The 72089-nt window shown below is 37.2% G+C and overlaps 1 protein-coding gene and 1 pseudogene across 1 annotated transcript; one reads left to right on the top strand and one right to left on the bottom strand.

Annotated features, from left to right (window-relative positions):
- The first annotated feature begins 18678 nt into the window (after positions 1 to 18678).
- Positions 18679 to 61413, top strand: CAND1 (cullin associated and neddylation dissociated 1). The gene is made up of 15 exons (XM_035002197.1): positions 18679 to 19078; positions 29796 to 29939; positions 39969 to 40123; positions 41841 to 41964; positions 43534 to 43790; positions 43874 to 43979; positions 45127 to 45272; positions 49736 to 50028; positions 51493 to 51634; positions 51973 to 53466; positions 54235 to 54330; positions 56745 to 56914; positions 56995 to 57159; positions 58492 to 58599; positions 59387 to 61413. Exons 1-15 carry the CDS (start codon positions 19011 to 19013, stop codon positions 59609 to 59611), a joined length of 3693 nt encoding a protein of 1230 aa, XP_034858088.1. The 5' UTR covers positions 18679 to 19010; the 3' UTR covers positions 59612 to 61413.
- LOC118009044 lies at positions 51207 to 51319 on the bottom strand (annotated as a pseudogene).
- Positions 61414 to 72089: the final 10676 nt, after the last annotated feature.

Raw genomic sequence — 72089 nt, 5'->3', positions numbered from 1 at the left:
ACTTCTGAGAATAGTTTGCTCCATTTCTGAATGATAGGCTGGATACTGCTGATGAAGACAGTAAACCTTTGAAGGGAGATGAACTGCCGTGTTCCAAGACACAAACACTATTGCTAATTTCTCACAATCTTTCTCGCACTCTCTGGGAGGAATGTACAGTTGTTTTAAGACCTCCTACAAATTAGCACAGCATCACAATTAATAGCCCTATTAATAGGAGAGGACTTGCCCATGTGATGTGCCAGAAACTGGGTGAAGCCTTAAACCTGCATGTTTCCATTTGGTCTTCACAACACACCCTGGACTAGAGCTTGTTATTCTCGTATAAAATAAGGCTGATTGGGGCGCCTGGGTGGCTCAGTCGTTAAGTGTCTGCCTTCGGCTCGGGTCATGATCCCAGGGTCCTGGGATCGAGCCCTGCATTGGGCTCCCTGCTTGGCAGGAGGTCTGCTTCTCCCCCTCCCACTCCCCCTGTTTGTGTTCCCTCTCTCGCTGTGTCTCTCTCTGTCAAATAAATAAAATCTTTATATAAATAAATAAATAAATAAATAAAATAAGGCTGATTAAGCTCCAGATTCTGTTTTCTAACTCATGAATTTCTGTCCAGCTCCAGAGCCTTACCACTGCCATCGGCTACAATTTGACAGCATTTTTCTTCTATGCCTTCAGATGTTCTTGCTACAAAATAAACAAATAAGTGAGGAAATGACTAAATAAATACATATTGAGGAACTTCAAGTAACTTAAAGGTAAGATGATATTTATAGCTAAAAAACCATACAATGCTCATATATAATTATGTAGTTGTTTGAAGGCCACGTGTACACAATAGCTATTATTTATAAACTGGAACGAATAAGTGCGATATTTTATTTTTATTTTATTTTTTTATTTTTTAAAGATTTTATTTATTTATTTGAGAGAGAGAATGAGAGAGAAAGAGCACATGAGAGGGGGGAGGGTCAGAGGGAGAAGCAGACTCCCCGCTGAGCAGGGAGCCCGATGTGGGACTCGATCCCAGGACTCCAGGATCATGACCTGAGCCGAAGGCAGTTGCCCAACCAACTGAGCCACCCAGGCACCCAAGTGCAATATTTTATATTGTCACTCAAAAATTTTATTAAGCACCTTGTATTCTAACAATCTGTGGAACTAGTGCCCACCCTTGGGAAAAAAGTACTATTAGGTGATGTTTCTCATGCTGATGTTTGGCTTACTCTTCCAGAAATGATTTTAGGAGAGACTAGTGTCAGACAACCTCAAAGAATACCATAACCAGGATGGAAATTACATTCTTTGAGTTCACCTTTTAAGGCACAAATGCCTCTTTCTGAAAAGATGGAAGCACGTGTCATGCTCACCACTACTGAGGGCCCAACATAAATAAATACGGTGTGTCTTCTCTCTTACAGAGTGGATGATAAACCCTCTCATCTCAGATTATGTGTACTCAGGCAGTGGGGCGCATTATGTAAAACAAACTTGATAGCGTGTGTTGGTAGAAAATGAAAACCAAGGAGAAAATTAGCTTCCTCTATACCTAGGATTTCCAAATGTTTGTGGTTATAAGAACTTTCTCTATTTTTTTTATCCCAGAGAATTCCTACCCTTTCTGGTGAAAAGAATATGTAAAATAGTCTCAAAGTCCTCAGTGCTAAATTTTCACAGAAAAAGTCAGAACACAGGACCATAGGGGCACCTGGCTGACTCAGTCCGTGGAGACTGTGAGTCTTGATCTAGGGGTTGTGAGTTTGAGCCCCACATTGGGTGTAGAAATTACTTAAAAATAAAATCTTAAAAAAAAAAGAAAACAGAATCAAAAAGAGTGTCAAATGTTTCATTCAGCTAAATGATTGATTCTCTCGAGATTTATTTTTTAAAGCACTGGTCACTCAAAGGATTACGCAAAGTAAGACTAGACTTCACAGGACCGCCCCTCTCTGCCACCTCCCCCCCCGCCCCGCCCCACCCCGCAATGGACCCGAGTCCTCAATTTAACCAAAAAATAGTCTGACAGTGACATTTTCAGAGAAAAGGGTAGATGGTAAGAACAGGATGTCAACATAAGTATTTTGGGAAAACAGTCCCTAAATGTCTAATGGTTTTTGACATCCATATACACATTTATTATCCTAATGCTATAACTCTAGAGGTTGAAAGTTGGTATAAGGAATGGCAATCCTTGGTCCTTACAAAATGCTTTATCAGAAAAAAAAGACAGATTTAGTCAGTTTTGCTGTAATGAAGTACACTATAACATTCTGAAGTCATTTTTAATATGAGTGTTGGTTAAAAATCACTTTTTATATTAATCAAAAATTTATTCAGGGAACGAAAGATTGATTAGAGCATCCTTCATTCCCCTAACTGAGAGTATCTCTCATTGACAGCCTTTTTTTTTTTTTTTTTTTTGGGTAGGGAAGTAAGGGGGGGGGGGGGTGGGCTTCGCATAAGAAAAGTTAACAAATAATTTCTGTGTTTGAGATTAAAGTCCTCCTCTTCTGGAGCCAAGGCAGGTAAAAGAAGCCAGGCACCATTATCCATTATGTTTTCTGTGACGTCTAAAATTATTCAATAAATGATAGAACTGCAGTAATTATGGAGTTACTATTAATTATTTGCTATTGCCAATCTCAAGCTGATCAATCAAAACAGTACAATGATATTTACTAAAACTAGGGCCAAGGGATATGGAGCACTTTTGCTTTTTTTGTTGTTGTTGCTTAAGGAAAAAACCCACTAACAACGGTGAAACAAGTATGAAAGTCCACATCTAGCTCATCTAGTCTCTAACAGAAGATACACTAAATGACACTGTAGGCTTGGGTTATTTCTGCTGTGTGACGAACCCTGGTATAGTCCCCAGAGCACAAGATTCAAAGGGCACTAATTCTTGTGCAGTGCTTCAGTTTTTCCCTTGCATATCCCTAATACTTAAAAATAACTGAGCACATCCCCCCAACATAGGTAAATGTTTTTATTTACAAATTGTATACATATATATTCTTATGTTAACAAAGTATGCACATGATAAAACTTATACAAGTAGAATTTTTAAAATATGTATGTAAACACAAGTTCTCATATTTTCCAGCTGTAGCTCAGTGGGTGGTTTTGAGCAATCCCTGGAGTGTACATGCCCTCCCTCCTCCTCCCACTTAGCACACGGCTGGTCTGGACTAGACAAGTACAGTCTGGCCTATCCTTCCTTTTGAATCTACAAGTCCCCTGATTAGCAATTATCTTAATGTATTTAATTTTTAGGAACAAGATTAAGGAACATTTGAAAAAAAAAAGACCACACTTAATTAGGAACAACATTTCTAGAGAGATTGTGTGCAACAGTGAAAAGGAATTTCCCTAGTATCTCAGCTATTTGTCATATTGTGAAGCATTCTTCTTAAAATAGAGTTAAGCCCAGTTTGAGAGAAGCCAGGAAAATAGATTTGGAGTGGTACAAGATTATTTATTTATTTATTTATTTATTTATTTATTTATTTATTTATTTATTTATTTATAATATTTTATTTACTTATTTGAGAGAGAGAGGACACGAGCATCAGGGAGGGGCAGAGAGAGAGAGGGAAAAGCAGGCTCCCCACTGAGCCAGGAGCCCGATCATACGGGGCTCCAGTCCAGGACCCTGGGATCATGACCTGAGCTGAAGGCAGAGGCTTAACCGACTGAGCCACCCAGGTGTTCCTGGATTTTAATACAAGGTTAGTAGAAAGAACCTACTGGATAAAAGTAGGACTAATGTATAGAATTCCTTAATTATTTACTTTAAAAATCACTTTTGACTAATTATATATAATAGTCAAAAAAATGTACAGACTTCGGGTTTTATCAGATCGTAGCATTTTCACAGCATATTCACTTGGATATCTCATAAAATACAAACAATGAAATGGCACATTTACATATAGTCATAAAACAACATTTATATTAATTTAATGTTTGGATCAAATAATAAGACATAACTATTTTTAAACTCGGGGTGTTTTATTTATAAACCAAGGAATATTCTTTTTCTTCTGGCCCTGCCCCCGTTGTACCCTCTGCAATCCTACCCATGTTTCAAAGTTCTCCTCTAATTCCATTTCTTTATCAAGTATTTTGAAATCCATCCTTACTATACTCAGAACTAGTCACTTCCCTTCAGTTCACACATTAAACATTATGGTACTTTTCATCAGCAGCCTGAATAATAATAACAGCTATTTTGCCCAAGATCAGTTTGTAAATAAATGGCAGTTCTAAGAGGAGCTCAAGTCTATCTGACTTCCAAATCCTTGCCCCTCTGCCATACCATATCTTACGAATTATAATAACCAGATTGGGATTCTCAAAGGGCTGGTATGGTCCTGCAGCATGTAACACAGAACCTTATACAAAATGGGGAATCACGAATGTTTGGTAATTTGAATCAATGAATGCAAAACAGCTACCCTGAATATATGCATTCAAATCATATACATATAATTTAATAAGTCCTTTCATTGGCACTTAAAATTCATATTGTTCTTTAAGCATATTTTTGTTATCTTCTGAAGGAAAAGAATATGGAAAGGAATATGGGAAGAAAATCAGTGGACTACCATAATGTCCAGTTCTAAAGAAAAATACTAGAAAACAAGAGATTACAATTTAAGGGGGAAAATACTGAAAAGAAATTCATTGCTTGAACGAATGGGCTCGTTTTGTGATGTACATCAAAAATTTTTGTTCTTCTGGGGCGCCTGGGTGGCTCAGTTGGTTAAGTGTCTGCCTTCGACTCAGGTCATGATCAGGGGGTCCTGGGATCAAGACCCGCGTCAGGCTCCCTGCTCAGCAGGGAGTCTGCTTCTCCCTCTCCCCCTGTTCCTCCCCCTGCTTGTGCTCTCTCTGTCTCCCTCTCTGTCAAATAAATAAATAAAATCTTTTAAAAAAAATTTGTTCTTCTTTGACTTTTCCCAATTCACAGTAGACGGTTAATATGCACATGAAAATATGGAAGAATTCTACAGGGAAATTCACCACCACACAGTAGTGTTTGCATACCCGGCTCAAGAATTCTGGGGTGTCAGAATAAGCCATCCGAAATCCTCTTTGACTGAAGTTTCCCAGGAGAAACAATGAAGATTCCTTTGTTGCAACCTTTGGGAATGCCGGTGGAGGGGATTGCAGGATGCGAGCAGATGCCCAGGAAGACAGAAATTCCCTTCAGAGATAGGAGAAAGTATGTCACGGAAGATGAGTCTGGCCTTGGGATTTCAGCTTGGATAGAAAAGGGCTTTTTTGAGAATGCCTCTGAAGGGTTTCTGAATGCCCCCAGGGTAGCTCTTGAGAACTTGTTCTAGAAGTCTTATAGAGAAACTTCTAAAGCTGAAAGAGTAAAGCTAACTCATCAGAGCCCCAAATAGCTGTATTCATCAGGTAAAGTCAATTCAAGGTTGTCTAAGAGAAGCAAAACCAAAACAAAACAATTCTTTAGCTTTAAAAGACACAAAGCTCAACAGGTTAGGGAAGCTCTAAAAAAATGCAGTTCTGACAAAAAAGTCATAAATGACTCTGATGTAGAACTGTTTTGAAATATCACCTGGGATATTTTCCTTTTTCAACAATTTATCTTTACCTTCCATAGTCCTTCTGCCAGGTAGAGTTGGCCTGCCCATGGGCACACTGTCTCTGGGAAAAGGAGACAAGTAGAGTTTTAAAAGAAAAAGTCACTGATCAGCCATGAGTTCCAAATCTGACTTTTAAAATATTTATAGGGAGACAACGGTCTTGAAATATGACTTTCGAGAGAGAAAAAAGGATTTTCTCACCATTGTCAAAGCTTAGATTTTATTCCAGAACCAAAGCTTAAAGGATTGACCGAAACTTGAATATACAGAAGAAACAATGAGAATGTAATGCGGAAAAGTTCCTGCCACCCTGTGAAGGAAATTGTCTGCCTTCTGCTGAGGGGTGGAGCCAGAGAGGGATGGCTTTCTCCATCCCCAGCCTAGAGGTGAATTTCAGAGGAAAAGACATCTATAGAAACACCCAGATATGTTTAGGAAAATTCCAGGTCTGAAGTCTGTAACTGACTTCCTCAGGTGCAGGCTGAAAACACTTCTAATGCCTCCAAGGGAAAAACATGGTTAATGTAGCAACACACACATCAGGCTAGAGGTCAAGTAGAAGGCTGAGGGAGGCGCCTAGCTCGGTGGGCCTGAAGGCACCCTCCCAGGGGCTAGCACAGTCCAGCTTAGTACAGAGAAAGTAACTGAGAGGTCCTGAGCCTACAAGGGGATAGTGTAAATAGAGAAGAGACCATGATAACAAAACAGGCCTCAGTGGGGGGCAGGCCATAGGGAATAGGCACTTAGGAATAAGAGTTAGGGGAAAGGTCATGTTCATCAACAATCGGTGCAGGTATATGCTCCAAACACCAGGTAGAACCAACTATATCTCAGTCAATGCGAGAAAAGACACCCAGAAACGAGAAGACCAAGCTGCACCATACTGAATGCAGTGATATTGGGACACCAGGATCCAGAGACCCTTAAGAAACCTTAGTTGGGTTGAGAAATCTCAATTGACATCAACCATAGGTCATAGAAGACCAGCCCCTCATTCCCCAATGCAGCCATGACATATAAATGTTTCTTGTATGGCCAGTATGGCAATTCCCCATTGCCATCTTGGGAAGCAGGAGAGGATAGAAGAGAGAGAATTCCTCAGGAGATAAACAGATATCCAGAAGAGACCTTTATAAACCTTGAGGCTGAGAGACCATCATTTGCAACGTGAATTTTTATCTGCCTCTGTTTTAGTTTTCTAGGGCTGCTGTAACAAAGTAAAACTAACTGGGTGGCTCAAAACAACAATAATTTATTCTCCCATAGTTCTGGCTAGAAGTTCAAAATCAAGCTGTCAGTTGTACCATGTTCTCTCTGAGGCTCTGGGTAAGGATCTGTTCTATGCCATTCTCTTAGCTTCTAGTGCTGCCAGTAATCCTTGGTCTTTCTTGAGAAGGGAATGGAAATACCACTATGTGGCAGTGAATTTCCTCTGTAGGACTCTTCTATATTTTTCATGTGCATCATTAACTGTCTACTGTGAATTAGGAAAAGTCAAAGAAGAACAAAAGTTTTCAACGTACATCACAGAACGAGCCCATTTTCTCAAGCCATGAATTTCTTTTCTTTTTTTTTAAGATTTATTTATCTAAATGAGGGGAGGGGCAGAGGGAGAGAATCTCAAGCCGACTCCCCACGGAATGTGGAGCCTGGCGCCTGATTCGGGGCTCCATCTCACAACCCATGAGATCATGACCTAAGCCAAAACTAAGAGTCCGACGCTTAACTGACTGAGCCGCCCAGGTGCCCCTCAAGCAATGAATTTATTTTCTTTCAAGTATTTTCCCACTTAAATTGTATTCTCTTGTTTTCTAGTATTTTTCTTTCTTTTTTTTTTTAAGATTTTATTTATTTATTTGACACAGAGAGAGAGAGAAAGAGAGAGATCACAAGCAGGGGGAGGGTCAGAGGGAGAAGCAGACTCCCTGCCGAGCGGGGAGCCCGATGCGGGACTCGATCCTGGGACTCCAGGATCATGACCTGAGCCACCCAGGCGCCCTAGTATTTTTCTTTAGAACAGTACATTATTGTAGTCCATTGATATTCTTCCTATATTTCTTTCCATATTCTTTTCCTTCAAAAGATTACACAAATATATTAAAGAACAATATGAATTTTAAGTGCCAATGAAAGGACTTATTAAATTGTATGAGTATGTATAATTTTCTTAAAGCAGGCTCCATGCCCAGCACAGAGTCCAATGCAGGGCGCAAACCAACGACCCTGGGATCAAGACCTGAGCTGAGATCAAGAGCCGGAGGCTCAACTGACTGAGCCACCCAGGTACCCCATGAATATATATGATTTGGATGCATATATTCAAAGTAGCTGTTTTGCATTTATTGATTCAAATTACCAAATGTTTGTGATTCCCCATTTTGTATAAGGTGCCATAGTGCATGCTACAATACCCTGTCCGCCCAGTCTAGTCGTCATATTTCATAAGTACCAGAGATGAGTACTTGAATGAATCTTCTGAGGGGACACAACTCAACCCACAGCAGTTCCCAACGGGAATGTGGGCTTAAGAGCTAGTTGGGTTTATATATGTGATTACTTTTATCATCATCTTTTCCCTGTTGGTTGTAGTGTATATCGTATGTTTTGACCCCTCTCTGGCGGGAGCTGACAAACTCCAGCCTACATGTGAATTCTACACAACTACCTGTTCTAAGGCTTAGCAGCTAAAAAATAGATTTTACATTTTTAAGTGGTTTTAAATAAATCAAAAGAAGAAGAATATTTTATAACATGTGAAATATATGTAGAACCCACAGGTACATAGATGTCCATAGACAGAGTTTTATCCCTGTCACACTTGTTACTGTGTTTCCACGTCAGAGTTGAGCAGCTACAATACAGATTGCAGGCAAACAAAGCCTCAAATATTTACTCTGCGCTTCTTTATAGAAAAAGTTTTCTGCCTCTGATCTACATTGATGGGGGAAAAAAAGGTAGAAATGTAAAGTGATGGATATGAATGCATGGAGCAATCTCCAGCAAGTTCATATTTAAAGGATTCTTGAAAAAATGAAAAAGAAATATGATGGAAAGGCAGGAAGAAGAAGAACAGCAACAACAACAATAAAAATGAGAGAAGGAGGAGAAGGAAGAAGAGGTGGAGGTAGAGGGAGGAGGGGGGAAGAAGGAGAAATAATTTGGAGAAGTAGTAGGGAATATATGGGAATGATGTCAGTGAGGCTAAAAGTTCACAAGATGCTGAGGCTTGTGAAAATTAGTAATAGCAAAAAAAAAAAAAAAAAAAAAAGATGTTGTCAGGGAAACAAGAATGTTCCCAAGGCCACCACTTGGGGTGAATGGCACAATGCTACTGAATAGAAAAAATTAAATTGAGTTATTTAACTGTCTTCACTAACTCCTTAAGTATGTTTCTATTGTTTTTTTTTTTTCCTGTGAAGATTTATCATCACTTGGAAAGAACAAAATAAATAGTAATAAGAAGAAAGGGAGATCAAGAGAGTAAAATAGCAAAGAAATACCCATCAGGTCTAGTTCATCTCCACGCCTGGGTGAACAATATCTCATGATACTAAAAAGATACTATCATCTCAATCTATCAAAAAGCTGTAGATGATTACTAAGTGGCTATTGATAATCTTCAGGAATTTGGAGAGAACCAAAAGGTGCTTAAAATATAGAGTTAGAAAAATAAAGCCTCAAATTAAAAAGAAAATAGAAGATGCTGCAAGCTGTCAGATTGAGAGCTTGCTATGACTTCCAGTGAGACCCTAGGATGAATTTTTGAGTCATTAAGAACCGAGAAAGGAAATTTGTGATCAGGGAGAGAAGAGGTTTACTAGAAAAATCAGGCTAGATAAACCTCATACCATTTTTAGATAGGATCATAATATATATCTTGATTTTAGAGAGTCCTTTGACAGGCTCTCTTATAATATCCTTAGAAGTAAAAGATTTAGAAGGAATGATGTTTGCAGATCAAGAAGTATTATCAGCGCAGTTATGCAGGTTCATAATTGGAGTACTTGATTAATGATATTCCCCAGAGTGCGGATTAATGAATTGATGCCAAGGTATGGCAAATTCTCCAGGAGAATGTTACTGTCTTATTCTCTAATCTTTACAAATGATTTGGTTAAGGATCTGGCTGACACGATGCCTAAATTTGCAGAAACTCAGAAGCAGCAAGAGGTAGTTAGCATGTCTTATGGTAAAATCAAGACCCCAAAATATCTTCAGAAACAGAAGCAAAATTCTACAGTCAGATCCCAAACAAAACAAAGCAAAACGTGAACAACAAAACCAAACCTTAACCAGGAAAACAAAGTTGTGCTTCTCAATGCCAGTGGCATGTTTGAATTACCTGGGGAGAATTTGATTTAATGGGTCTGAGAGTGGCCTGAGCATCAGTATTTTTTTAGAGGCATTCCAGTTGATTCTAAGCGGAGCCAGCTGAGAATAGGGATACTATGCAAGTAGAGGAGGCTGGTGTGTGGAATAACCAGAGCCCAGTGCAGGTACGGAACTGTTTGGAGGCTTTGTGGCCTGCAAGATCGGTGAAGCAACAGTGAGATATGGCAGTTGAAAAAGCTAAAATGATCTTAAGTTGTAAATTTGAACAGAGATTTAGAAAGTGGTAAAAGTAACCCCCTTTGACAGGCATTTACTCTTGTATCAGGCACAGTAAAAAGGATTTTTAGTGCATTATATAGTTTAATCCTTACATTAACTCTATGAGGTCGATATTGCCACCCCCAGTGTGTAGTGGAGAACACCAAAGCTTACTGAGGCCAAGTAACTTGCCTAAATCACCCAGCTAATATCTAGTGTGGCTAGGGTTTACTGAATGACAAGACAGTGATGAACTGAAGAAGGCCTGGAGAGACCAGTTGTACTGGGAGCTTATTAGAAGGGAAAGATCTAAGTGATATCTTCTTGAAGAATTGGTGTTAAAGTGAATATAGATAATGAAGGAAATGTAAAATTCAAATATTTTCCCAAGATTTTCAGTCTAAAAGAATGGAACATTTGTGGGAGCCATGAAAAGAAATATGGTGGGGCGCCTGGGTGGTGCAGTTGGTTAAGCATCCGACTCTTGGTTTCAGTTCAGGTCCCGATCTCAGGGTCGTGGGATTGAGCCCCATGTTGGGCTCTGAGCTTGGTGCAGAGTCTTCTTGAGATTCTTTCTCCCTCACTCTGTCCCTCCCACTCATGCTCTCTCTCTCTCTCTCTCTCTAATAAATAATTTAAAAAAAGAAATATGGTGATAGGGAAGAGGGTTAAATTTTTGGAGAAAACAAATTTTGTTTTTAAATAATAATAGGTAATATTTATAAAGTACCTGTATCAGGAATTTTCTATTTATCTAATTTAAGCCTCATACAACCCTGGGTACTATTAGTAGTATTCTCATTTTAGAGAAGTTGCCCAAGATCCCAGAATAAGTGGTTATAGCCAGGGTTTGAACCAGGTCTCTGAGTTAGAGGCTGCACTCTGAATCACCCAGCTATATGATATGGCAAATTGGGTTTAAGGTGGCTGTGCAGTATCTGAGCAGAAATGGACCAGAACAGTTGGACATACGGGCCTAGAGCACAGGCAAAATGATTGGATTTCTGTTTAAGTACTTAATAGTTTATAAATACATATGCTAAGTTAGTTCAAATGAAGCATTAGCACATCAACCTTTTTAAGTGTCATAAATATAGTATCACTACTTTCTAAAAATTCCTATCAAGGCTGTAAATATGTATATGGTCAATATATACTCTTTTTTAATACAAATCCTTTGTAGTAAATATCTCTTGCTCTCCAGTGGTGACAATACTGAGTTCTTCTTCTTCTTTTTTATTTTATTTTATTTATTTATTTATTTTGATTTTTTTTATTTGTTTATTTGAGAGAGAGAATGAAATAGAGAGAGCATGAGAAGGGGGAGGGCCAGAGGGAGAAGCAGACTCCCCGCCGAGCAGGGAGCCCGATGCGGGACTCGATCCCAGGACTCCGGGATCATGACCCGAGCCGAAGGCAGTCGTTTAACCAACTGAGCCACCCAGGCGCCCTTCTTTTTTTTTTTTTTTTTTTTTTTAAGATTTTATTTATTTATTTGTCAGAGAGAGCATGCGCGCACAAGCAGGGGGAGTGGCAGGTGGAGGGAAAAGCAGGCTCCCCGCTGAGCAAGGAGCCCAATGTGGAATGATCCCAAGATCCTGAGATCATGACCTGAGCTGAAGGCAGACGCTTAACCAACTGAGCCACCCAGGCGTCCTGATATTTCTTATGTCTTAGATCAAACGCTCTCTTTGGGGGAAAATCCATGAAAGAAACTAAAGTTTTCCTGACTCTTGTATTTTTTGAAAGTGGTCTATTTTTAGGTAACTTTGCTTCTATTTTTATCATTATTTTGGCATCTTTATTGAGGTATAATTGATATCCAATAAACAGCACACATTTAAAATGTACAGGTTAATGAATTTTGACATAGTATACACTTGTGAAGTCGTTATCACAATGAAAATAACAAACATTTCCATCAATTCCAAAACTGTCCTGGAGCCTTAATCTGTCCTCCACCCTCATCCCTGATCTGCTTTGTGTCTTTACAGATTAGTTTGCAATTTCTAAAATTATATATAAATAGACTCAGATTCTGTACTTTTTTTCTCTGACTTCTTTCACTCACAATGATGCTTTTGAGATTCATTCATGCTGGTGTGTTTATTAATAGTTCATTCCACTTTATTGCTAAGAAGTATTTCATTGTATACACATATTACAAATTGTTTATCTGTTGACCTGTTGGCAGACATTTGGGTTGCTTCCAGTGTGGCACTACCACGAATCACTCTAATATGAACATTTATGTTCTTTCTCTTTTGCGTAGATATCTAGGAATGGAGTGGCTGGGATGTATGGAAGATGTATGTTTAGCTTTTTGAGAAACTGCCAAATTGATTTCCAACAGCAGTGTATGAGCATGTCATATCCTTACCAATACTGAGTATGATCAACCTCTTTGATTTTAATATTCTAAAAACTATGTAGCAGTGTCTCTTTGTAGCTTTAATTTGTCCTTCTTTGATATTAATGATATTGAGCACATAGTCATGTGTTTGTCATCCTGTAGCTTCTTTTGTGAAGAGTCTGGTCAAATCTTTGTCCATTTTTAAATAGGAATTTCTGTCTTCTTATTGAGTTGTATGAGTTCTGAATACAAGTCTTTTGTCAAATATATCTTCTGCAAGTATTTTCTCCTGTTTTAAGCCTTTGTTGCACTATTAAGAGCAAAAAGTTTGCCCCAATCAATAAACATTTTCCTTTAAACCAATTCTAGATTGTGACACATCTTAAGTGTTAACAACTACATCCATTATAACAAAACTCTCACACTTGTTAGGAAATGATTCAATTTTTTTACGGCATTTTCCATGAAATGTAAAGAGAGTTTGAATTTTTTTACTTGGATCATACAGAAAAGTTTGTATTTTCCAAAATGATATAAAAAAATAAAAAACAGGTATTTTATAAAATCAGCAGTTGTTTTTTCTAGAATGTGATATTTCTACCACTTTACCTATTAATATAAATAATAATGATGGACTAATTTCACTGTATAAATATCCATTGCAGAAAGAATCCCAGGACTCTTTCATTCAATTTATTTTCATTAAAATTATTATTTTCCAGCTCATTTTACTGTACTTTCTTTTTCAATCTCTGAACCTGTGGGCTCATGATTTCCCTTTAATTACTCTTTCACACCATTTCTCAAAAGTCAAAACTTGCACCTGGTAGTGAGCAGAATACCTTTTTTAAGCAATAGGATAAGACCCCATTGGCACGGCATCTCTATTTAAAGCAAAAGGCAGCATTTGCTTAATTCTAGCATTTTCTTCTGCATTCTTCTGTAAAAACTGATAACCAGCTTTATAGTTATAAAGTTATATTTTTAGTTGTCTGAAAATCCTAGACAGTCCTCCTAAAAATGTATACCAGAAGATGTTATATTAAAATGCCACAGGATGGTTAATATTATTATAAAAGTCAAAAGAAAGAATGAAATGGTAGTTGTTCCAAAGGAAGCACCTTCGTGATATAAATAATCTTTGTAATTTTCTCTAATATGCTGCAAATGTATTTCTAACTCTAAAAGAATAATTCCTTCATGGAATAACAATTAAGTTTGATTTAGAGTGCCACTAAAAATTAACCAAGAGCTTCTCGCAGTTGTTTAGAAGAGAGTAGATCATAGGAAAAACTCTAGCTGTTGGATTGTTTCCAAACAATTGGAAATAAATCTTCTTAAGATCAATCTTATACAGCATTTACTTCCTTTTGCATCTAAGATGAATTCATTATTAACAAATGATCTGTAAGAGGCGCATTTTGTGTTTATTTGTGTGCAAAGCTGTCTATGCTGAAACACAAATCACAGCTGCCCTTTTAAAACCTCCACTATTAACATAGCAGCTTTGACATTCGACAAAGAATTATATTTCAGAAATTAGTAACTGGTTGAATAAATATAGCTCTATTTTCTTTATTTCCTTTAACTCAGTTTATAGCAAAATCTATGAATTAAGCACAATCCACATTTACTTGGCAGAAAGCTGTTTTAAAATGAATGTCAAATGAACTTATTTTCTGCCAAGACTCTCTTCCTCCCCATCACCCATTCAGCATTCAATTCAGGAAAAAAAAAAATCACCCACGGAACAATGATTTCCAGTGTCTCATGGTACTCTCATTCCTTGAGATGGTAATAGGTAGGACTTTAAAAAACTCTACACTCAAATATGTCAAGTACCTGCATCCTTTTATAAGTTAGCTCGGGCTGCCATAAGAAAATGCCATAGACTGGGGTGGCTTAAAAAAACAGAAACTTGTTTTCCCAATGGTGAAGGAAGGAGGTCCCAGATTAGGGTGCCAGCATGATTGGGTGCTGGTGAGAGCTCTCTTCCTGGCTTGCAGATGGCTGCCTTCTTTCTGTGTAAACACATGGCCCAGAGATTTGAAAGAACTCACTGGGGTTTCTTTTTATAAGGGCACTAATTCCATCATGAGGGCCCCATCCTTGTGACCTCGTCTAAACCAAAATCCTTCCCAAAGGCCCTATCTCCAAATACCATACCATTGGAAGTTGGCTCTTCAACATACGAATCTGTTATCCTTGTAAGGGAAAGAGGGAATGAAACACATTGGTCAGTCCATAGGGATTCTATATATTCCTCTTGGGTATTCACAGCATATTAGCATAAGAAAAGCCCTGAGATTTTCTGGAGTTAAGAAAAACTGTTTCTAAACGTTTTTTAAACTAAAACTCTATCCTCCATCACACACACCCCTATAGTATCTGCTTCTATTGACATCTTATGGAAAGTGTTTGTTAGTGTTTGGGACCAGTACACAGTTTGGGAAATGTTATGGAATAGCCTCCTTGTAATAATGGAGAGAAGGATGGAAATTGAGATCAGGCCCTCAAGCATCTTTTGGAAAAATAACTTGAACCGAATAGCATTCCTCTCAAATCACTGGGAAATTGTATGTTACTTATGTAGGCTTCAATAGCTATAAAACAGACAAAGAAAACTTCATTCTTTGTCACTCCAGACCTTTCACTTTCCTGTACAAGAGTCATTGTCATTTTAAACTTGTCTTTGTTGCCCTTCCACATTCTTAGAAGTCGCTTTCCACACATTCCCTCCACATACATATTAAATGAGACATTTCTATTGTCTTAGAAGCTCCCAAGTTGAAAACATTAGGCATAAAATATCCTATTTTTATTTTTAAAAAGATTTTATTTATTTGAGACAGAGAGAGAGAGCACACTAGTGGTGAGGGAGGGGCCGAGGGAGAGGGAGAAGCAGACTCCCCTGCTGAGCAGGCAGCCCGATGCGGGGCTCTATCCCAGGACCCTGGGATCATGACCTGAGCCCAAGGCAGACGGCTAGCCAACTGAGACACCCAGGCGCCCCTAAAATGTCCTATTTTTAAAGAAACCCACTAAGGGGGGCCAGTCACCCCTTTTAGAGGTGATTTTGTTACCATCATCCTGTCAACACCCTCCAAGCCTATATAAGATGACTGCCATGGGAAGAGAGAATTCTAAGAGAAATGTGGGAATTATCAGTTGGCAGAAAATGCTGGGTGCTGGGTCTTTCCTCCCCTTCCCATTCCAACAAACAAACAAAAACCGACACACAAATAAAAAAATCCCCACCACACAGAAAAAAATGGGAATCCCTGCAGGAAGGGAAAGTTCTGGAGAGAGTTGAGGTCTGCCCAAGATGTTATTAAGGGTGAAGGAAAATATCTGATAGACTGTGTTTGAAAGTGGTGATGAAAAAACAAAACAATAGAAAGAAATTTCACATTGGTACCCCCAAAACTTCAGATTTTCATCCCTGGGTTGGCCATCTACTGATTTATGCCCTTTTGAGGAGAGAAAAGAACTGGAGAGAAATGGCAGTACAGACGGAGCAATTCCTATATTAGAATAGTGGGAGAAAGGTCAGAAAAAAAGGGCTAGGGACAGATGAAGGGGGCCATTGATTGCCAAAACATTTGGACTTCATTCAGTGGTAGAGAGCCACTGAACTTTTTAAATTGCTGAGTAGCACTATAAAAACAATGTTTTAAAAATCTCTAAACTGGCTATGCAGAGTGGTTTGGGATAGGGACAAATGAAAGACTGAGAGAATATACTATTACTAATAGCTGACTTTTGTTAGATGCTTTCCATGACCTTTGTAACTGCCAGAAATATTATTTATAAAGATTATTACATTTCAGGTAATATGCTGAACACTTTATATGGGGTATTGTTATAGACTGAACTGTGTCTCCCCCAAAAGTCACATGTTGAAGCCCTAACCTCCAATATGACAATATTTGAAGATAGGGCATCTAAAGAGATATGCAAGGTGAAATGAGGACACAATTAAGGTTGAATGAGGTTAAAAGGATGGCACCCTAATCTAATAGGACTGGTATCCTTAGAAGAAAAAGAGATACTAGGAGTGTGGGTACACACAGGAAAGACTACATGAAGACACAATGAAAAGGCCACCTTGCTGCTATACTGATCTTGGATTTCCAGCCTCTAGGACTATGAGAAATCAAATTCTTGTTGTTTGAGCCACCCAGTCAAGGGAATTTAGTTATAGCAACACTAGCAGACTCAGACAATAGCTCATTTGACTCTTAAAACAGCCAGATGGGGTAATACTGTACTCTAATGATCATAGTGTTATCCATAAAGGCTCAGAGACGTTGAAGTGAATTGCCTAAGACAGCTAATAAGTGCCAGTAAACAGGATTTATATTCAAGCTGCCTGACTACAGATATTATAGTTCAGTTGAAAACTGATAAATGAAAGGATTTAACACAAATGGAAAAAAAACAAAAAACAAAAAAACATGACTTGGCGTCTGACTGGATTCAGGCTTAAAAAAAAGGGGTTATCACCAGATGACTAAGACTTTAAGTCTTGGGGTCCACACAAGATAAGTGACCAGCTTGTTTGTGTGTGACATGCATGTGCATAGTTTATATTAAATATTGTGGAAAGGTTGTTCAGAGCAGAAGGGAGTTAATTATGGATGAAGCTCTCTGGGAACCTAACGATGGCTGACTTGGGTAAAATGAGTGAAGAGGTATGGTATTACTGGGGAGAAACAGTATTAAAGTAAAAGGATACATGGGGGCGAACAAGGGTAATGAGGGGAAATTTAGGTATGAATCATGAGGCCGGATCACATTTCATCTGTTTTAACTGTTATTAATTATAACAGTGCCTGGCTTTTAGAAGACACTCAGTAACATTTGGGAACTATAGGAACGAACAGTAGAGAAACGTCAGATTTAGTATTTGGAAGAAAGGAGCTAAGTGTTCTCTTTGTTTAACAGGAGCAGTAACAGATTGGGACAGAATTTTCCTTCTCTCTTGACTGGGCTTTCTCTTTCTTCTTTTAGGAAGGCCTATTAGCTAGCTCCAATTCCAATCAAACAGATAAAAAAAAAAAGTGGCCATTAAAACAAATGATTTGGTATCTGATTTCCCACTGCTGTGTGTGTATGTCTCCGGGAACAATCAAATACAGCTGCAGGATTAACAGATCCACAAGCGCTAACTGCAGAGGGTAGTCCTTTGGCTACTCTGAATAAAACGAGAAGGTCCGAATACAATCATTAGTCGTGGCCGTCCTTGCTTTAGGGAGCTCTTTAATGCACGGAGGCACTGTGCCCAGCAGAGACTCAGCTGCCTTGAGGATGAGGCTACCATCACTCTCCAGGATTAGCGCTAGAAGTCTCTACTACATCCTCTGCCAAAAACACTAACTGATCCGCATTGCGCCTGCCCAAACCGCAGCAGCCTAGCTCTGCAGACATCCCACAACAGCAAAACCGGCTGTAAGAGGAAATCCGAATACGCGGCATAAACCAAATGCGCGGGGAGCTAAAGGTTTTATCCTCCACAACTGACTCTCTAGACTACAAATCCCAGCATTCACTCCTCTCACGGGAGCCAATGAAAACGCTACAAGTTCCTTCAGCCAATCACATCCTGACCCAGTGAAACACCCCGACTGAATTCTGGGATTTGTGGTTTTCACGTGGCAACATTATTTCACGGTGGTGAAGGCAAAGTAGGCCACGCGTCCTATTCGAATGAAAGCTCCTTCTAATAATTCTTATGTTGGTCCCCACGCTACCCCTTAGCTAGCATTACTCCCTGGCCTTCTACTCCTTAAAAATCGTAAACCTTTCCTTTATTGTCATACGGAAAAAAAGCAAGTTAATCTCAGATTACAGCACGCTTGTCCCCCTCACCCCCCCGTCCTTTAACCGTCGCTTTCAAGTCTCGCGAGAACAGCGCCTTTCGGTCGTTGTCATGCCTCCTGAAAGGCGGTTCACGCGAAGATTGACGGAGGCCTCAGCCAACACGATTGCCTTTTACCTAGCGTCTCTATCGCGTGCGTGGGGAGACCTCCGTGAACCCTGACCTCGGCTTTCCGTGGCGTCCCGCGTTTGCCGCCCCCGCCCCCGGAGTGAAGGAGGCGGGTTTTGGCCTCTTGCCCTAGGGAGCGAGTGCGGAGAGAGTGGGAGCGAGACCGACCCGAGTGGAGGTGTCTGGCTCCCCGGAGAGGCCCTGCTGTACTCCTCGCTGCCCATGAGCTCCTTTTCCAGCGAGCAGCGCCGTCGTTAGGCCGACCCCGCAGTCTCTGCTTCCTCCAGGTCAGGCCCACGCCTTTCCGAGGAGGGGGCAGCCCGTCGAGGCACCTCCCTAGTCAGCGTCGGCGTCGCGCTGCGACCCTGGAAGCGGGAGCCGCCGCGAGCGAGAGGAGGAGCCCCAGCAGCAGCGGCGGCGGCAGCGGGCAGCAGCGCCAGCAACGCCAGCGGGCGGGATCGAGGCCGTCAACATGGCGAGCGCCTCGTACCACATTTCCAATTTGCTGGAAAAAATGACATCCAGCGACAAGGACTTCAGGTGAGGCCGAAATCCGACCGTAAACCCACCTTGGGGTCCCCCATCCGCGGCCCTGGCCCTCACGCGGGCCTTGCCCCACCCCTTTGGCCTTAGCCGGTTTGTGTGCTTTCCCGAGCTCTCCGGCCCACCACTCCGTTCCCTGATCCCGCAGGATCCTTTTCTCCCACCTTCCAGCCCCCTCCCCCCATTCTTTCCTCTAGGCCGTTGCCCGCCGCGGGTCCGAGGCCCCTTCTGCGTCCCCAGACGCCTCCACTGCATTCCCTGCTCCCCACCCCCAATCCCGAGACGTGATTTTCGTGTCCCAGGTAGTGCGAAGGGGCAAAATTACCCACCATTGTGGGGAAGGGGGTTGCTCTAGGCTTGGAGACCAGGAGGCCCGGGCCTACCGGCCAGCCCGCCTTAAGCGCTAGGCCGCCCTGCTTGCTAGGGCTGAGGCTGCTGCCCACTCCGGGCCCCAGCTGCCGCCTTTTTTCCCGCAGATGGGAGTGGGCCTGGGTGCATTCAGCTTGAATGATTTGCTTTATTTGAGCTTTCCACGGATTGGGTTATAAACTTTTTCTTTGGACAATTCCTTTCGTGAAGGTGGGAAGAAGGGGGTGGGGTGGGGAGGGAGCCAGGATGAGGAAACTTGACTCGCAGGGTTTTCCCGCCAGCATCTCTGTCATTTTTCCTTGTCAGGTGAAAACTAAGCAGAAATTCAGGGTTTCGTTCTCATTTCCTTATATTCAAAATTACTGCCAGAAAGGTGAATTCCTGAACCTTAAACTAAAAAGTAAAGGAAGCAAATGGATCTTACTGATGGAAGTTTTCAAAAATGAGGGTGGTGAATATGAGGCTTTATTATAGCAGTTCTGTTCCAGGAGACTTGTACTGTCCGTTCCAAACCTTGGTAACATGCATTTTGAAGAATTGTTATATTTTCACGGATTATCTGGGTCCCCCACCCCCCTTTTTTTTTGTACTACAGTGGTGGCTACATTCCTTCCTTCCCACCCCCTATCCCATCACAAATAAATAAGCTCCCAGTCTAAAAAAAGCTTTTTTATTTCTGTGATACTTCTTTTGTTCTCTAAGGCTTGGTGGTTGTATTTTGTGAGCATTTTAAATGAAAGAACAGATATCTTCAATTAAAATTGAGGCTGAAGTCTATTTTATTTTGTTTTATTTATGTATGTATGAGCAGTACCCTTTAACACCTGAAAACATGTTCAGACCTCGTCTACTAGGAAGAGATTTTCCTATTTGTGAAAGGAGAAGCATGAAAGATGTAATGATTGTCTTCCTCGTTAAAATTGATGTGCTGGTGTATTAAAATGGTCAGTGAAATACAGTTTTGGTTCTGTGACTTCAAAGCCAGAAATGAGTTTTACAAAGTTTTGCTACCTAGGGAGTTGTTGGGTATTGCATTTGAAACTTTTAAAAATCCAGTTTGCTAATACCAAAGATTTTAGTGTTGTGACTTTTTGGAAGAGACATGTTTGTTTTGGTTATTTTGGTATTTTAGATTTGTGTAGATCAAAATCAAGATTTATTGGAGGAAATAAAAGTTTTGCTTTTGTTTTTGTGTGTGTGCGTGTTTTTTAAGGATTAGAATGCTGTTTACTTCCCTTTGGGAACTTTGCTTGCTCTCAATGCAAGACACTGAAATTTAAATACACATTTGAGTGGGATATATACATATATATAAAGGTTATATATGTAACCTTCCAGCTATGTAGAGTGTGTGGTGTGATTGCCCCCCCCTTCCCATTTCTGTCAATTTGGTTCATTCTGTAAAAGTACTAACAATTTCATACTAAAGATAGCACTTTGCTATAATACTATAATAGCATGATTTTGTTCAACTAGGTAGACTTGTGTATGGGTAATACGCTTAGAATAAACAAATCAAGTCGTGTTAATACTGCATACGTGATTTTTGACTCAAGCTATTTAAATTTCTCATAAAGATAATGTATACATGATTTTGTGTTTTCTTTTTTAAATAAACTATATGAAAGATATAATGCTTTGATGTTAAGCTGTAGTCAGTGTTGAACTTGGTAAGAATTATCTACCAGTTTCAGCTAGAGTAAATCAAAATATTGCTTGGAGGATTGTTCTTCCAAAAGTGTAATATTGATATATTTCTAATAGTTGATGAAGAAGATAACTGTAGAAACAGTGACTTTCAGTTATCTGGCATTGTTAAGATATTTTTATTAACTATGTTTTAAAGACTTGTAGTATGCTGAAGCCATCCAGTTAACAGACAAGTCTTTGGAACTAAAGTACTGTGTATATTAAATTACAGATATTTAAGAGATTAACTAAAATAGTATTTGAAGTCAAGTATTTTGAACATTTTTCTGTATAATTTCAGTGTAGGCATTTATTTGAATATATGTGTTCTATTTTAAAATTATGCCTTCTACTTTCTCATTTGAAATTTGTTTATTTTGGTGTAAATATCACAGTTTGTTGCTACGTGTTTTCAAATACCTACTAACAAAGATCTTGAGGACAGAGTTAATATTATAGAGTAGTGCAAACCACTGTACTTGTGCTAAGGGGAGATGAAAACAATAATATATTTAAAAGGAAAAGAAAGTATTCCTCTCATGGTAGAATCCAAAGAGAATATGACCTACTTACTGGTCACAAAATAGGGGCTCTAGTCATGTGTTCTAGTCTAGTAGGATTCTTTCTTGTGAACTGTCTGTGAGATCTTGGACAGGCTACTTAATTTGGGATTAAATTTTTACTTTGAGAGACTTGTACATGGGTGATTACTAAAGGTCCGTTATAGGCTGAAATTTTAGGTCTCTGGATAACTACATAGTCCATTCATATAAAGTAAAGTAAAGAAATGGGTACAGGCTTCAAATTTTTCAGATGTCAGCATTTTTAAAGAATCATTTTGTAGGATTTAAATCATGGGTTCAATTTATTGGTGGGGGACATCTAACGTCCTTTTTCTTTCATGTTTTAATATTCTGTACTCTTTGAAGGTGGTATTTTAAGGTTTACTACTAGTACATAGGTCATTCTGTAGATAGCAGAATGAAAACTTTAATGTGCATGAACCAGGTGAATGCTCTATTTATGAATATTAACATTGAAAATTGAGTGGGTTGAGGTAACAAGTTTTCCTTTTATTTTCATATGCTTCACCACCAACTGAATACTTTAGTCTTCCAAGGAATAAAGAGCTGAAGAAAATTTACCACTGTTCTATCTTTATCTACATAGTAGTTAACATTAATGCTTACTGTCAACTTTATATACTTGATCCTGTTTATCCTCATAACTCTAGTATAAAGTGGATACTAACAATCTGTATTCCACTCCAGGAAACTGAGGTGTGGTGGTGGTAATTAAGTACTTACCCAAGGTGAGTTAGACATTAGATCTGGGATTTCCAGACCACCCCCAACCCCAACCGCAGAGCATGAACTCTTAACTACCATGTTATGTTACTTCTCCAGGGTTTTGACTAGGGGACATTAAGACTAAGAACTTAAATTTCAGTTCCCTCTTAGGCTTATGGAATATTTTGTGCTAGAAGACACTTGTAATAATTCCCTGAGAAGGGACTACAGAATGGTCACGATCTAGTGCTTGCCCTCAGTAGTATTTACATGCTTGTTGAATAGTGAAGACACTTTTATAAAAAGATGAAGAACCCAGAGCAATATGTAGTTGTTAGCCTTAAATGGCAGAGAAGATGGAAGCAAGGAGATTCATGTTTGTGGAGTCACCTGAGCTAGGTCTTGAACTTGTAGGTAGAGAAAACTAGTGCAAGCGGGAAAGCTCACTATACAAGTAGATAATCTTGACTGGAGCTGGGGGTATTGTTTAGGGAACTGCTTGAGGGTAGGGACCTTGTTTTACTGAACTGAATCTTCCACTGTTTTGGCTTTGTGGCTTCCCAGGTGCTGCTAGTTTTAGTTGGATTTTAATTACAGAGTTAGAAAAGCGTGTAAGGATTTTGGGAAATTTCTTCCAGAAACCATTGTAAAAACCTACCAGTCTATTTTTTTTAAATACCATTTGATACAATCTTAAAATAATTTACTGCATTGCAGAATTTCCTAGCTTGATAACAGTTTATGTTACCAAATTTATGTATGTATGTATGTGTTTTGGATATTAGCAGTTACTTTTTTCTTGGAAACTTTAAAATGCTACTAAAAATCGGAGTTCTGCACTTTCAGAGCTGGAAGGGACCTTAGAGAGCCTATAACATACCTGAAAGTACCGTGTGGGCATTTATAATAATGTAACAGTAAATACTAGCGAAGTTCTCTGAACTACTTGTGCTTGAAGAAAAGTAAGTTTAATCAGAGGAGATAGATTTGTAGAGCTTAGGAAGGTGATTTCTGGGCACCTTTTAAGTACTTTGCAGGTTGATGGCCGTAAGTTACTGGATTCCACTTACGTGATAAAGGTGTACTGCTAACACTGATTATCAGCAATGATTAAGGCTCACCACTGAAGAAAGACCTCATTGAGGAAATTGGGAAGAAGAAAGAGGGCTAAAAATTAGTTTTACTTACATGAACAATATTGAGACCATCCTAAATTCATACTCCAAGGGAATAAATGAGAAAAAATGAGATGGTGGTGGTGTGTGTATGAGTTTTTTGAAAGATAATTAGCTCATTAGATGGTACAGTTGGCCCGTATCACTTAGATGTCTGTTAGTAACAAGGGTAAAATTGTGCTTGTGTATGAGAGGAAGGGTTGTGAGACTGCTCATTGTGCAATACAAGGTATCTATTTCTACCACTGTTTCTGCACATCTCTAAATTGGATTTATGATGAATAAGTTCTCCCCTCAAGGAACTTTCAGTCCAGTAGAATAAGCCAGGTGTGTAAGTTCTGTCGTATGACTGTCTTGTTCATAACTGTGTTTGCAGAGCCTGGCACACTTCCTACTGATGGTACTCCCAAAATATTTATTGAATACATGAGATGGCACTGCCAGTAGGTTATATCCACCTGGGACTGCCGTAGAAATTTGAAAGTTAACACTTTAACTTTTCTCTCTCCCACCTTAAGCCTTTTTTATTTTGTCCCATTGCATTACCATGTACCAAATGTCCCAGTTGGAAAACCTTGATGTCACCCTTCTACCTTTTTCTCTCTCATTTAATTCCCTGATGGGTATTTCTTAAAGTTTAGTCTTCCTGTCTCTGGCCTCTTTTTAATCCAGTCTTTGGTAACTCTTCCATTAGAATTTTCTTTCTAAATATCACAGCTGATCATTGCCTTCCCCACTAATTCCCATTGACTACAAGATAAACTCTAAACTTAGCTGTTGCCCACGTAAGGATCACTGAAATTACTCTTCCCCAAGTTTCTGACAAGCTCTATGTAACTAATTCAGTGGATATTTTGTTTGCTTATCTATTTGATATGCAAGCACTGTTTATTACTTTTTCCTTCTTGAAATTCTCTTACATAGGCATCCTTGACACAAGTTGGATTTATTACCATTATAGTGAGGGAGAGAGAAGACACACTATGGGAAGTCTCAGTTAAAGAGTGGTAGGACCTATTCATTTGGGTAGTTTTGGGAAGGGTCTAAGGAAGTGGAGTTTCACACTGGATTGTTGGAAAGTGGGGCAGTTCCATTGTTTGACATCTTAATACGAGGAGGGGAAAACTAAAGCAGAGGAAAAGCTGTAATTGGTGAAGAAGTAGCAGTCAATGAGTTAGAGGGGAAGGTGTGTTTGGTATTTTGTGTTAAGTGAACTTGTCTGAAACAATACGCTTTCATTGTAAGCATCAGATCAGTTTGGAGTAACATTCAGATATAGGTATGAGCCTTAGATCAGTTCCTGGACTGCAGGGCTACTGTTATTTTGTGTTTTTGTTTTTTCTCTTTCTTAGTCCTCCCTTTTGACCAAGGGCAGATGAAATTGGGCTGCAGGGCATCATTGATTTATGATGTTAACATCTTGACTATTTGCTGAGATTTTGTTGATTAGGATCAGAAGGAATGGCCATTCTGTGTAGTCTGTGGTTGAGCCAGGTTTATTAATCCTTTCTCCAGTTGTAAGGTGAGTGTTTGAACCATCTGATATGACAGTGGCTGCTAAATAACAGTAAGACTCTGGAAGGGGTACATACCTGACTGTAACACCCAAGTCCTGTGGTTTTCCTCCTACTGCTTTGTCCGTTTGCTAACTCATCCCTTACCATCCCCATATCTAATTCATTTCAAAGACTTATTTTAACCTTTTAAATCTCAAACAGTTGGTTCTTATTATTCTCAGTAGGTAGTACTATCAAGTTACCATGAACATTGAATACTGAGCCGTTACTAATAGGGGAAATACGGTGGTAAGTTCCTGTGAGCCTCTAGTCATAGCATTTTCATATTTGATTGGTTCATAACCTTGTTTTTATTTCTGTTTAAAGACAACCTTATTTAATATATGTTGTTGATTCGTTCACATTGTGCTCATGGCCAACAGCACTATCACTTCATGCCTGAGAAAAGCTTATCTAATATATGTATTTTTTTCTGGAAGACACAGCTTTCTTGTACGTAGGAATACTAGAAGCACTACACTATGCTTGGGGGTCATTTTAACAGCAACATTACCAACAAAAAACACAAACATGCAAATGATGTGGCACTAGATAGAGAAGAGGATACTTTTTACAGTATGTGAGTTGAAACAAGAAGGCATTAACTTTGATAATAATGAGAATTGCTTCTGTGTCCATTTTTCTTCCGCCACAGATGGTCATAACCCTAATTGTAGCTACCATCATTTCGCACTTAGACTGCAACAGTAACTCTCTTAACTTTCTCCATTTTGGCTAAATGAAGATTGGTTCTTTCTACACTCTGACCATAGTGTAGCTGGAGTAACGTTTCTGAAATGCACATTTGATTATTTTAGTGTACTGCCCATCTCTGACCCAGATGCCTTTCAGTAACTTCCCATTGCTCTTAGAAAAAAGACTAAAATCCCAAAAAGACCCCCAAATCTCTTCAATCTCTTGGCCCTTGCTTACTTGCTCTCCCCTCCCAAAAAAAATTCCTGCCCATGCTTCAGAGTTCAGTCTTTCCTGATGCTCAAACCCCAGTGCAGTCTGCATCAGGTTACTTTATTACACCATTGAGTTTTCTTTGTGCCCTATCCCTTTCCTTCCCTTCCTAGCATTTATCTCTGTTCATAATTACATATACAATTAACCCATATATGTAGTTTTTAAAACTAATATGTCTCTCTTTGATTGTATTGTAAGCTCCAAGACAGCAGGAACTGTTTGCTTTTGCCATCTCTTGTTTGTATAGAGTTGAGCACAGTACCTGATACATACATACTAGGTTCTCACTACAGAGTCAGATCTTTCTTATCTTGACGTCAGCCTACATTTCCATCTTCTTCCTGTTAGGCTATTTCTACCTACCTGTGTCCCAGCCACACTTAACTGCTTCTTAGCCCTTCACTCAAAAGGGTTATGTCCCTCAGCATTGTTGCTGCTGCCGCCCCCGCCCCCACCCCGACATAGACAAAAATAAAAATTTAAAATTCCAAACCAGCTTTCCCCATGCACACTGCTGTTAATCCTTTGAGATTCAAACTGTCGGTTCTTGGTGTGATCAGTGTCAAATGTCCTTGAGTATTTTTAAAAATCTGTAAGATTGAGATTTGTCCATTTACCTGTCTGTCTGCCATATTAGATGAAAAGGTTAGGAGGAAGGGACTGAGTCTGTTTTATCAGCTTATGTCTTAGCACCATGCATAGAACATTACATGCTTAAGAGACATTTTACAAATTGGCTTTTGAATCTGGCATGGACAGCTTTTTAGCTGGTTAAACAACTTTTCTTACAGGATGATTTTATAGTGCAAATTTTTGTATCACATTAACAGAAGAAATTCTTAGAACTTTCTGTTTGGGGGTCACCATTAAAAAGTAGCTCTTAGTATAACTTAATACTGTCTCAATCCATTTTTTCTCATTTTTAAAAATAATAACCTATTGCTAATTTTACTGGGGCTCATTTCAGCTTTAAAAAATGTTTAACCATTGGTCATAGATTTTTTAAAATTAAAAACTTTTATTGAAGTATAGTTGACATACAATGTTACATTAGTTTCAAGTGTACAACAAAGTGATTTGACAATTCTAATTCTGTACATTACACAGTGCTTACCATGCTAAATATAGTCACCATACAAAAATCCCTGCCATTTATTTTATTACTGGAAGTTTGTGCCTCTTAATCCCCTTTAATACCCTCCAGGTCCATGCATGTTGTTGAGAATGGCAAGATTTCATTCTTTTTTTGTGGCTATTCCATAAAATATCCCATTGTTCTTTAATCCATTTATTTGTCAGAGGACACTTAGGTTGCTTCCATATCTTGGCTATTGTAAATAATGGTGCAGTGAACATAGGGGTGCATGTATCTTTTTAAATTAGTGTTTTGTTTTTGTTTTTGGCAGATACCCAGTTGTGGAATTACTGATCATATGGTATTTCTATTTTTAATTTTTTGAGGAACGTCCATACCATTTTCCATAGTGGCTGCACCATTTTGCATCCTACCAACAGGGAACGAAGGTTCCCTTTTTTCCACATCCTTGCAAATGCTTGTTATTTCTTGTATTTTTTTTTTTTTTTAAGATTTTATTTATTTATTTGTCAGAGAGAGACAGAACACAAGCAGGGGGAGAGACAGGCAGAGGGAGAAGCAGGCTCCCTGCTGAGCAAGGAGCCCGATGTGGGACTCGATCCCAGGACCCTGGGACCATGACCTGAGCCAAAGGCAGCCGCTTAACGACTGAGCCACCCAGGCGTCCCTATTTCTTGTATTTTTGATACTAGCCTTTCTGACTGGTGTGAGGTAATATCTTGTGGTTTTGCATTGATCATAGATTTTTGAAAATCAGTAGACTTCTCTGAGGTCAGCCAACGTTTATTTACTTTTTATCTATCCTTTGCTCATAGTCCAGCCTTTGTAGCATAATAGGCAATGAATAAATAAGTGGTAAATAAAGGAAAGAATCTGTGTACCAGTAGACTCCCTTCACAACCCTAAAACAACTTTTTGCATTGGGATTATTTGCTTTTTTACCTAAATGAATGGCCATGTTCTCTTCAACCAGGTGATGAGCATTTCAGGGGTCTTTAGAAGTCCTAACTACTGTGGTTTTATTTCATGATTTTATGGAAGTAAAATGGTTAAGATATTTTAATGCTTTGTGTGTAGAATTCCTGCATTAGTGCGCTATTACTCAGTTTTTTGTTTTTTATTTTCTAGAATATTGTGTGGTTTTAATTTCATTTGTCATATAAAATGGGGAGGGGCTATCAATTACAAGTATGTTCATTTAAAAAAAGTACATGCTTTACCTTGTATAATCCCAATTTGAACACCAACTTTATAAGCAGTTTCACAAAACTTGGTAAGAATTGTGCTTGCATTGTAGTTTAAAACTTTGCCAAATTAGCATTAAATGAACATATCAACTCCTTAGATAACAAATAATGAATTCGTAAATTAGTAAGTTGTTTTGCCAATCCTTACCACATAGTTTATCGCCTGTATTGCCAGACTGTCTGCATAGCTATTTATCATTTCGGCTCCAATAGTTAGTGGTTTTTAATTGATTTAAACACAGATTTTGATATTTCTGTAATATAAATAGTACACTTTTACTCAAACTTGATCTGGTTCAGATACAAGAAGAAGGCATTTAAGTAGTTGTTACTGCAGTTAGGTTATTTCAGTAGGTAGAGAAGAGCCAGAATTAGGGGAAGAATTCATTTGGCCTTCAAACAGGGGGCTTTATTTCATAGTGTGATTATCTGTTACTCTTGAGAAAACACTTTTAGAACAATGAATCGTCTGGTGAGGTATATGAGAAGAAAATCTGAGAGTCTGTTTACCTCATTTTTGTCTCCTCTTCAACCCTTTCATGTAAAGCTGAGATTAGACGATCACCCTGGGTTTTTTGTTAAGACTATTAAGTATTAAACTTGTCTTTGGCAGCAGTTCTTAAGGGGAGGGGGCTGGATGTCAGATGAAAATACGTTCTAGAATAGCCTCTTCACCATTTTGAAAATACATCTGATAACCTTAATGATGGGAGTTGGGGTAGAGCTGAGAATTTGTATTTTGGAAATTTCCCAGTAATTTTTTTTTTTAATTTTTTATTTATTTGCGAGAGAGAGAATGAGAGAGAGCATGAGAGGGAGGAGGGTCAGAGAGAGAAGCAGACTCCCTGCTGAGCAGGGAGCCTGATGTGGGACTCGATCCCGGGACTCCAGGATCATGGCCTGAGCCGAAGGCAGTAGCTTAACCAACTGAGCCACCCAGGCGCCCGGAAATTTCCCAGTAATTTTTTAATATGTGACCCTTGCCCCTTGATCCCAACACAGAATATTATATAGGAAGATATTCTTAATGTTCGTAGTTAAAGGCTTCCTAGATAAAATTCAAATCACATGCAAAGAAAAAGTAAAGAGGAGCTTTTCTCCTCCTAAAAGCAATGATACAGTTAATTAGAATGAAAGAACACTCACAGTAGATCCTATCTGTAACTTAAAACAGGACTGACCTGGGGAAGATAATTTAAAGTGATGGGTTTCTTATTTAAGAGAGTTTGTTAGGACTTAGTTAGATAAGGATGATAGCATTGTATTTGAAAGACATCTTTGTGCTTAAAAATTGAAATAATCAACAAATTTAATTTTTTGATAGGTTTATGGCTACAAATGATTTGATGACAGAACTGCAGAAAGATTCCATCAAGTTGGATGATGACAGTGAAAGGAAAGTAGTGAAAATGATTTTGAAGTTACTGGAAGATAAAAATGGAGAGGTACAGAATTTAGCTGTCAAATGGTAAGTGTTTTTTACTTGCTTCCCACCCCTATCAGCCCCATTAAAAGACTCAGTGTAATAGTTGGTAAATTATCTTAGTCTTGTACTATGTCTTTCTGGAATTTTCTTTAGAATTTGCAGGTGAGTGGTGAATGTTTAATGTTTGTATGTGGTACATATGATACACTTCTTAAAGTTTCTTTTTCTTCTTTTTTTTCTTTTAAAGATTTTATTTATTTATTTGACAGAGCGAGAGAGAGAAGCAGGCTCCCTGCCAAGCAGGGGGCCCAGTGCGGTGCTCAGTCCCAGGACCCTGGGATCATGACCTGAGCTAAAGGCAGATGCTTAACCATATGAGCCATCCAGGCGCTCCATATACTTCTTAAAGCCTTTTATGGTATTTTGATTTGTATGAAATATGTAATGGAAACTCCAGAAAGAGTGATTCTCTCACTTGTTTGACCTGATTTATTTAGCCAGGTTAAAAGGCCTACTTGCCTCTATTCATCTCTGTATGAAAATCTAAGAACCAATGATCAAGGGAAGTAAAAAATAGTAAGACTTTATAAAGAACAGCAGCATTTAAAACCATAGTTAACACAAATTAAGACTGATGGATACAGCAGCTACGAAGAATTTTTCCTAAAAATTGTGGGAATTCCAATTGTCTTTGTGTACAGTGTAGTAGGAGCATCTTATTAGACATGTTATTGCCAGTTTAACTATTTTTAGTAATAGGGTACAGAATTTGAGTTCTCAGTAAATTCTATTAACAAATTGTTTCATTTATATGTATCAAATACTAGAAAACAATTTACATAGTTAGTGTAACCTTTAGTTTCATGTAAGAAGCTATGGAATTTTATGCCATTTTGTATGTCCTGTAATAATTAGGCATCAATTTAAAAAAGCGTTGTCTCATTATGATTCTTTTATTGCATTAAAAATATTTTTTTAAAGATTTTATTTATTTAAGAGAGCGAGAGTGCACAAGAGGGGGGTGGGGGAGAAGGGCAGAGGGAGAAGGAGAAGCAGACTCCACGCTGATCATGACCTGAACCAAAGGCAGATGCTTAACCGACTGAACCACCCTGGCGCCCAATATTGCGTTTTAGGCTTAGCTTTTACATACCTGCTGTAAAAACAGGCAAAAATGTGAGAAATCATTGGTCAGCATAGAGTTTTTAGACAATGCAGTACAATTTCTTTAACTTGGGACATTTGCAAGTTTAAAATAAAATGGGTCTTAAAAAGATAAGTTGCAGAATAATGCAATGAGTATAATTTACTTTATTTTTCATCTTTTATTTATTTTTTTTGGCCTGCGCTTAATAAAATTAAACATTGTTCAAAATATATGATGAACATTTACCAGCTTTTAAAAGTGGTAATAAAAAGTAGTCTTTGTCCGAAATTGAGAGTTGAGAGGAACATAGGTCTTATTCACTTGCATAGGAATCTTTACTCATTAGGGACCTGAGCTTTTGGTCTTTTGAAGACCTTTTATTCTTAAAACTTAACAGGTTGGGGGCAGAAATGGCATATACTCAAGAAAAAAATAAAGGAATTAAGATACAAACAAAAGTAATACAGTAGGAGATAAAACCCAAGAACTGGTTCTTGGAGGAGGGAAAATCACAATAGAGAAATTACTAACTAGCCTTATCAGGAAATAGGGAAAATTGTCAAAGAACTTATCACCCAAAAGAAACTCAGGCTCAGAAATGTTTCACACACGTCTTTGAAACCTCCAAAGAACAGATAACTCCAGTACGGAGAGTTCTAGTACTATTCCAGAACATAAAGTATGAAAACTTCCCAGTCTTTTATTTAAACCAGTTACTGATAATACATTGTGACTGAAGATAACACTGAAAAAGAAAACTACAGACCATTTAAATGTTCAAAATATAATCCAACAATACAGTAAGTGTAACATACCATGACCAAGTGAGATTGATCCCAAGAACATGAGGGCGGTTCAATATTATGTGCTTTGTTATTATATTTCATTATGTTAGTAGATAAGAGGGAGAAAAACAGTTGTCTAGGCACTGATAAGATTCAACATTGATGCTTGATTTAAAAAAGATTTTTTTTTTTAATTGAGAGAGAGCGAGAGAGAGAATGAGAAGGAAGCAGGCTCCCCGCTGAGGTGAGAGCCTGATGTGGGACTTGATCCCAGAACTTTGGGATCATGACCTGAGCAGAAGGCAGTCGCTCAACCAACTGAGCCACCCAGGCGCCCTGGTGCTTGATTCAAAACAAAACAAAACAAAACAAAACGCCAAAGCACAACACTTATTTAGGCTACTTAGTGTAATTAGAGGAGTGAAACACCTTCCAGAGACCATCATCGTACTTAATACGTCCCTGGAGTGAAGAACAGGTCAGGGATGCTTTATCTCACTAGGGAGAATTCACTAACTGTTTCAAGGGAAACATTTTATTAAATGAGAGATCATTTTATTTTTATTTTTATTTTTTTTTAAGATTTTATTTACTTATTTGACAGAGACACAGTGAGAGAGAGGGAACACAAGCAAGGGGGAGTGGGAGAGGGAGAAGCAGGCTTCCCGCTGAGCAGGGAGCCTGACGCAGGGCTCGATCCCAGGACTCTGGGATCATGACCTGAGCTGAAGGCAGACGCTTAACGACTGAGCCACCCAGGCGCCCCAAGATAAGACCTTTTTTAACGTTAGAAATACACACACATACACATACCTCTCCCCAAAAGCCAGTAAATTACCAGATACCTTTACACTAATGTCGATAACAAGGAAAAGATGGGTTTCTGTCTCCACTACATTCTTTTTGAAGGTATTAGCCACTGTAGGACAAGGAAGAATAAAATTATATGCATGAGCATTGGAAAAGGTACATGAGAATAATCCAAGTCAATCAAGAAAAAAATTTAATGTGGACAGTAAGAATTCAGTGAAATAACAGGATGTGAAAGTAATGAACAAAAATCTGTAGTTTTCATATAAACAACCAATTGGAAGATCTCATGGAATCAAATGTCCATTTATTACAGCAACAGAAAGACAAAATGCCTAAGAATTAAATGTAACAAGAAATGTAACAATGGTGACCTTGAGTGAGGGTATTGTATGGTTACAATTTTATCTTTTTCAAAACTTAAGGAAAACTTTAAAATATTCTTGACCCCTAACAAAAATGTACTTGGAACAAATGGAAAGACATTCCATGTCCTTGGATAGGATAACTCAACAAAGTTGTTGGTTTTCTTCAAGCTAATTTAATGCTAACTTAATTGTAAAAATTATTTCACAAGCTAGACAAGTTGACTTTAAAGTGTATTTTGGTGGGAGGGAGAGGGGGCAGGTGTTTGCTCAAGATAGCCAAGAAAACTCTGAAAAAGTGTTAACAGTTGCTGAAGTTGGAGTTGTTGCTTAGCCCTACTAGATAGGAAAAGAGACTATTGTGTTTCTGTAATCAAAGCAGTGCAGTAGTGAGGCATTAATGGACAAACAGTAAAATAGAAAGTACATGATAGAAAGTTGGACCCCCCCCCCTTTTTTTAAGGACTGGATAACCATTTGAAAAAGATAAAATTGTATCCTTACCTCACATACAACATCCCTACTGAAGGTCACGGTTGTTTTCACTTTAAATTAGTTTTGCCTGTTTCAGAGCTTCATATAAATAGAGTTAATACAGCATGTGCTCTTTTGTGTCTAGCTGTCGTACTCATATCTGTGAGATTCATCCATGTTGGGTGTATTAGTATTTCTTGACTTTTTATTACTGATTAGTAGCCAGTAATAAATACCAGTCTGTTTATACATTTGGTTTCTTTGTAGAGTTTGGCTATTGTGAATAGAGATACAATGAACATTCTTGTATGAGTTCTTTTTAGGATATGGGTCTTTTTTATGGGTAAATACCTAAGAATGGAATTGTTGTTCTCCAGTTAGATTTTTAAGAAACTGCCAAATTGGGGCGCCTGGGTGGCTCAGTCGTTAAGTGTCTGCTTTCAGCTCAGGTCATGATCTCGGGATCCTGGGATCGAGCCCCGCATCAGGCTGCCTGCTCGGCAGTAAGCCTGCTTCTCCCTCTCCCACTCCCCCTGCTTGTGTTCCCTCTCTCTCTGTGTCTCTCTCTGTCAAATAAATAAAATCTTAAAAAAAAAAAAAAAGAAACTGCCAAATTGTTTCCCAAAGTATTTGTATCATTTTACATGAAAGTACCAGTTGTCTCCACATTCTCACCAACACTTGGTTTTGTCACCCTTTAATTTTAGCCATTCCAGTAAGTGTATAGGTGTAGTTTTAATTTACATGTCCCTGATGTCTAATATAGTCCAGTGCTGTTTTGTGTGTTTGTTGGACTTTTTTTTTCCCCTGGACTTTTCCCAATTTTTGAAATTGAGGTGGATTTTTTATTATCAAATTGTATGAGTTCTTCGTATATTCTAGATAGGCCCTTTGATACATATATTTTATATTTTCTCCCAAGTTGATGAGCTTAAGTTTTTAACTTTAGTTTTTTTTTAAAATTTAGTTTCATTTGATTGTAAGTTAATTTCAACTTTTCTTTTATGGTAATTGCTTTCCATGTCCTAAGAAACCTTTGTTTACCTTATGTTGCAACAATTTTCTCCTGTTTTTTTCCTAAAAGCCTTATGGTTTCAGCTTTTACTTTTAGTCCTGTGATCTGTCTTGAATTAATTTTTCTGAATTAGGAATTGAGTTCAGTTTTTTCATGTGAACATCTAGTTGTTGAAGGACCATTTATTGAAAACATCTTTTCCCTATTGCATTCATATCAAAGATCAGTTGACTGAAAGTGTGGGTTTATTTCTCGACTCTCTTGTGTTCCATTGGTGTTTTTGTGTATTTTTATGCCAGTACAAAACTGTTGTATTAGTGTAATGTAGTATATTAGACAACCTTGCCACTATTGACTTTTTGGGCAGGTCTTTGTTGTGAGGAGCTATCCTGTGTATTCTGTGTATGTAGGATGTTTAGCAGCATTTTGGCCTTTAGCTACTATTTGCTAGTAGCATTCCTTCTTTTCCCAGGAGTGACAACCAAAAATGTCTCCAGACATTGCTAGCTATCTATTGGAGGGTAAAAATTGCCCTTAGTTGAAAACAAAGGTATAGAAGATCTATGGAAGTCTGATGTAGGGTAGTTTAAGTTCTTAGCTTCATTCTTTCTTTTCCAAGAGGATTTTGATTTTTTAGGTTTTTTTTTTTTTATTTCCATTGTAAATTTTAGAATCAGTTTGTCAATTTCAATTTAAAAAAAAATAAGCTTGCTCAAATTTTGATTGGGATTGTGTTGAAGCTATAGAGATTTTTGAAGAGAATCAACATCTTAACAATACTGTTTTTTAACAGTGAACCATAGTATCTCATACTTACTTACTAGTCACAGTAGTTTTTGTTGATTCCTTGGGATTTTCTGCCTAAATAGGGGTCATCAGTGAATAGCTCCCTCTTTCAGTCCTGATTTTGGTAATTTGTGTTTTTTCTCTTTTTTCCCTCAATTCATCTAATTAGGGATTTACCAACTTTACTTATCAAAGAACTGACTTAGGTTTGTTAATTTTCTCTATTGTTTGTTGCCTTATTTCATTGATTTCTTCTTTTATTATAATGCTCACTTTCTTCCTTTCAAATTCTTAAACAATTAAAGGTATGTATTTTTCTCTAATTACTTCTTGAGCTACATTCTACAAATTCTGGTAGTATCATTCAGTTTGAAATACTTCTTTAAAGATTTTATTTTTAGGTAATCTCTACACCCAACGTGGGGCTCAAACTCACAACCCGAAGATCAGGAGTTGCATGCTCCACCGACTAAGCGAGCCTGACAGGTGCCCCTAGTTTGAAATATTTTTAATTCTATTGTGATTTTCCTTTGATCCATGGGTTATTTAGAAGCAATTTTCAAATATTTGGAGGTTACCTAGATGTTTATTTTTATTGCTAATTTAATTCCATTTTGGTCAGAGAACCATATTTAAAATTTCAGGATGTTTGTTTTGTCTACTTGGATTTGTTTTATAGTTCAGCATATGGTGCATCTTGGTGAATGAATGTCCAATGTATACTTGGAAGAAAGCATATTCTGTGGTAGATGGGCATAATGTTGTAGAAGTGTCAGGTCAAGGTAGTTGATATATCAAGTTTAGATTTTATATTCTTTGTGATTTTTTTGTTTTTGTTTTTGGTATTAAATACCCCAAAGAGACAAGTGTTTAAAATTTTCAACTATGATTGTCAAATTATCTGTTTTTCTCTTTGATAAATGTCAGTTTTTGCTCCATGTATTTTAAAACCTAATGACTAAATGCATACACATTTATATGTCCTCCTGATGTTTGACCTTTTTATGAGTATGAAATGTTTCTTTTTAAATATACCTTATCTTCAAATATATTTTCTATTATGTTACTATGGAAAAGTCACCCCAACTTTTCTAAGATTAGTGTTTGCATAGTGTACCTTTTTTTATTTTTCAGTTTAATCTTTTTAAATGATGTTTTCTAGACAGCAAATAGTTAATTCTTGCTTTGATTCAGTTTCATAATTTTTGCCCTTAAATAGGAGTGCTTATATAGTCCCTTGGTGTTTATTATAAATATTTGATATGGTTGGATTTAGGTGTGTCATTCTTCTTATTTTCTTTTTGCTTTTGTTGTTGTTGTTGGTCTGGGTTTTTTTTTCCCCACCTGCCTTCTTTTGGGTTAAGCAAATCTTTTATAGCAACATTTCTCAAAGTTTGATTCGGGGGGACCCTGGAACATCCTGTGACCCTCTGAAAGTGTCAGAATTTATCATGTGAATAATTATTTTCCCTTTGACTCTAGTTTTCTTGTAAGTGCACAATGTAATTTTCCAGAGGCCACATAATGTGATCATCACAACAGACCGAATGCAAAATCAGATATGAGAATACAGTTTTTTTTAAGTGCAAACATATAAATCAGTGCTATTTTTCTCTCACTTTTTTGAGAATATAGTTAATTTTTTAAAAATGTTTATGTTAACATGTGATAGGTTTATTTTTGTTACTTTTAATTTTTAATATGTAAGTATTGACAGACACAACCTACATAAAGACAAGTTTTTGGGATCTTCATTGATTTTTAAAGCGTTAAAAGGGTTCCTGAAACCAAAAGGTTGGGAATCTGTTTTATATTTAATTTTGATTTACTCTGTTGACTCTTTAGATATGTCTCTTAGTGTTTTCTGCATTGTCACTCTAGGCTAGGGATTATAAATTGCATTTTAAATTTATGGTAATCTATTAGAAGTTAATATTGTACCACTTGATATAAGGTATATAAATCTTGTAACATTTTTCTGTTTACTTTCTTCCTGTCTTTATGCTACTGTTTTTTTTATATATTTGCATGTATGTGTATCCATAATACAGTATTAGTTATAGTTTGAAGAAAAACTATATAGTCTTTTATTTTATTTTTTTTAGTTTACTTATTTACTTATTTATTAGTAATTTCTAAACCCAACATGGGTAGTCAATTCAACAACCCTGAGATCAAGAGTTGCATGCTCTACCGTTGATTCAGCCTGGTACCCCAGTGTAGTAAATAAGATACTCCAATGTAGTATTTAAGATAAATATAGCCTTTTATGTATACACACATTTACATTTCTGGTGATCTTTGTAAATCCGAGTAACCATCTGGTTTAATTTTTCTTTAGCCTAAAGAACTTTCTTTGGCAATTCTTGCAGTATAGGTTTGGTAGTGATATAGTTTCAGTTTTTATCATAAATTGTCTTTATTTTCATTTTTAAGAGATAATTTCAGTGGATTTGGAATTCTAGGTAGACCTTTCTGTTTTTAGTTACATCATTATCTGTCATTCAGATTGTTGTTTTTCTAAAATACAGATTTAGAGAGTTTACAGTCTTTTGGTCCAACAAAGCTATTTGCCATTACCAGAAGCTAGAACGCTTTAAATTCATTTTTGGAATCCCTTTTATTTTCACTCCACATTTTTTCATTGTTTCATGTTAGGTCTTTACACATATGCCATGTCTCTTTGTCACTGCCATCGTTTTGGATTAGATTGTTCTTGGATTTCTCCAACCTTTCCGTTTATTTTTTTTCCTTCTCTTAATTCCCCAAATTGCACTGCCTGTGGCTTTTCCAATCAAGCAGTTAGCAATTTATTGAACATCTGTATTTGATAAATGCTGGTATGACATTTATCAAATTAAACTATTTTTCTCATGTCACTTATGCTTGACAAAATGCATTGGCTCCCAGTTTTACCACATCACATTTAAATTTGCCGGCCTAACTTTAAAGGTTCTCCATAATGTCCCAGGGGCCTACCTTTCCTATTGTCTTTTATGTGCCTTTTGTATCAAACAGTTCTTTTCATTCCTCATTTTTTTTAAATCTTATTTTATTTAAATTAAATTACTTAACATATAGTGTATCATTAGTTTCAGATGTAGAGTTCAGTAATTCATCATTTGTATATAACACCCAGTGCTCATTATATCTCAGATCCTCCTTAATGCCCATCACCCAGTTACCCCATCCCCCCACCTGCTTCCCTCCAGCAACCCTGTTTGTTTCTTATAGTTAAGAATCTTATGGTTTGTCTCCCTCTCTGATTTTGTCTTATTTTTCCCTCCCTTCCCCTATGATCCTCTCTTTTGTTTCTTAAATTCCACATATGCGTAAAACCCATATGATAATTGTCTTTCTCTGATTGACTTATTTCACTCAGCATAATAACCTCCAGTTCCATCCACGTCGATGTTAATGGTAAGGTTTCATCCTTTTTCATGGCTGAGTAATATTCCATTGTATGTGGAATATTCTTTATCTGTTCATCTGTTGATGGACATCTGGGCTCTTTCCACAGTTTGGCTGTTGTGGACATTGTTGCTGTAAACATTGGGGTGCAGAAGCCCCTTCGGATCACAATGTTTATATCTTTTGGGTAAATACCTAGGAGTGCAATTGCTGGATCATAGTGTAGCTCTATTTTTAACTTCTTGAAGAACCTCCATACTGTTTTCCAGAGTGGCTGCACCAGCTTGCATTCCCACCAACCGTGTAGGACTGTTCCCCTTTCTCTGCATCCTCGCCAACATCTGTCATTTCCTGACTTGTTAATTTTAGCCATGCTGACTGGTGTGAGGTGGTATCTCATTGTGGTTTTGATTTGTATTTCCCTGATGCCGAGTGATGTTGAGTACTTTTTCATGTGTCTGTTGGCCATTTGTATGTCTTCTTTGGAGAAATGTCTGTTCATGTCTTCGCCCATTTCTTGACTGGATTATTTGGGTTGTTTGGGTGTTGAGTATGATAAGTTCTTTATAGATCTTGGCTACTAGCCCTTTATCTGATAAGTCATTTGCAGATATCTTCTCCCATTCCATAGGTAGTCTTTCGGTTTTGTTGACTGTTTCCTTTGTTGTGCAAAAGCTTTTTATCTTGATAAAGTCCCAATAGTTCATTTTTGCTTTTGTTTCCCATTCCTCATTTTTTAAAATACACATTCCACTCATTCTGGTCTCTGATCTTTCCATTTGAAATGCTCTTCTTTTCTAACAATATCCCATAAGCCCAGTACCTAAAAATCTGTCCCTTAGTGCAGTCTTCTGTCCTGTTCTTTCAGTTCACAAGGTGGTGTTGGTGACAGATGATAGAAGGAAGGTAGGGTCAGAGTTGACAAAGTGATATATTGGGTAGAATTGCTATTTCAGGTAAACCATAGGATCCTTGTTAGGAGCAGACCCCTAATTAGCCTTTTTAGTACTAAAAAATGTTTTGTATATATGAAGGATTGGGAGCATCTTAAGTTTCATGATACCATGGTGGAAATCAGTGGAAAAGCACTGGAAACCAACTGCAAGGAGCTTATCCAAATTTGTTTTAAACCCATATTCATATACTATCTATGAAACAGGCATAGTGTATTTATTTTGTGTTGATATTTGCTAGGCAGAAAAAAATAATGCTTTTGTCTGTTTTTCTGTTTTTGTATTTAATGTAAATTAAAATTTTTTTTTCTATTTTATATTACAGTCTTGGCCCCTTAGTGAGTAAAGTGAAAGAATACCAAGTAGAGACAATTGTAGATACCCTCTGCACTAACATGCTTTCTGATAAGGAACAACTTCGAGATATTTCAAGTATTGGCCTTAAAACAGTAATTGGAGAACTTCCTCCAGCTTCCAGTGGTAAGCAAGAGCACCTTTTTCTTCTTAGGTTCCTTTTTACATGGAGCTATTTTTCCTCCATTTGTTTTTCCTCCTGGCCAGGGAGGGAGAGCAGTGTCTATCAAAGGATCTTTGTAAGCATCTCTTAGAACAAATAAGGGGAAAAAAGTCCAGAGTCTTATTTTTTGCTTAAAAATAAATTCAGTTTCCAGTTTTAAAGAATATTATATTGATTGAATTTAAGTATCTCATAGGAATAGCAAGATTTTTTATTGTTGTATGTACCATGACTACAGAATAGAGTTAATGCCAACCTGTGCACTAAGGGAAAAGATAACCAACATTTTGAGTTATTTCTGATTAGCTATTTTCAGTATTAGTTTTGCTTTGCATCAGAATTTATGATGTATGAAACTTAATACTGTTTTAAAACAGTTGTGAAATAGTTCAGTTTACTAGTATCTTTATTAAGGCTGACTCTATAGCTACTTTGGTAATTTAAACAATTTAAAACGACAGTGAATTTGTCAATTAGATTTTGGTCTCTGACACAGGGATTTAGGTAATGCAAGTTTTAGAATTGATCTTAACTACTAAGCTGTCTGCTAAAATCAGCAGGCTAAAGTTATTGATGGTCTTATCTCCAGATAGAGTGAAATTATTATCTATTTCATGGAAAGATGTAGACTTGTAATAGTGTAGTCTAAGTATGTAGTTTTTACTCATTTACTTAATAAAGATATATTAATCTTTTGCTATGCTAGCTATCATGCTAGATGATCTGTGTGTATTATTTCAGTTAGTCTAAACGTCAGCCATATGGGAGGTCTTAATATTCATAGTTTATTGATGAGGGAATTGAAATGCAGAGAGATTAGGTTGATGCACCCAAAATTGTGATTACCTATTTGTGTGAAGATTCAAGTCCTCCATTATTTTTTAATCCAAAGCTGATGCTTTTTCAACTGTTTCTTACCAATGTTACTTTGGTCTTATTATTTCAATAAAATATTTCTTATAATTGTATTATATGGATATTTTCCTCATTTCTTTTCATTGAAACACGTTTGTTTTTAGCCGATTTCTGGTTCAAACAAGAATTTTATTAACCATTTAGATTAGTTTCATGTTCCTTTTTTTTTTCCCCACTTGCCAGTAATAAGACAGATCTACTTCAAAGTAGTAGTAATCTTGATTTATGAGTTCTCTGGAACAGCATTTCTAGTTCATCATAATGAAGTTTTGGAATCTTTGGATTGGAATAGGAAGGCTCTTACAGGTTTACAGCTCGCTCTCTTAAGAGATCATGTTGTTAGAGCTCAGAATATATTTGGTTTTTAATTCACTGAAATTTTAAAAAGTCTAGGTTGCTAGTAAAGAGTATTCAAGTAGAAGAAAATTCATTTCTGTTTTCCAGTCTAGAGGCGCTGCCACTGGCTCCCTAGTCGGCCGTCACGTCAGTATGTAGAAATAGTTCATTCAACAGACTGTTGAATCATTATTGTTTTGCCTGGGTCATATACTCCTTTTACAGTTATTACTCTTATTCTTGTTTATATCTAATAAATTATTTTATTGGAAAGCAACCTGTTTTGAAATATTTTTCTGACATGGATCTCTTAAGTCAGTCTCAATTATAATCAAGTTTAGAGTTGTTGAATATCTGGTAACCACCATGAATATAAGGTAGAGTCAGTATAATTGCCTTAAAATTATTCTTGGATTATTATTCATGTAGGCTCTGCATTAGCTGCTAATGTATGTAAAAAGATTACTGGACGTCTTACCAGTGCAATAGCGAAGCAGGAAGATGTCTCTGTTCAGCTAGAAGCCTTGGATATTATGGCTGATATGTTGAGCAGGTAAACATGCCTATCATTTGTATTATTTGTAATACAAAAACTATGTGCATTTATTAAAAACACCTTTTGATAAATATAATTTGGTCTAAAATTGTCCATGTTTAAATTGTGGCTGTTTTATAAATATGTGGGTAGGGGTAAGGGGAGAAGTAAGCTAATAATATTTATCACGTAATATTGCATAGCAGGCATTTTTTGTAGTTTTGAAAAGTAATAAAATCTGTGATTTGAATATTTCAGCACAGTTTTTATGTTTTGTTTTACTCATATATTTTGATTACAGTGATTTCTCTATTAAAAGAGATACACTGGTAGGAGTAGCAAATTTTCCAGTTAAAATAATGGCGTAAATTTCAGCAACCATGATTATACTGCATGTTTGGGGGGGGAGGGAGCTTGGCTTTATACATTTGTTCCTTGTTTGCTTTCCTCTGGAAGTCAAACTTGGGAAGATAGGAAGATCTAATTAACTCCAAGGGGGAAAATACCTTAGAAGACCTGTCAGTTTCAGTTTATCCCTAATTCTCAAAATCATTGTATGTCTTCATTGTTTGTGTATTACTTGTGCCTGATTCATTGCAGCTCGAAAATAATCAAGTGCCTTCATATGGTACATAGTTATAGTAAAAGGTAAGAGCTGTCATTCTGGCACACACAAGAACTTATATGTTACTGTAGGAGATAAGAACAAATATGGAACTAAATACTGAGACTGTTGGTGTGTCTTGGGGTTTAAAATGGAGGATTCCAAGAAAGTTTGTTATGGAAAGAATGGCATTTGAATTTAGTTTTGAAGAATGGGTAGGGCATAGGTGCCTCTGCCCAGGCTTAGAATATATCAGCCTAAGTAGTCTTAGAGTTGGGAAACTTTGTATTCTCGTTTTCCAGAATATATGGAATGAATAGAAAAGTGGTAGGAAATCATTTTCATAGGTTGTGGTCATGTTGAAGAGGGTGAGGAATTTATACTTAATTTCATAGGTAGTAAATACTCAGTTAGACTTTTTGTCCTGTGTTACTGGATCAGTTGCAGGGTCCTGGCACATAGATGTTTAACTGCTATTGACTCCCTGAACTGCACATGTGAAATGATTTGGAAGAGAGGATTGGACCAACAGGGTCAATGCAACTTAGTACATAGGTATGTTGAGGAAAGACCATAGGGAGAGGGGATAGTCAAGAGGTTCTGAGATTTTGAGTGTTAAGAACTCCCAGAAAGCTATCATAGAGAAAAAGCTATTAATAGGGAAAATACTTTAGAGATCTGGAAGGGAAAAGTGACAAGACCATTGTTTTTTTGATGTATTCTCAAGCTTGGTTGGATATCTTATAGATGGGAATATGGTTCTAGATTCTAGAAGTGAATTTTGGGATACAGATTTCAAAACTGCATTTACTTAACTTTTCAGTTGGGTTGCTAGAGAAAGTAAGAATTTAGTTTTACTTTAATTCTGAATTTGGATTAATGTCATCTAAATTTTTACTGTTTGAATACACTGAGGTCAGAGGCCAGAGATTTCAGTGCTCAGAAATCTTGAATTTATTTATGGTTTTCTTTCTTATTTTAAGGCAAGGAGGACTTCTTGTTAATTTCCATCCTTCAATTCTGACCTGTCTGCTCCCCCAGTTGACCAGCCCTAGACTTGCAGTGAGGAAAAGAACCATTATTGCTCTTGGCCATCTGGTTATGAGCTGTGGAAATATAGTTTTTGTAGATCTTATTGAACATCTGTTGTCAGAATTATCCAAAAATGATTCCATGTCAACAACAAGAACCTACATACAATGTATTGCTGCAATTAGTAGGCAAGCTGGTCATAGAATAGGTAAGAAATGTTTAAATACTTTAAAATTTTCTTTAATTAAAAAAAAAAATGAATGTTTTTAAGAACCAATATGCTTTTCTTAGGTGAATACCTTGAGAAGATAATTCCTTTGGTGGTAAAATTTTGTAATGTAGATGACGATGAATTAAGAGAGTACTGCATTCAAGCCTTTGAGTCATTTGTGAGAAGGTAAGTTTTCAGGATCTCTATATTCAAATAAAAGTTTCCCTTAAGAATAGAGTAATAATTAAGATCTAGAGTAGGTGGGTGAGGAGAAATGGGTTATTTTACTGACAGCCAGGATGAATTTTGGTTTCGAATGTGTTTGATTAAATTCTCATTAAACAGTAACTGATAAATCAGTGCAGTATTTGAAGTGGATGTGATCTTATATTTCAAAATACGGTCCTTAGATTTATTTTGAAATGTTTCCTTTTCATTGCTAGGACTTGAAAGAATTTGTAAAGGTATTTATGGTTGTCTTTTGGTTTAATTTAATAATGTAGTTACTGTCTTAAAGAGCAGCAGGGTAAATTAATTACCTGGCCAAAACTATATAGTGAATTTTATATCTTTCTAACATTTTTTGAAGTTTGTCACATCCATTTTGCTAGGGCAGTGAGTCTCAATTTGGAAACCTTGGTTCTAATAATAAAATCTTCATTTATGTACTAGAAGGCCATAACTGGCTGAGGAGCAGATTTTTTTGCCTTTAGCTAAAATTGCCAGTTTGGTATAGCATAGTGTCTTGAGACTTGACTGGTTGTTATCTGTAGTAATCCCTTGCCCCACTCATGGTTTTAAGAAGTAGCTTTATGGTCATACCAAATTCTTAAAATCAGAAGTTGTGTGATTCGTTTCTGTTCTTTTAATTGAGAAATATAAATTATTCCTTTCTTGTGGGGGATTTCTATGTTCTCTCTCTCAGCATATAGCTAGAAGACCAAGCGTAGAAGTATGTGCATTGGCATTTTCACAGACCGTCCTAGTTGCTGAAGAGCACATTCACTTGGGCTTGGTCTTCTAATCTTATGTTGAGAAGTTAGAGCATATACAGATTTCTCTCTGTACTATCCCACTGTAACCATGATAAATCAGTTATTGTAAGAATCATCCTGACTTCAGAGGGGTTAAAATGGGAAAAGTTCATCTTAAAATTAAGTGTAATTTGAAAAGTAAATATTTTAAAATATGCAGAGTCATTGGTATTGAAAGGCTGGGGATCAGTTTTCCTGTGCTATGTTAAAGGGAAGAAAAAAATCTGGTAATAAAATGTGTCAGATAGTGAATCAAGAAAAGTACAGTTATTCAAGGCAGCTTTTATTTTTTTCTTCAGATGTCCTAAGGAAGTATATCCTCATGTTTCTACCATTATAAATATTTGTCTTAAATATCTTACCTATGATCCAAATTACAATTATGATGATGAAGATGAAGATGAAAATGCCATGGATGCAGATGGTGGTGATGATGATGACCAAGGTATTTCAAATTAAACAGAAGGAGTTTGTTAAATTTTCATGAAAGGCCCAGTGTTATAGATGGAGATGATCCTTACCTAGTGAAAGGGGAAATGACCTCAATATTCAACAATAGAAAATTGAATAAATAAATTATGGGGCATTAATGTGTTGAACTGCTATGCAACACTTTCAGAATCTAGAAAAATATTAAAGCAGTTATTAATAAGTTGAGTGAAAAAGTGGGTAACAAAAATTATGTCCCAGTTTTATTGTGTTTAATACACAGAAAAAAAAATGTTACTAGTACATTTATAATTGCTAGCCAAGAGAATTTTGTTCTTTATTCAGATTTTCTGCAAAGGGTTTTTGTAAGGAGGGAAATGAATGTTATTTTAAAACTGTATGGTAGATATACATATTCAGCAGTATGGTTGGTTTTATACATACTTTGATGAAAAATCCTAGGTATTGTTTGAGGCTCCATTTAACTTTCATGAATCATCTAAACATTTTATTTTATTTTATTATGTTAGTCACCGTACAATACATCATTAGTTTATGATGTAGTGATCCACACTTCATTGTTTTTGTATAACACCCAGTACTCCATGGGTACACTCCATGGGTACGTGCCCTCCTTAATACCCATCACCAGTCTAACCCATCCGCCCACCCCCCTCCCCTCCACCCTCAGTTTGTTTCTCAGAGTCCATAGTCTCTCATGATTCATCTCTCCCTCCGATTTCCCCCCCTTCATTTTTCCCTTCCTTGTCTTAATATCCTCCTTGCTACTCCTTATGTTCCACAAATAAGTGAAACCGTATGATAATTGACTTTCTCTGCTTGACTTATTTCACTTAGCATAATCTCCTCCAGTCCCATCCAGGTTGATATAAAAGTTGGGTGTTCATCCTTTCCTGATGGCTGAGTAATATTCCATTGTCTGTGTGGACCGCATCTTCTTTATCCATTCATCTGTTGAAGGGCATCTCGGCTCTTTCCACAGTTTGGCTATTGCGGGCACTGCTGCTATGAACATTGGGGTGCATATGGCCCTTTTCACTGCATCTGTGTCTTTGGGGTAAATACCCAGTAGTGCAATTGCTGGGTCATTGGGTTGCTCTATTTTTAATTTTTTTGAGGCACCTCCACACTGTTTTCCAAAGTGGCTGTACCAACTTGCATTCCCACCAACAGTGTAAGAGGGTTCCCCTTTCTCCACAACCTCTCCTACATTTGTTGTTTCTTGCCTTGTCAGTTTTTCCCATTCTCACTGGTGTAAGGTGGTATCTCAGTGTGGTTTTGATTTGAATTTCCTTGATGGCTAATGATGATGAACATTTTTTCATGTGTCTATTAGCCATTTGTATGTCTTCTTTGGAGAAGTGTCTGTTCATGTCTTCTGCCCAGTTTTTGACATATTTGTTTTTTGGGTGTTGAGTTTGAGAAGTTCTTTATAGCTCTTGGATACCAGCCCTTTATCTGTAGCGTCATTTGCCAGTATCTTCTCCCAGTCTGTGGGTTGCCTCTGTTTTGTTGACTGTTTCCTTTGCTGTGCAGAAGCTTTTTATCTAGATGAAGTTCCAAAAGTTCATTTTTGCTTCATCTGAACATTTCTGAGGCTCCTAAGATTGATTGTGCTATGATTTGTAGTATTTACTTTGGAAAGGAATAGCACTTTCAAGGACATAGAGGTTGCTTATGTTTAGTTGTTTCTGCTAGTATTAAAAGAAACATAGTGGAGGGGTGCCTGGGTGGCTCAGTCATTGAGCATCTGTCTTCGGCTCAGGTCATGATCCCAGGGTTCTGGGATCGAGCCCCACATCGGGTTCCCTGCCCGGCGGGAGGCCTGCTTCTCCCTCTCCCACTCGCCCTGCTTGTGTTCCCTCTCTCGCTGTGTCTCTCTCTGTCAAATAAATAAAATCTTTTAAAAAAAAAGATCATAATGGAGATAATTAAATGGGTAAGTTACAAGGTATATGGGTTGGTGGATTTCCTGATATTTTTCATACTTTTAAATTTGATTCTTTGAATGAATTTACATTCCTCCAAAGTCTATAATTTCATTTATCTTTTAAAAAGAAAACAAACAATTACAAAAAAATCCCTCTTAACCTGATTTTACACTCTGGCAGCTATTGCCAGTTTCTCTTACAACAGAACTCAAAAAGAATGCTCTCCAGTTCCTTTTTCTCCATCTCTCATGAATCCAGTCTTTCAGGACAGGATCACCAGTGACCTCAGATGTTTGTCTGTTACTCAAATCCGCAGCATTTCTTTATTTAATTTCCACGATACCACACTCTACTGATATTAGTCCTATTTTTGTGATTACTCCCTCTCAGTCTCTATGCTGGTTGCTCTTCATAATCCTGAACACTAAACTTTGGAGTATTCTAGGCCTTGGACTTCTCTGTGATACTCTTTAATTCTTGTTAATCTCATCTAGTCTTCTGAGTTTAATATCACAATATGCTGAAAACTCAAATTTTTTTCTGCATTCCACATTTTTCCTGTGAATTTCAAGTTTCTATATTCATCTGCTTAATTGATTTACTGCTTAGGTGTCTAAAGTATCTTCTCCTCTACCCCTCCCTTTCCCCCATCTCCTGCCTAACCTGTTTATTTAGCCTTTTCTATCTCAGAATGGTACCTTCGTCTTAGTTTCTCAGGCCAAAAACTTTGGGGTTGTACTTAATTACTTCCTCTCACACACCCTCTTCATTCAGTCTCACATCTCAGGGCTTTCCCCTTACTTATAGTCTTCCTTCTCAACATTTTTATTTTCTTTATTATAACTAATCCCTTTTGACATATTGTAATAATTTCCACCCACTAGGATGTAAGTTTCATGAAGACAGAGATTTTTCATCCTCTTTATTGACTGCTTTATTCTAGTGCCTAGGATAGTGCTTGACACACAGAAGACACTCAGTAAATATGCTGTATTGAAGGGATTGTAACAGGAGAGTATCCTTTGAAAAAAGCAGTAGCAGTATATGTTCCTGTTTTTGATTGTTGGTTTTTAGTGTGCTAAGTACTTATGTTGAATAACTAACCAAGTCCTTCAGCTGTTTTATCTGTTTGCATGGATCATACCTAATAACTACCTTTCTACCATAGTGTTATTTAACATAAAAGCAACATAATTTCAGTGATTAGGGTATTTAATGTTTTAATAACCCTTTTTTCAACAAAGTGTATTTCTGCAAAATAATTCCCATAGTTGGGTTGCCGTGGGAAAAACTTCATTTATTTATTTGCTTTTAAATAGTCCATTTTGATACAGTACCTTGTAATTTTTATTCACATATGTATTGGTGAATAAGTCAAATGCCTTGGGTTTAGTAGTATTTTGTTGGGTTTTCCTATAATGTGCTATGATGAAATTAAACCTTCTGGAGATTGGAAGATTTTATTATATAATCCTAGGATTTTCTAAGGCATAGCTAGCTACATTTAGCTGTCACTAAGCTAATTGGAACAGAAGCCAATGAAGAGACGACATCTTTTTCCCCCAGTGAGGAATCAGCATTTCAGGGCTATAATCTTATCTAAGAATAACAAAATTATTGTTAGATAATTTTAGACTGTCCTGAGAACTGCTAGTATTTGTGCCATCCTCCTGACTTTGTTACCCAACTGATTAAGCCTTATAGTATTAGAAGGAAATAATTTTCAGAGATTTCACACACATGAAAGTCAATGAAGTATACATGAGTGAAATGGAGTTAATAGCATTGGACTATTGTTTTAAGGTGTAACAGGAATTTGGAGAAGATGGTGTTCTGTTTTTACATGGTGCTTTGTTGTTACCAGAATTTTCTTGTAATTGAGGAAGTATGGTTTCTTTAAACTGCCTTAAGAGAATATGTTGAAAGGTTGAAAATATACATATTATTTCCTAATAGCCCATCAACAAATTTAGTAAAAAGCCTTACAGCCACAAAGAAAGCTGATGTCAGGATTCTTGTTTCTCCCCATGTCCTGGGATTGGTAACCGTGCTTTTTTTTTAACACCTCATCTATAGTCATTAATCGTATTTCCTGGTTTATCTTATTAACTCCTTGATCGATTGTTTGATTTTCCTGTAGTGTCAAATGAGTCCTTTGAACTTCTATTCATACTGTTTTAAAAGGCTGATTTTACAAATATTTATGTTGCAAAGAAGTTTCACGTGTTAATCATAAAGATTGATAAGCTGTTCATTTACCCACAGTAAGTGAGAAGATGATTAACAAGTTAAAAACAGTTACGATTATTTTCTTTAGAGGTTAATTTATGTGTAAATTTATAGAGTCTTTCTAAGTACTTAATCTTTTAAAGCTTCTCTATTAAAAAAAAGAAAAAATGAAACTTCTCTATTGCTGTGTGTTAGTGAAAAGTTATAAAACTGGGTTTGAGTATCAGTTCACTTTCTGTATTAAATGATAAACTTTTCTTACGATTAATAGCCTGTTCACATTAAAACTTCTCTTTAGGGAGCGATGATGAATACAGTGACGACGATGACATGAGTTGGAAAGTGAGACGTGCAGCTGCTAAGTGTTTGGATGCTGTAGTTAGCACAAGGCATGAAATGCTTCCAGAATTCTACAAGACTGTCTCTCCTGCACTGATATCCAGATTTAAAGAGCGTGAAGAGAATGTAAAGGCAGATGTTTTTCATGCATACCTTTCTCTTTTGAAGCAAACTCGTCCTGTCCAAAGTTGGCTATGTGACCCTGATGCAATGGAGCAGGGAGAAACACCTTTAACAATGCTTCAGAGTCAGGTCAGTTTAAAAGTATGGTTGAAAGTCATGCTTCTAAATATGAAATTAAAAAAATTTTTTTTTTATATGGAAATCTGAGTCCCAGAACATCTTCAGAAAAGCATACTTCTGGGATATGTTTATGTAGTAGTTTATGTATATTCATATTATGTTACTTGTAAATAGTTTATTCTGATTTGAGGTATTCTTGATTTTACTAGATAAAATAATTTTAAGGTTCAGTAAAATTATCTTTGATATTAACAGAGAAATCTTAGAGTTATGGAGTCACACTACTTGTGTTCATACCTCGTTTCACTCCTCATTTAGCTGTGTGATCCTGGACAAGTTAGTCATTTTATTAAACCTCACTTTTCTCATTTGTAAGAACAGTTTATTTACTTAGAATGGTCTCCCCACGGTAGTGAGAAATGAGGTGATTTATGTAAACAGTCTGGTGCCTAGTCCATATTATTTTACTAATAACAGCTGGCATAGATATTTTTCACTGCAGGACATCTTTTCTAAGATTCTAAAGATTAGAACTATATAGCTCCTACTTACTATTTTATTTAATGCGTGCTAGGCATTTTTCTGTCTTATATATAATCCCTACAGCAGCCCAATGGCATACATATTTGTTCATTTTTATAAATTACAAAAACAGATGTTGAGAGGTACTGAACACATAACCCAGGGGGGATGTACATATCTGTCTTGCTTTCAAGTAGTACAAATTAACAAAAAAATCATGGTGAACTTAAAGGTGAACACTGAAGATTAATTGTAGAAGGAAATGAGAAAAAGTGTATAGAAGTCAGATAAAAACATGGGACATTCTGATGATGTAATGAACTAGGTGGTTTTCTTTTGTCTCTGGCTTTCAGATCACTGTTCGATATGGCATGTGTCTGTATGTATCCTCATATCTGTAAGATTAGTAAATACTTTGTTTAGGTTTTACCAACTAACAAAACATTAGAAAGTTTAGAAGCAGATGTCTTTGAATCATAACCTTGCTGCTTGTAGCTACATTTTTAAGTGAGGTCTATTTCATTGTGAGAGCAAAGTCAAAGACCCATTTAATGGTTTCTTCTCCGTAATTTGTCCCTTTTCTTTTAATGCAGATCTGTGCTATTTTTGTTCAAAAAGCCATTTATAAATTATGTTCCTAAAATTTTGTTTGAAAATTTGGTTTGATTTCTATTTAGTCTTGTGCATTTCATAATTAAAATTAATCAAGGAAGACTTTCTTGCTCTGTAGAAAGCTAATGATATAAACTGTAGAAATGATCCCTGAAAGTATAGTCTTATCAGTGTAAAGCAAATAGAGTTCCAAGAGACCTTATCTAATAGGTGCGACAAAATTTGTGTCTAACAGTCTTGTTAAATTCTTCCCTCTCTTCCCATCCCTGATAATTTGTGTTAAGTGTACTGAGGAAATACCATTAGCTGAACCAACTAATGTGTATGTGATAATTACAGGTTCCCAACATTGTTAAAGCTCTGCACAAACAGATGAAAGAAAAAAGTGTGAAGACCCGACAGTGTTGTTTTAACATGTTAACTGAACTGGTAAATGTACTACCTGGGGCCCTAACGCAACACATTCCTGTACTTGTGCCAGGTATGAAAGAAATAGTAAATCACTTTGGGGACTTACTATAGACTTTATTAAGTCTTCGATAAGCTTAAACAGTTGTTTCCTTCAAAAAGGTCATTTGTGACAACTTAATTTGCACATAGAACCATCTTGAACACCTAAAGTTAGAAATTTTCAAGTAAAAAGGTTAAAATCTTAGCTTAAAATTTTTGGCTGTAATATTTATCATAGATTGTGGAATTTCTACTACTTTAGAGATATAGTATGATTAAGTAGAAACTTTAATAAAATTTTAGGGATTAGTTTTTAATTTTTCTTAGAAATACATAAAAATTATTGGACTTTTTTTGTTGGCTTTTTAGGAATCATTTTCTCACTGAATGATAAATCAAGCTCATCAAATTTGAAGATTGATGCTTTGTCGTGTCTATATGTAATCCTCTGTAACCACTCTCCTCAAGTCTTCCATCCTCACGTTCAGGCTTTGGTCCCTCCGGTGGTGGCTTGTGTTGGAGACCCATTTTACAAGATTACATCTGAAGCACTTCTTGTTACCCAGCAGCTTGTCAAAGTAATTCGTCCTTTAGATCAGCCTTCCTCGTTTGATGCAACTCCTTATATCAAAGATCTATTTACCTGTACCATTAAGAGGTTGAAAGCAGCTGACATTGATCAGGAGGTCAAGGAAAGGGCTATTTCTTGTATGGGACAAATTATTTGCAACCTTGGAGACAATTTGGGTTCTGATTTGCCTAATACACTTCAGATTTTCTTGGAGAGACTAAAGAATGAAATTACCCGCTTAACTACAGTGAAGGCGTTGACACTGATTGCTGGGTCGCCTTTGAAGATAGATTTGAGGCCTGTCCTGGGAGAAGGGGTTCCTATCCTTGCTTCATTTCTCAGGAAAAACCAGAGAGCTTTGAAACTGGGTACCCTTTCTGCCCTAGATATTCTAATTAAAAACTATAGTGACAGCTTGACAGCTGCCATGATTGATGCAGTTCTAGATGAGCTCCCACCTCTTATCAGTGAAAGTGATATGCATGTTTCACAGATGGCTATCAGTTTCCTTACCACACTGGCAAAAGTGTATCCCTCCTCCCTTTCAAAGATAAGTGGATCCATTCTCAATGAACTTATTGGACTTGTGAGATCACCTTTATTACAGGGGGGAGCTCTTAGCGCCATGCTAGACTTTTTCCAAGCTCTGGTTGTCACTGGAACAAATAATCTAGGATACATGGATTTGTTGCGCATGCTGACTGGTCCAGTTTATTCTCAGAGCACCGCTCTTACTCACAAGCAGTCTTACTATTCTATTGCCAAATGTGTAGCTGCCCTTACTCGAGCATGCCCTAAAGAAGGACCAGCTGTAGTAGGTCAGTTTATTCAAGATGTCAAGAACTCAAGGTCTACAGATTCCATTCGTCTCTTAGCTCTTCTTTCTCTTGGAGAAGTTGGGCATCATATTGACTTAAGTGGGCAGCTGGAACTAAAATCTGTAATATTAGAAGCCTTCTCATCTCCTAGTGAAGAAGTTAAATCAGCCGCCTCCTATGCTTTAGGCAGCATTAGTGTGGGCAACCTTCCTGAGTATCTACCATTTGTCTTACAAGAAATAACCAGTCAACCCAAAAGGCAGTATCTTCTGCTTCATTCCTTGAAGGAAATTATTAGCTCTGCATCAGTAGTGGGCCTTAAACCATATGTTGAAAACATCTGGGCCTTACTGCTAAAGCACTGTGAGTGTGCAGAAGAAGGAACCAGAAATGTTGTTGCTGAATGTCTAGGAAAACTCACTCTAATTGATCCAGAAACTCTCCTTCCACGGCTTAAGGGGTATTTGATATCAGGTGGGTACCTAGATTTTCTTACTTAAAAAAAAAAAAAAAAAAAGTTATTAGCAGTTGGTAACCTTGAAAGATGCCTAATGCAGAAGTTAAAGCCTTTTTGTATTGTGTTACATGTAGAACCTCTTGCCTTGTGTTGCAATACGGAGCTATATTCTAAGGACATTTTGTTGTTTAAAAAGGATAGAGTAATAAGATCATGGTTAAATCTGTTGTAGTTCCTATTGTTCATTATATTTTAATGTTAACTCTTTTATCTTAAAATGTGGAAAAGACAAATGTCTCTTGAATTCATACATACTAAGGAACTTGGTAGTACTAATTACAGTACTAATATTAGTGAACTTAGTTCAAATGAAGGATCCTAGAAGACTATTGTTTTCATTTACCAGTGTCAACTCCTTTAGACCAAGTAGTGGGTAATAATAGCCATTGCTTTCTTTAGAAACTGCTTTTTTAAGAAAACACTTGAAGGTCTTGTAAACTATTCATGGGTTTAAACACTTCCCTTTTGTGAGGGCTAGATTCTCCACTGTTGCTCTCCCAGGTCTTCTCCTTCCCAGAAGATACTATTTCTTTTGAAATCTAATGGGATTATGTTTTATGAGTAAACTTTGCCTGCCCTGAGAGCAATGAGTGGTACTCCTGACCAAAGAGAATTTTAGGGAGTTGAGGACACTGGTGTCAGTTGAAGTGGTTTGAAATGATAAAGATATCCATGGATTTTAGTGCATTTACATACCAATAGACTTAAAATTTCTTTTTAATTAGGCTCATCATATGCCCGAAGCTCAGTGGTTACAGCTGTGAAGTTTACGATTTCTGATCATCCACAGCCTATTGATCCCCTGTTAAAGAACTGCATAGGTAAGTGGAAACAGATAAACATACTGATTAATAATTTCAGTAACTAAAAATATTACCAAGGAACTAAAATAAAATGCTTGTAAGGGTCTGGTAATTGTTTCATTGAAAAGATAATTGACAGTGTGTGACCTTACATACTTATATCATCCTTTAGTTTGAAGTTACCAGATAATTTTGCAAATAAATACACTGGGATGGTTTCAGAGTTGTCTACATATTTGGTCTATCTGACCAGATATAAATTAATCTTGCTTGATCTGTTATTGCCCCAATTTTCTGTTCTTATAAGCCCTCCAGCTCCCAAGGAGATCTGTGGAGACAATGTAAGAATAAAAAAAAAGTAGAACTAAGAGATAGCCAGGTGAGACTAGGGCTGTCTCTACATCGACAAGGACAAGATTTAGCTTTTAGGATTATTTTATTGATTTTACAACTTCCCTGTGTTGTTTTCATCATCAGTTTTCCTAGAGTTGGTAATACTAAAGACCTTCAGAGCTTAGTTTGGTGTTTTCTTGAAGACAGAGCTGCAGAGAGGATAGAAGGATATGGCAAAGAAGCTTTGTAGTTTTGTGTCATTCTGCAGTAGGCCAGAAAGGAAAAAAACAATTTAAAAGAATTACAAAAATGGATTATCAGTTCAGAATAAGAGAGACATAGGGATAAATGGATGCTATTGTTGGGACCTAGACATAAGGTCTGAATTGGAGGATTCTTGCCTTTTGTTCTCCTCATCTGTTTTTGGTTTGACTTATTTATTTAGAGAGCAAGCCAGCATGAGCGGGAGGGGCAGAAGGAGAGGGAATCCCAAGCAGACTCTGCCCTGAGCACATAGCCCGACATAGGGCTCAACCCCACAACCCTGAGATCACAACCCAAGCCGAAACTAAAGAGTCGGCTGCCCAACTGACTGTGACACCCAGGCACCCCGCTTTGATATATTTGACATTTTTTGTGTCGTACAAGATAGGACAAAGGAGAAGAGTCCTGTGCCACAGCTCTAGAGACATATTTCCAGGTTGACAAGTCAACCATTGTGTATCATTGGTATAGTTATTTGAGCAGATGATGGTCATTCTCATTGAATTATGATCTAGTTTAGTATTATTTGTGACTATATGAACATCAGAACCACCTAGGAAGCCTTTTAAAAATTGTAATAACTAAACCAAAGAGTTGGGGATAGGTAATCCTAGTGCATGTCACCATTTGTCCATAGTAATAGCAGTATTTTAGATGCTTTTCTGAAAGCAAATACTTTATTCTAATTTACTGTGTTAGTAATTATAAGCAAACAAAGGGGTAAGAAGGTTTAGTCTGGTATATTTAAATTCTTTTTGATTCCAAGGTACCTCCTGAACGCTTTTTGTAATCCGAAATTTCCTGGGTGGTCAGACTTGAATTTACCAGTATATGGTGTCTAAAATATTAGTATTACTTCCTTCCCGTTTTTTCAAATTGATGTTGTGATACATTCAAGTCTTAGCACCTCTTTTTTTCCCTTATGTATTCCAAAACATTGCTGACTGTAAGGTTGTGATTACATAATGATGAACAATAACTCCATGTGAATACCAGCAATGTCCCAGACACTATTCAGCAGTATACATGCAATTTATTCTACTCATGTAGCCTAAAGGTTTATAATTCTCATTTTGTAAACTGAGAAACTGAGGCTCTTGCCTAAAGTAACTTGCCAAAAGTCATACAATCGGCAAATGAAGTGATTTGGATCACCATCTGTGTGACTCCAAACATCTTTGCACTATAATTTCTTCCCCACATTGGCAAGACCAGACTTATTTCTGCTTTTTGTCCTATATTAGGTTTCAGTTACCTCCTTTTGTATTTTTAACCCTCTTACCAATTTATATATTCTTATTAAAGATAAATGTTTTATTTCTCTTTTATCATCTGATAAATTGTATACTTGTTAGTAGTAATCAGTTTATCAAGTAATGGATCTAGTCCTCATCCTATTTATCTTATTTTGAACTCAATGTTTTTAATTCTGTTTTTGTTGCTTTTTGTGAAAATACTAATTTTGAACTCTGAGTAGAATCATTTATGTTATTTTTGTAGCTGCTGGCTCCATCACTTCTCTGTGCAACCTAACCTTTTTAAAATATATCAGTAGAAGTAATTAGGGAACTTTTTGGGCTCTCTCATTCCATGCCCTCTGCGTTACAAAATGCTTATAAGAGTCGGTTATCATGTCTGCATGTAATTATGTTTAATCAGTAGTTTACCTGTTGCTAAAAGCAGCTCTAAGGTTCACTTATTATATCATCATATTCTTCCGTGACCTTCATTGAAGAAATAATAATATCAACAATAAACTTACCCATATAGGAAAAACATATGTATTTTATTTTAAGCCTACCATGACTGTATGTTGCTTCTCTTAAAATTTTCAGGTGATTTCCTAAAAACATTGGAAGACCCAGATTTGAATGTAAGAAGAGTAGCCTTGGTCACATTCAATTCAGCAGCACATAATAAACCATCGTTAATAAGGGATCTTCTAGATACTGTTCTGCCACATCTTTATAATGAAACAAAAGTTAGAAAGGAGCTTATAAGAGAGGTAAGTTAGTTACATTACTGTTTATCTAAGCTTGTCTTTTATTTTTAAGTATATCCACACATTCTGTTTTGTTTCAACAGGTAGAAATGGGTCCATTTAAGCATACAGTTGATGATGGACTGGATATTAGAAAGGCAGCTTTTGAGTGTATGTACACACTTTTAGACAGTTGTCTTGATAGACTAGATATCTTTGAATTTCTGAATCATGTTGAAGATGGTTTGAAGGACCATTACGATATTAAGGTAAGATGTTTGTGCCTGTTTATAGATTGTTTTAGAAGAAGACTTTCCTATAGTCACTTTCACCCTTGTAATTTACTCTTGCTTATTAAGAAAAACTGGTTTGCTTGTCATGATTTTAGTGTGTTATAAACTATAATATGCAAAAGTAATAGTGATGCAATGTAACATCAGTTGACATACAGGAAAAATCCAGAAACCTCATTGGAGGAGGAAGTCAAGTCTACGTTATGGATGGAAAATTCTAAGAAATTCCCTGTGCCAGCTTGCTTTAGTGCATAGTTTCTACAGCTTTCCCTTACTTGAGTCCCGACAAATTTTGCTGTTTAGAGTATGATATTTTTGTCCTGTCTTAATATTGGATAGTAGTCTTCCATCATTGTCTTAGCTAATTCTTTGGACTGTCTTTAGAGCTGTTCTACATGATAACCATTTTATTTATTGGAATGAGGGATTTTTACTTTCCAATATGATATTACAGGCTTAACGTCAAGAGTTTTGTTAAAGGATAATCCTTTACACAAAAGGACTGTTTTCTATAGAAAGCAATCTGTAGAAGCAACTAGAGAGAAATCACACTGCTTTTTAGGTTTAGAGCAGGAACTTTACTCATAATTGCTCTTTGTTTTATTTGCTCACGTCTGTTTTAAATATGAACTATAAAAGGGTGATTTAAAAAAAAAAAAAAGTGCGTTGTCTCTATTCTGCTCTTCGGGGCCTTCCTTTAGTCAAGCAGGGCCAAAGTGGCAGCTGAACAGTAATTGAGCATACTATCAGAATCCCAACTTCTGTTTCCATATGTGGTAGTAACCTGATCCTCTCAGAATTCAATGAACAAATCCCCAAAAGAAATAATAGAATCCTCCTGTTTCATTCTACAGTTTATAGTCTAAAGAGAAAAAAAAGACTGTGGGTACTGGATTAATCTGAATAACCAGTCTTTTTGATACCTGCTAAGACAGTACAAACTTATTTTGAAGATTTTCTCCTAGTTCAGTTATTTTCTTGTTCAGTGATTTTCCATTCTGGTGCACACGAGCTTTTTACTGCATCTATGGCCCTATCCTGACAGGTTAGGTAAAAATCTCTGGGAAAGGGGCTGAGGAATTGGGCATATTTCTAAAGCTCTGCAGTGCTAATGTGCAGCCAAGATTGAGAACCACTGTTCTCTACTCTAGGACCACGTTATAGGTTAGGTTTGTCTAATGCTTGTAACTAATATTCCTCAGCTAAGGTTTGAAACTAGTCATTCCTCTTAAGAACTTTGTCAGAATTTGGAATACTGTCTTTAGAAAATCATGCAAAGTCTAAATTTTTTGTTTTAATTTCTAATAGATGCTAACATTTTTAATGTTGGTGAGACTCTCCACCCTTTGTCCAAGTGCAGTACTACAGAGGTTGGACCGACTTGTTGAGCCATTACGTGCCACATGTACAACTAAGGTAATCATTGACATCACCTGAGACCAGACTTGGTGTATTCGAGATTCCTAGTTGATTCTCTACTCTAGTTTTCCAAATTTAACCATGCTAGTACCCTTGTAGCAGTTGGTTTTAAAAGTTAACCTATTAGAAAACTTACTAGCAAAAAACAAAAACACTTACTAGCACTGTTAAATGCTATTCCTAAAAGCTTTTATTTAATGTTATAATAATATGATACATATGATGAAGTGCTGATACAGGATAAAGTGTGATATGAACACAAAAGAGGAAATGATGAATTCTGGTGGAGGTGGGTAGGGGAGGGAGTCAGAGAAAGCTTTCTATGAGCATGATGACTTTTAAAATGGACCTTGAAAATGAAAGTCCGAATTATTTTTAGAGTCAGAAGGTGAAACAGGACTTTTCATGTAAAAATGATTATACATATTAAGGCACAGAGAGGTCAGTACATGATGTTCTTAAAGAATAAGGACTAAACAGGGTAGCTAGAGGAGTAGTTCTTGGGGGCTGGAGTAGGACTTGATGACCAGGTAAGATAAGGCTCTGGGTCCCATTTTTTGTTTCAACCATGATGGCTCTGGATTTTCGGTTTTATAAGGGGGTTGGTATAAAATGTTTCCTCAAAGGAAGAACAGTTACTGCTAAAACGTTTAAAAATAACTGTTTAGAGTAGAATGTATCTTTTGGACGTATAAAACAATAGCTTTGCTTTATTTCTACATGCTTAAATTTTGTTCAAGAGTTGTCTTTGTAACACACAGTATAAATTTACTCAATGTTACAGGTGAAGGCAAACTCAGTAAAGCAGGAGTTTGAAAAGCAAGATGAACTAAAGCGATCTGCCATGAGAGCAGTAGCAGCGCTGCTAACCATTCCAGAAGCAGAGAAGAGTCCACTGATGAGTGAATTCCAGTCACAGATCAGTTCTAACCCTGAGCTGGCGGCCATCTTTGAAAGTATCCAAAAAGATTCATCATCTACTAACTTGGAATCAATGGACACTAGTTAGATGTTTGTTCAACATGGGGACCATTATATTGACCATATGATGCACTGAATTGACAGGTTAATCAGAAAACATGGAAAGAGAAGTATTTAAGGCTTCAAAATGTTCCATATTTTTTTTTTTCCTTCACGGAGACAGTTTGGCTTTCTTCCATTGTTGTTTTTGTAGCATTTCTTTCAGAAACATGTATTTCCACAATCTCCAGAGGTTGTAAAACCACTAATGTCTTAGTGGTTAGGGCAACATTTAAAAAATGGAAACTAAAAGTTAGGATTTATGGAGATAGGGTCCAGTATCTATTTGCCCTGTAATGTTTAGGATTAAAATGTTAAAATTTTGTGACCATGAATTTCTTTCTTTTATAAATTTTCTTTTAAAAATCAAAAATTCTGCAAGATGAAAACCATGTTTTTCTTGTATAACTTTTTGTTTCAGCAACATAAATTGATTTTTAGCTGGCAAGACAATATCTGTGTAAGATTTGTTACATTTCAAAGGGTTTGGCAGTTTAAAAAGATAAGGTATCATTTTTTAAGTATGGGGATTAATGATATCCCTGTTGCGCACACTAATTTTGCATGAGCAAGTTTACAAATATGTATTGTCTGTAAAGCAGCATGTGCAGATTATTCATAATAACAAAAGTTAAAATAAGTATTATTGTATTAGTGCAATTTTCAGATATTTATTTTTGCACAGAAAACATATCTGGAGAGAGAAAGAGAGAGAGAGGAGTAAATTTTTGAAACTTTGGTTTTCTTAATGCCAGTGTGAATTTGCAGATGTTTTCAGCAAATCAAGTCACAATAACAATTTGCCACTTTTTCTATTATAAATTTTCTTACACATTTAAAATTTGAATATTTAAGTACTCAGTTTTTCTCAGTTACCCATTTGTGTGTGTGTGTTTCCACTTAGAAATTTTTAAAACCAGGTGTTTCTTTCATTCCCTTTGGATCCCTGCAATCCTTATCGAAGGATACAAATACTGTGTATGCTTTTGAATTTTATTTTTAGGAAAATTCTGAAGCTGACTATCACAGGTTTGTTAGCTAATATAGTATTTTCTTTTGGTTGGGTTAGATTTCCCCCTCCCTTCTTGTAGAGCTAATTTACATATTGTATTTGGTAAGTGTTGGCTACTTTTCCTCATTAAGGGGTCTGTGCTGGGGGGAAACAAAGCTTTGCAGTACCTTATATTGTAGTTAAAATTTTATTTACCATACCCTTCAGTGAGCTCATTTCACACTGTAGCCTCTTCCTTCAAATTTGTGGTGCTCCTGTAACAGTAAGAACTAATTTCTGAAATAAAAGACATCTCCTAATGCTGTGCAAACATAGTTTACATGTATTGAAGGAGGCAGTTGTTAAATTGACCAATTTAAGCAATCATATTTGAAAACTGCACCCTTTATTTTTGAAACTGTGAATTAGAAATACTTTTCCTGCTGTATAACTTCCTGCTTTAACATCTGAATATGCAGTGATTTTAATTGATAACATACTGTGGTTATTAGATTAACAGCTTGATTTCAAATGTTCAGATGATAATGCATAAGACATCATTACCAGTAAGGATTTTAGTACATTAATATAGAACGTTACATGAAGTTGGTGCCATTTCAAAAATGTGGCAGGTGATAATCTTATACCATAATTTGCATAAAACTGTAATAGAAATTTATTTTGAGATGTCAGTATATTATGTACTATGCATTACCGTGGTATAGATGTTGTGGATATATTTAAGTATTTGGTTACATGGTTTCACAATAAATTAAAATACTGCAGGCTCTAGGACCATATAGGAGACTGACATGCATATGTTGTGTGAATGTCTTAGTTAATTGTCTAAAGTTAAATCCAAATACTTTTCATGTATTGGATTTTTTTTTTTTTTTTTTTTTTAACTTCCAAGAGGGCATGGTTTTTTAAGTCTTGGAAGATGGCTAATTTTTCTAACATAGCTGAAAGTCTATCTTTTAATACAAAAATAGATCATACTTTTTTCTAGTAGTAGATATGATTTTAGTGCTTTTTAAAATATATATGTATATTTGCATATATATATATTTATGTACATGACAAAATTAGGTAACGGAGAAGAAAACGCAAATTTTAAACGCTGAGTCCTACTGATTAACTGTGTACTTGTAGTGGTCAGGTCAATACTAGAATGGAGGTTGCAAGATGTGGAGTCCAGTCATAGTCTGCCACTCACACTACTCTTATCAGTCTTACATATTATTAGGAAGTTCTGCTTAGCAGTTCTCCATATGTAGGTTTCTCAGGAGAGCTACAAGTTCATAGAAAAACTGTTTGCTGATTTTCTCGAGGACACATCAACTATTAAGAAAAAAAAAAAGCCAGGTGGTTCTAAAGTTCAATATGGGGAGTTGCATTTTGAGGTTATTTTATGAAACTAAAGCGGAAAGGAAATTTGGTATGGCAAGGCCTAATGTAAAAATTTACATATAAAATCAATAGCACTGAATGATAATTCTTAAAAATGTGGTCAGGTCTTCACGTTAGTGAGGTCTAAAGCTTCCTAACCGTTGGGAATTAGAATGCTTAAAAGGTGGGAGTATGATGACTTCATCAAATGTTTGAATATTTACCAAAAAATTTATGTAACCATAATTAACCAAGTGGTAAATAATAAGGGCATATCTAATTTAACCAGTTCTAAGGGATGTTTTGATACTTTATAGCTCACTCTTGGACAGCAAATAATACAGTTACATAGGCATGATCGAAGTTCATTAATAATGTTCAAAATCCCTGGTCATTGAAACAGTTAATAAGCCATGTAAGCTTTATTTAGCCACATGACAAAGTATATGGCAATACTTAACAATTAAAAAGTTGAAGTAACATTTTCTGCCCACATTAAATTTTACCCAAAATTTAAATGGTTAAAATTAACTGCCATTCTCTACATATATTATGGTTAGTAAATGTTTTGATGTTAAGGAGCTTTAAATTTTTAGCAAATTTTGGATTCTAGCTGTATCTTGAATCTTATTTTTCAAATCACTGCCACCCCAGATTCGTATCTTTTTAAAATCTTATTTAATCCTTTGTAGAGTGGAAAATGGACAATATAGTAACACTTCATATTACTGTTTGGAAAAAGGATATTCTGGTTTTAACTGACTTTTCCAGTTAATTAAATATAAAACTCCTTTGATACCTTTGGTTGTAAAAATGGAACACAGAAGTATTTGGTGGCATAAGGCCATTTTCTTAAGAGAGAAACAGTGAAATTACTGCTTTTCCTATTACTAGAAAAATACGATTTTTGTGAACGCCTCTACTGCAAGTTAGGGCAAGATTTATGAGCAACGTGTTTGTGCTCTTAGAAAGTTAGTTCTAAATTCAAATTGTGATCGTTTTTTCTTTGGATATCATAAAAACCAACTGGAGGGAATTAAAACTACTGGAGGGAATATTGCAAGTAATTTTACCTTGTTAGACCCTGTGATGTCAATGCGTGTCAGGTTTCAGAATAAAATTTTTAGTAGAGGGAATCTTAATATCCTGACCTCTTCATACCTTTTAATTCTGATCTTAAATGATTATCAGTGATGATTTTGGCAAATTGTTTTACTTAGGTCTTGGAGAAAAAGCTTACATTCTGTGAACTGAAAATTTTCCAGATTAGGAAATATTGGAATTTGTGTGTATTTAGCCACTATCAGTAACTAATGGTGGATGCACATTGAGTGATTTTTTTCTAGAATGCTCTCTCTCTCCCCCCCCCACATAAATCTAAAGAATTATACTTCAGAACTGGGTAATGTATGGTACCATAATAACCTCCTGTTCATAATAGCCTGTACTAACTCTGTTACTCTGAAGAGGTATTTTACTTGTTCCACAGACATTTCACGTTTAGTATAAATCCAACTTAGGAACTTCCTTAGGTAAGGGTGGCTACCTTACTATGATGGTAGTAGCTTACGATAATCCTAGTGTATTTTTAGAAGACATGCAAATGAGTATTTTGTTTGGAATCATTATCGTCTATGAACTAAGGCTTTCCTAAAAGGGCTGGAAAAAACTGGCTCCTTATTCTAGATACAAAAATCCATGCTTTCCTCCAGAATTTAGACTTCAGTGGAAAAACACATCTCTGGATCAGGATTTCTTACCCTTGGCACAGTTGATATTTTGGACTAGACAGTTCTGTGTCATGAGGGCTGCCCTGTGCATGTTAAGACACTCCGTCACCTCTCTCCACTTAGATACTACCAGTGGTACCGTCACCAACCCCCGTTCTAACAACCAAAATGGTCTTCAGATATTGCCAGATGTCCCCAGTGGAGGTCGGTGGTAGGTTAATGCAAAATTGCCCCCAGTTAAGAGCCACTCTCAGAGATTTCTTTCTAGCAGCTATAACCAACAGACAAAACTTCAGACATTCTTGGGTCCATTTATCTTAAGTACTACTTCTAATGAACCTATTTTCTTAATCATTAAGTACAACTCATGATTTAGTGGAAATAGGTTTCTACTGTATAACCTCCTCTGATGGAAATGGATGGTCTTAAATCCCTTAACGTACTGTTTTTCTCTGGTTATAGAATGTTTTCTGCACACTTGGCAGAAATAGTATAAAGGGGCTGCTACTGTGTAGGGGAGTATGAAGCAGTTGGAGTGCTTTGGGATCGGTGCCCTGTAGAAAAAATGTAGGCACAGTAGCCATGCGCAACTAGTACATTTTTCTTGAATTCTTAAAATGTAGGTTTTCAAAATTGCTCATATTCTCTGCAAGAGAATAGTCAATTGACTTGTTTCCCAGTACAGGTAATTTCCTGTTTAGCTATAATATGTGAAGTCCTGCCAAATAGTGCTATTTTGTATAATTCCAAAACTATATATTTGAACTTTGAAAGCCATTATTAAACTTAAGCTGACTATAGCAGATTTTTGCTATTTTTCTAGGATTAGTTGGTGTATGGAGACAATAAAATGCTTCTGTATGAATCTTGATACCCACACATGGGATTTTAAAGACTGATGATGGTAGGCATGTGACAGAAAAACTACCACAAAACTAAAAGCAGGCCATTGAGCGACTAGTCTGTCAAGCTTCTTGACCATCTCAGTACCACTTGGGAGAACTGACAGACATAAAAAAAAAAAAAGTTTCTTTTCTTTTTACATGATTATTGAAATACTAATGAGGTTGGTTGGCTCACAGTTTAAGTCCAAAATAACCTTGAAAATCATTCAGTCCTTAAAATTTACATTTAAAATATTTAGAAATTTGTTTCCGCATCGATTGCCCTCTAAAGTACAGTCAGGCTTTAACCAGATGGCCATGTGCCGCTGCCCAGATAAGAGGCCCCGCTGCTGATCTGTAGCCCCTGCTCACATGTTCTGCAGGCAAGATTTATCTATTACCATGCTTCCATTTCTGTAAATGGATCCAAGGCAAAGCTAATGACCCTTTTTTCCTCCTTCCCTTGGTACCTCCTACTCTTCAGTACTATGTGATTGATACTGGGGAAGACACACTGCATAAGTACTATGAAATAATGTTGTAAGAGGGGAAATACAGGATTCTGTATGATTTGCACCAGAGAGGTTCTTCGTCTGGGGTTCAGAACAAGCCTAAGCCAAGAAAGCTGTGTACTCCAGTGGGAACAGAACTGGCGAAAGCATACAGACAAGAGGTCATGGTGTATTTAGAAATGAGTGGCTGTAGTTAGCGAGAGAGTAATGAGAGGCTAGGGAGAGCAGATTATATGGGGTCTTGTAAATAGTTCGGCTTGTCATCATCCCTGAAATTAAATCCATAGATTGAAAAGCTTGGCAGTCATGTAATCGGATTTGTATTTTTGAAAAATTAGCTACAGTTTAGAGAATGGATTAAAAGGAAGGTAAGACATTTGTTGATGAATTGGGACATTATTGGGGTAATGCAGGTAGGAAGGAAGGTTATGCCAAACAACTATAGTTTGGAGAGGAAGTCAAGATGTTTGAAATAAAATTGACAGGAGAGCCATTGATTGGATATCGGAAGTATATACAATTAAAACCGCAATATGAACATTCTCCAAAGTGGGTTTAGGACAACTTGTTAATTAGTCAACATGTCTATTGTAGGTAGCATGGGGGGTTGGCTTCCCATCTCACTGGGACCCAGCAGGACCAAGATACCATTTGGAATGCTGTCCATTGCCGTGGCAAAGGGAAAGTGAACAAATCAATCTCTGCTCTTGCCTGTGCCCGACAATGACACATCACTAAGGATCACATTTTGGTGGGCAAGAAGTCACGGCCATAAATAATAGCTGAACATTCACTCAAAGGCATTTGTGAAAACAGTAAGCTCAGCTGAGCTGTGATTTTTTTTTTTTTTTTTAAGAGGCAAGGGAGGTAGAGGATGTATGTCATCTTGCATGCCCCACCACAAACAACTCAAAATTAGATGTCCCTACTTCTATTACAAGTTGTTTTCAATCACCCTGCCACTGAATTTCTCTCAAGCTTTTCCTTTGCTCAGTGCCAGTGCCTGACTGCTCTCATCTTTTCTTTTATCCTCCATAACTACCCTCACCCTTTCCAGAGTAACAGATTTTGTTACCCACTTTTAACACTGGCACCCAGGCCAATGAGAAATAGATCACCTACCTCAAGTCCCTACCCCCACTCTGCCATTTCAAGTGTATTTTTGCAAACAAAACTACACCCTAAAAGTGCCAGCTATGTTGGTGTCTTCTAACATATGTACGTAGCTACTCTTAATATTCCAACCCTATGATTCTTGCTTTTATCAAGTTTATTTCAACCAACCACTCTGAGGGCTACAACTTAGCTGTTTCAATTCAGAGCTACTTGAACTTAACCTTTGGTAACCTACTCTAACTACAACTTCCTGTCCAAATTCTGTGCTCACTGGCCCTAACCTGATCTTTGACTTCATAGAGTCCTGCAGTCTGTATTTCCCACCACATTTTCTCAGTCCATCCTAGCCTTCAGTTTTCCACCTAGCATTGACCTCCTGGTTGGTTTTAGAAAGGGCTTATTTATAAAATTGCTTGTCCTCTTACTGCATTTAAGGATGCTTATTACTCTTCCATTCCCTAAGTCTTCCTTTAAGTTTTACACTTAGCTTTCTTTTCCATACCCAGTGGACTGCCATTAATCTCATTTTATCAGTAAAATTAAGGTCGGCCCTCCACCTAAAATTCTCACATCCATTCCTGTCTTCACTCATGTCCTCATCTCAGAGATTGAGTTGCCACCCTATAGCTCAGGACAAACCTCTCCCAGGTTTTTGGTTCGTTAAGTTGGTTCTTCATTTCTTCCCTTTATTCTCAACACCACTTCCAGTGGTTCCATCTGCTCCACTCAAAAGTACACTGAGGTCTCATCTAAAAAACTTATTTTTATTGCATCTTCCACAAGATGTCCTGTATCTACAGGGACAGAGATTTGCTTTCCCAATTTCTTGCTGTCTTTTCACTTACCATATTCTAACCTGGCTTTCATCCCTCTGTTGGTGATCATAGCAAGCCAATTTTAGTGACGTCTTAGCTGCCAAAATGGCCTTCAGTCTTTTTCTTACTTGAATTAATTGATACTAGTACTGTTCATCACTCCCTTCATGAGGCTACCTGTTACCTTGGCTTCTGGGACTCTACTGTCTCCTGGAATCTCTTTATACCTCTTGAGGCCATTGCATCGTAGATTCCCTCAAATATCATTCACCAGGGCTTTCAGCCCACAGGTCTCATATACACAGGTTTCCCCTGCTATCTGAAAGTAGAGCTTCCTATGAAACCTTTCATAAGTCAGAACGGGGTAAAGTGAAGATGCAACTCTCGTGAATTTGTATGGAAACATTTGTGAGCATCCCCAGACCCAAAAATAACCTCTTAGGCTTTTCTAACACCTTAGGACACATCTTGCTAACAGTTACACAAAACAAATGGAGAGAAAGCACAGATGCCCACAGACTGTTCGAAGCTGTGGCAGCCTGACACAGAGATGCTGAGTGTGGTTACAGGAATGGAGTCAGCGCGGGTTACGCTGGCAGTGCTCACTGCCCCTGTAACGGCTTGCTGCCAAACGACCACAGAGGCTATATTTGCTTTTCCGCAAATGCAAAAATCCTCTTAGGGTTTCTTTTGGTTAGTGAAAACAGGTACTAATGTAGGTCTTTCCTAAAAGCGCAGTGGGGTAACATGAACTTTTGAAAAGTAGGGATACTTGTAACAAATACCTCCTAGGTCATCCCATCCATTTTTCATTGTTTGCATGTTGATTTTAAAATCCGCATACCTTAGGGGCACTTGGGTGGCTCAGTCGGTTGGTTAAGCATCTGCCATTTAGTTAAGCATCTGCCTCCAGCTCATGTCGAAATCCCAGAGTCTTGGGATGGAGCTTCCCTTGAGCTCCCTGCTCAGCAGGGAGTCTGCTTCTCCTCCCTCTGCCCCTACCCCCCCACCTGTGCGCGCTAGCAGGCGCATGCGCTCTCTCTCTCTCGCTCATGCTCTCAAATAAATAAAATCTTAAAAAATCCGTATACCTAGCCCAGTCCATGCCCCTATATTTCAAACTATTGCATCAAACCATTGCTAGACACCTTGTAAAGGTATCTCAAACACAGCATATCTAAAGCTGAACTTAGCATTTCCCCCTGGTTTTTCCTGTCTTTATGTCTCCATTTACCCAACCCAATCACTCAAAATCTCAGCACAAGTTTGGAGGCAGAATAATGCAAAGAATGAGGATTCTGCTGCCAAACATCGCCTGGGTTTGAATGTCAGCTGAATATTAGTTTGACTTGGGTAAATTACTTAGCCTCAGTTTCCTCATTTATAACATGGTGATAAAAATAGTAGCTAGCTCATAAGATTATTGTGAGGATTAAATAGAAATACTTGTAAAGCACTTAAAACTGCCTGCTACACAGTAAGTGCTATATAATTGTTAGCTCTTATTAGCATCCTGCCCATTTTATTTCCTAAATATTTCTCAGGTCCATCCCAACTACCTTTGACTCAAGACCTCATTTCCTCCTTGTCTATTGATTGGACTACTGCAAATGCCTCCTAATAAGTATTTTCTGTTCATTCATTCAGCAAACTAATTTATTAAGTGCTTTGTTAGGTCCTGCTGACCTGCAAAGGCAGGCGAGAGATAGTACCTGATATAAAGAAGTGTGCTGGTTGCCACAACAAAACTGACCTAAAGCACCACCATAAAATTCTACTGCAGAAGTAGGCGTAGGAGACAGAGGGGATGATAACGATGGGTATGATCCATTCTACATGGGTGGGGCGGAAAAGTTTCATGGACAAGGTGAAGTAAGGAACACCTCTTACACCTCAAGAGGTGTTCCTGAGAAGACTGGTTTCAAATGAGAATGCATCACAGTCACCGGGAGGGCTTATTAAAACTGACTGCTGAGGGCGCCTGGGCGGCTCAGTCGGTTGAGCGACTGCCTTTGGCTCAGGTCATGATCCTGGAGTCCCTGGATCGAGTCCCACATCGGGCTCCCTGCTTGGCAGGGAGTCTGCTTCTCCCTCTGACCCTCCCCGCTCTCATGCTCTCTCTATCTCATTCTCTCTCTCAAATAAAATCTTAAAAAAAAAAAACTGATTGCTGGGCCTTGCCTCCAGAGGTTCAGGTCCAGTAGGTGGGTGTGGGCCCAATAATTTGTATTTCTCATAAATTCCCAGGCCACACTTTGGGAATGACTATATTAAGATACCCAGAAAGCCTTCATTCCCAACTCCCTTCTTCTACACAGTTGCCAAAACAATGGTCTTGACCATTTCGCTTCCTTGCGGTACATCCTTCAGTTGTTCCCTTTTGCCTCCAGGGCAAGTACAGTCTCCAGATCTGGCCACTGTCTGCCCCTCTAGCTTTAGTATCTGTCACATCTAGGACTGACCTTTATCTCCAGCAAGAAATATTTTCCTGAGCCACCATGTTGTTCCTTACCTTCATACCTTTGCTCAGGTTTAAAATATGCCTTTGACTGGAATATCTTGGTTTTTTTCTTCCCTTTATATGGCTGGATGCTGTCTTGTAGGTTGAGTCAAGGACTCCAGGATGTTTTCCTTCCTGCCAAGTGACAAGGAGGGCATAATCTAGGGGCCAACTCCCATGTTTGGAGCCTGTCCCATTTTTATACATGTAATATAGTCCAGTTTCTTTAAAAAGCACCTGTTGACACTGAGAGTACTGCTATTCCTTGTGCCAATGCCTATGATTGCTGAGTAGGGGAGGGTAAAGGGAAGAGCCGACTGAAACAACTGTTCGCAGATAGGCCTTTATGTAAAACTGAATACTGCCAGATTCTCCGGCCCACTCCACCTAATGTCTCACAGCTTGGAGTCCTCTCTGGGGCTTGGCTGGCCTAAAAGGATTCCTGTTTTGTCTGGTTTGTGACTTCCTTTATTCTGATGCCCCCTGCTTTCTGTCTTCTAGAAATTTGCCAGAGTTGCTGAAATACTTGGACGTTCTCTTTTGCTCTCTATATTGTTTGGATTTATATTTTACAAATGTTTGCTGTCATTTCAGTAGAATTCTGAAACTGATTAAATACTATATGACATTTGTCTGCCACCTTGCAGCTTCTATTATTTCTTGTTCTTTTCTAATGCATTAATGAGAAACATTATAACAGTTGTTAAAAGCTCAGGCTGTAAACCCGAGTTCAAATCTGATTCTACCACTACTTAGTTGTGGGACTTTGGCCAAATTATTAATGTCCTTAGGTCTGTTTCTTCATCAGTAAAATAGAGTTATATAGACCAGCCTCAAAAGATTGTTAAGGTTAACACACACACATACACACCCACCCACACCATAGACTATAGTACATATTTAGCACTCAAATATATTTTGAAAATTACATTTGTTCATAAATGAACGGCTATAGGAGCTTAATATAGTTCACTTATGGATTTTCCTTAAATTACTCCCATTGCCAACTAGTTGAGCTTTTCCAAAGGGGGTGGGAGGGATGCACTTTGAGAACATTTTACAGCAAATTTTGAGACTGCTAGGATGATTCAATATTTAAACTATATAAGCATAAATCATGATACTAGAAAACTAAAATAGTAAAACTATGGAGCTATGGAGTAGTTATCAGAAATGATAACAAATAGTATCCTAAATGGTGAAACATTAAAACAAATTTGAGCTAGAGCCAGGTACTAAATTAACATTATAATATAGCATTGTCTTGGAGGTTTAAAAAAAAAAAAAAATGAAACAAAGCAAGAAAAGGTAATGAATGCTATTACTTAGAAAAGAGAGAGGGTGGTCCAAGATGGCAATGAAGGAAGGTCCTACACCCACCTCCTCCCATATACACATTGAATCTACACCTACATATGAAAAAATTTGCTCTGAAAAAGACTGGAAAGCTAGCTGAGCAGCTCATTCACATTGGCAAACAAGAAGAGGGGACCACATCAAGGTGGGTATTAGAGGCTGAGACGTGGTCTCACCATAACCCCAACCCTGGTGCAGCATCCCGCAACTGGGAGGAAAAGCACAAATGAGGAACATCTCCCTGAGGAGTGAAGAATTTGTACCCTACATCAGGCATCCAAACTTTCATCACCTACACATGAGGATGACCCCTCAAAATATCTGGCTTTAAAAACCAACAGCACGTATGTTGATGAGACCCAAAGGAGACAGCAGAGAAATGCCTTTGAAAGGGCTAACACATGAATTACTCATCCCAAAGCTCAGCACAAAAGCAGCCATTTGAAGGGTCCTCAGACATTATTATGTGAAAGAGATTTATTGGCTAATCTTAAAGCATAATTGGTAGGGGCAGAGACGTGTTGAGATACTCTGAGAACAAAGGAACTAGTGAGAGCCAGTTTATTTTTTATCTTTTTATCTTAGGAAGTGTCATCTTCATGATCTGCTTCTGCCACTATCAACACAGTCAGTATATCCTGAGGGAGAGATTTGCACAAACCTGATGAGGGCATCAGTTTTTATGGCTAAGACCAGAATATGCTATTTGTCACCTGATTCTGAAGGCCAAGGAGGTTAAAATTCAAAATAGATAAAGAAAGCATACAACTCAACACCAAACACCCGAATAGCTCAAATGAAAACAAAAATGGGCAGGGGACCTGAATAGGCATTTTTCCAAAGAAGACATCCAGATGGCCAACAGACACATGAAAAGATGCTCAACATCACTAATCATCAGGGAAATGCCAATTATTTTTTTTTAATTTTTTTTAAAAGATTTTATTTATTTGCGAGAGAGAGAATGAGAGAGAGCATGACAGGGAGGATAGTCAGAGGGAGAAGCAGACTCCCTGCTGAGCAGGGAGCCTGATGTGGGACTCGATCGCGGGACTCCAGGATCATGACCTGAGCCGAAGGCAGTCACTTAACCAACTGAGCCACCCAGGCGCCTGGGAAATGCCAATTAAAACCACAAGACATGTCAACTTCATACCTGTCAGAATGGCTAAAC

This window comes from Mirounga leonina, unplaced genomic scaffold (genome assembly GCF_011800145.1).
Source record: "Mirounga leonina isolate KUSES-001 unplaced genomic scaffold, KU_Mleo_1.0 Mir_126, whole genome shotgun sequence".
NCBI classification, from domain to species: Eukaryota; Metazoa; Chordata; class Mammalia; order Carnivora; family Phocidae; genus Mirounga; species Mirounga leonina.
The sequence above is the reverse complement of the archived record's forward strand: the minus strand, read 5'-3'. Positions and strand labels throughout refer to the sequence as shown.

Excerpts from the sequence above, each read along its gene's own strand:
- CAND1 (XM_035002197.1), top strand. The coding sequence starts at position 19,011 with ATGGCGAGCGCCTCGTACCACATTTCCAATTTGCTGGAAAAAATGACA. Across the intron at positions 56,915-56,994 it reads GAAAGGAGCTTATAAGAGAG|GTAGAAATGGGTCCATTTAA; the intron begins GTAAGTTAGTTA and ends TTGTTTCAACAG. Across the intron at positions 58,600-59,386 it reads GTGCCACATGTACAACTAAG|GTGAAGGCAAACTCAGTAAA; the intron begins GTAATCATTGAC and ends TCAATGTTACAG.